Raw genomic sequence first — 72,089 nt, forward strand, 5'->3', positions numbered from 1 at the left:
GGGCAGAGGGAGGTAACCCTTTTCAAGTCCTGGCCTCCTCTCCACCTTCAGACCAAGTTTGAAGGACGAATCTTCAGTCCAGGAACAAGAAGACTTAAATGTATCAGTTATAGAAGCTGCTCCTTATTCCAGTTTATGTGAAACATTGACAAACACTAACAAGGACTTTAAAATTTATAAATTTATAATTTTTCTGATTACTTTTTTGACATAACGTTAATAGATTTGTTAGCCAAAGGTGTCTCTTTTGTGCCTTCAAGGAGAGCAGATGTAGCTTCTTCTATTATTGATTTAAAACTTTTTGTAAGGAAGATTAACTTACAGGTCTTAATGGGGAAATTTTTGGGGGAGAAAAAAGATTTTTTATTATCCAGCACTTACAATCCACCACTCCACCCTACACTGAACACATTTGAACAGATTTGTGAGTTAGACATCAGACATGCTCTCATGGACCGTCTACCGCCACGGTCCTCTATGTTCAACATCAGTAAAGCAGCGAAGTCCCTACTTGACATGCTAGCTGGGGCTTCGGTCAGGGTAATGCAACCTGACAAGGGTGGGGGTTTAGTGGTTATGGAGGAATCAGATTACAATAGAAGAATGGAGGATATCTTCTCTGCAGACTGTTACCTCGAGGTATCCTGGAATGAGCTTAATATAGGAAATTCCCGTGTAGTTTCTTATTTTAGTGATATGTTCCTGAATGGAACCATTGACATAGATTTATTTAACTTCATTTCTCTTCCTGTATTCAAGGTTCCAGTAATTTTCGGTACCCCTAAAATTCATAAAAATCTTTCAAATCCCCCCCATGCATCCACTAGTAAGTGCTAGGGGCAGTATTACATACACTGCTGCCAAAGTAGTTGATTCCATTTTAAAAAAAATATGTGGCTACTGAATCTCAAATCAGTAAATATTCTTGGTCTTTTCTAGCCAGGGTCAGTTCTACACCATTTTGTGAGGATAGTTATTTTTTAATTGTTGATGTAAAGGATTTATATACTTCCATCCCTCACTCGGTGGCCTTGGAATGGATCCCTTCCTTGATGTCCCTTAAACTAGCCCCTGCTACCGAGATCCAATTGGTGAGTGAATTGTTGGATATTATTCTATCCAACAATTACGTTTCTTTCAACAATAGATTCTATCTTTATCAAGTAGGAGTACCAATGGGTTCTCCTTGCAGGGCAAGTGTGGCCAGTATGGTAATGGCCTATTGGGAAAGGGAATTTGTTATGAACAACAGCTCAGTCATGGACTCTGTACTTATGTACACTCAGTTCCTTGATGATATTTTTATCATCACTAGAGGGGGAGAAAATGTTGTCAGATCCATGGTACAACTTTTCAACTCCTCCACTGAATTTCTACAATTTACCCATAGCACATCTAAGGACAGTATCACCTACTTGAATGTGGATCTAAGGAAGGATTTGACTTCTAGGAGCTACGTAGCCAAAATACATAGAAAAGACACCTTTTCTAATAGCTATGTTCATTTTGACAGTTCCCACCCATACAAACAAAAAAGGTCCATCCTCAAAGGCCAACCTGTACGGGCAGTACGGATGAAATCTAGAGACCCTGATTTTTTAGTGGAATGTAATTTCATGGTCGACCTCTTTATCAGCAGAGGATACCCACATGACTTAGTTTCAGACCTAGTGGAAGAGGTCCAATCTAAGAGATTCTCAGGTTTTTATGAACCTATCCTTAGTCAGGGGGGTGGAAATATGACAACACGATCAGAGAGTATAGAAAAGGCACCTTACTCATTCCAAAGTTTGATTATAACTTCTACTATGGATGCCAGAGCCATTTTTACAACAGTTATGAAGAACTGGCCCTTGATCCTGCAGGATGAGTCCACATGTAAGGTGTTCGTGGACCCCCCCCCCCGGGTAGTCTACAGGAGAGATTCGAATATCAAGGATATACTGGAAAGAAAACCCAAGATTCACAGTAACAGATCGGGCATGTACAAATGTTCTATGTGCCGATATTGTGGATACATAAAAACAGGGTCAAGGTTTTCAGTCAACAAGGTAGTCCTCCACTTGGCAGGCAAATTCAACTGTAACAGTACACAGGTAGTGTACTTAGCCCAGTGTGTCTGCTGTCCCACTTTCTATGTAGGCAAGAGAGACAGAAGATTACAAGATCGTATATATGAACACCTCTATGCCATTAGAAAAGGCAAAATGGAGAATGCTCTAGCCAAACATGTCATGGAAAACTTAGGCCACAGTTTCACATTTAATGTTATCGACCAGGTTAGTTCCAACCCAAGGGGAGGCCACACTCCCCTGTATTTAAAAAGTAGGGAACTGTGGTGGCAATTAAGGCTGGATGTAAGTCATGTGCCTGGCCTAAATGTTTCTTTGAACCTGGCTTGCTTACTGAAGTTAAAGAGGCTCAAGAGATGACCTGTAGCAAAATCATACCATATTGGAGGGGTTTCTACATGTCTTTCATATTTCCTTGTTACTAATAGTCACCCTTCAATATTTTTTTTCAAATTATGAACACCATTTGAGCCTTTACCTGGTTATGCCACCTGAGTTATTATATTTTTACTTTTATTTAGCAGCAGGATTCAAGTTTCCAATACATGGCTAACATAAAAGCCCAGATTACATGCTCAGGCGGGTTTACAGGACTTAGTAAGGGAATATACGGAAAATGGGGGGGAGGCAGTAGGTACTGGCTCCAAGTATTGTACAGTGTTGCCAGTTTGGTCCACTTCTTGCTGGACTATGTTCTTGTAGCAGACACTATTTAGTGTCATCTAGTTAGTCTGGCGACAGTGGAGAGGGTTCGGGGGCACTAGTTTCTCGGAAGCGGATTCTATAGAATGGAACAGAGTGGAGGTTGGCAGTGACCAACTACACCCCTGAGTTTGTTATTTATACTTACACTGGGGTAGTAGTATCAAGAAGAGTTACAATGCAATGTGCATTAGTTACATTGACAACTTGTTATTGCCACAGGATAGTAGTTTCAAGTTAGGATATGCATACGTCTGGCGAAACAGTAATAATAATATTTTTTATAGCTTATGGATACAGCTGTCTTACTTCAGATTTCCAAAGCAAAAGGCTTTTTTCCACCTTTTCTGGTGTGAGACTATCTGGCCCCGCGGGCCATTTTAACAACAGGCAGTGTGTTCTGTCTTTAAAATCTTAAAACATTCTTTTAGTTTCTAAGCCTGGCAGTGAGGGTTTATACAGCTGTTTGATTTCTTTGGTTTAATTTTTTTTTTAATATTCAATTTTTATGACTAAAATCAAAACCTTTCTTTATTTACATGTCCTAGATTTGTCAAGTGTGTATGTATACACTGTTTTATCTGAAAAACCTGCTTTGCATGTAATATGGTTTTATCATTTTGGTATTATATTATTATTACATGAGCATTTAGTTGTTCATTGTTCCCCTAGTGCTTTTTTAGTGCTGGGACTTTAACACAGATGAGGTTCAATCATGTGACTTTTTATTCTCAATTAGTGAACTGTTTAAATGTTCTCAATGAAGGTGAGGCACTGTTTGCTTGTTTCTTCTTTCTGAAGAAGTCGGACTGTTAGTCGACGAAAAGCGTATGGTTTTAACAGCCTAAAATAAATTTGTATTTTTTCATTCACATTGATTTGGACTTTATATTCTCAGTGGAATTGAGACTTGGACTTGGAAGTGTTCAGTGTGTCTATACATATACAAATGCCTTAGATATAGCAAACCTGCTGACTGACAGATTCAGTGAAATGTCACCCCTCTGTCCCCCCAACAGTAAATCAGTACCCCTTCCCCTTATATCTAAGGATCAGACCATCACTGCTCTCTCAAAGGCAAGATATACAGCCTCCATGGGACACAATAACATCCCAGCCTGCATCCTACATGAACTCAGGCATGAAATCTCAGCTCCATTAGACACCCTATTCTACCACAGTCTGAGCACTGGCTTCATCCCAGCTGCATGGAGGACAGCCACTGTCATCCCCCAACATAAAGGTGGAGCATCCACTGGCTCAGGCAATTATAGGCCCATCAGCCTAGCTACCCTGATCTGCAAGGCCATGGAATGCGTTATCATTGACCTTATAAATAAGGACATTGGCAACCTCTAAATGCTGTACCCTACACATTTTGGTTTTGTCAAAGGGAGTTCACAGCTGTTAAACATGGTTGACTTCATAAAAACAGTCACCAAAGCCATGGACAAGGGGAAGATGGTACACAGTGCCTAACTTGACCTAGCCAAAGCTTTTGACACTATTCCACACTGGCTCACTGATAGAACACAGTCAGTCAAAGTAGGAGAAGCCATCTCTAGTAGTAGACCCATAACAAGTGGTGTAACCCAAGGATCAGTCTTGGGGCCTCTACTGTTTGGCATATACTTGTCTGAGGTGCAAGCCACAACCAGTGGTTTTTGGCTAACCAAGTATGTAGATGACTGCAAGCTGGGTGCTGTCTTATATTCCCCTAGTGATGTGAACATCCTCCATTTGGGCCTTACCCAAAATCATGACTGGTACCAGAAGCATGGCCTCAAAATGAATGCCAAGAAATGCATCATTATCTCCTTTGGGGAAATTGCTATCCCCAATACATATGACATTAATAACAGCATTCTAAGCATGCAATCAGTTGTGAGGGACATGGGTACCCAGCTTGATAGCAACCTGATTTATTTACCACCACATTGCCTTTGTTTTACAGAAAGCTGCCTACATGGCCCAACTCATAAATCAGGGTATGTAATCCAGGAACAAGGAGGCCATAACATCCCTGTACTCCTCCCTTATCAGACCCATTATTGAGTACAATGCCCCCTTCGGCATGTACCTTGCCATGTACATGCAGCGAATGGAGAGACCACAGAGGTTCCTGACCAGGAATATCCAGGGTCTCAAACACTTATCCTATACAGATAGACTAAAAGCCCTGTGCCCTGTCCCTCTACTCAGTTTCATACAGATTTCTCAGAGGTAACCTGTGTCTGGCATACAAGACCATATCCGACTCAGCCTTGATGGAGTTGCTGCATATCCATAAGACAAACTAAACTCACGCAACCTGCATACAATTCCTTAACCTGGCCTGTGACGTGAATAGAACTTGTTTGTGATCTAGATTTGTGTTCCAAAGATGCTGCTGACTGTGGAATACAGTCCCTCTCCATGTCATGCAGAGTACCTATCTAGGCCTCTTTAAGAGGAACCTGGATGACTGGATGGGAAACCGAACAGACACCCCTGGGATCCCACCTGTGTCCCTGCTGGACAGGGGAAACAGGTGCTGACTTTGAAGGAACATGGGCATATAAGGGCCTCCAGACCAATAGCCTGGTATCATCCTATGAACCTTTGAACCTATTACCATAGATGTTTGATGTAATTATTTCAGACTGTCCTGCAATGTTGTCTGAAATTATTCCATGTGAGTCTGAACTCTGTAGTTACTGCATTGATTGAGTATTGTCTTGCTCCTTTGTTAGTTATAATTAAATATAGACAAACCTTGTAATTGTGCCTGGTCTGTATAGAACTAAGAAAGCTCTTAGAGTACTTGCATGTGTATTAGGTGACACTGTATAGCCCACTCCAATAGGCTCGGTCTTGATCTCACTTACCATTTGGCTAATAGGCACATCACACAGTAGGATTCATCACCCTTTGGTAAGGGCCTTACAGTAGCTAATAAAGAGCTGGATTGTGGCAGTTGGAACTACGTTTAAGTGTGGACAAAAGGGGCCATAGCTGGTAAACCTGTACCAGCCCTTTCCAGGAGTGTGTGTGTGTGTGTGTATGTGTGTGTGTGTGTGTGTGTGTGTGTGTGTGTGTGTGTGTGTGTGTGTGTGAGGGACTTATAAATCAAATCTCAAAGTGTGTGTGTCAGCTACTTGGCCAGGGACATAGAGCACAGGTTGGACAGAGAGGGTGATGGAGGTTTTTGCTTGGGTACTCTACTGAGATGTTAACCATATATCTTTGTCAGTGGGGATACATATTGTGTATCTGGACAGAGAGGGAGAAACCATCCCCAGACTGACTGCAATCTCTGTGTGCTCTAAAGGGTAATTGTACTTTATTGTGTATGTATTTGTCATCCTCCCATTGTGTACATCCCTCACTGGCGGTAGTAGGGAGGATTGAGGCTCCTTGATTACCCGGTCAGTACAAGGGTGTCACACTGATAGTATGTACTGGTGGATACAGCTGGCGTATCACATCATGTACCATCCTTGATCCCGTCTCTGTCTGCCAATGTCATACAGGATTATTTCACAGATTGTCCAGGTCTCCCTGACCATTCCTGACATATTCTGGCTAGGTCAGTGTGTACCCCACACCTGTATCTGAATGCCTGACACCTATGGCTTGCATACTTGGTGAGCCACTGCAGCAGGACAGCAGGTTATAGGTACTAGTACTGGGGGGATGCTGGTTCTGGCTCAGCAGCAATGTATACATACTGAGCATGCAACACAAGGGAATTGGTACAGTACCAGATATTCATGTACCATTACTGTGTCCCCAGGGGTCTGGCATGTCACAGACACATTCCAAAGTCTGTGGACAACCATCATGTATTGTCCACCTGGTGTATGGGAATACACATTTGTCTGACAGGGGGGTCTACATCTATTAGGCACATGTACCCATTTTGCAAACATTTGGGTACTGCAAATGTAAGACACCTATGAGGAGGTCACCCTACATCACATATGCACTGCTCTCTGTTATTGTGTGACCCAGATGTTCCTGGAATGTCCATATGCCCCTGTAGTAGCACTCACCTATTTGTCAGATGTAGGCTGGATGACATGTTACAGTAACATTGCTCATAGGGGACACCCAGCGATTGATGGCAGTGATGTCTGTAGACACATAACAACACAGGCTGTCACAGCAGTCAGGCCATCTCCGGTAGTCCTGGTACCATCTCAGGTTACTAGACTATGGGCCATGAACATACATATACCTAAGCCACATGTTAGCACATTTGTATGCAAGGAAGCAGCTGATGTCCCCATCCAACAGGGACACAGGTGGTATCCCAAGCATGTATGTGCTGTTAACCATCCAGTTGACCAGATTACACCTGCAAAGGTTTAGGTAGCTAGCCTGCCTGATGTGGACAGGGTGCCAATTCCACTGCAGGTTGCTTGTGTGCGACACACATGTGAGCTGTCCACAAGGCAGTCCAGGTCACTGAATGGGTTGAGTGTGTGTGTGTGTGTGTGTGTGTGTGTGTGTGTGTGTGTGTGTGTGTGTGTGTGTGTGTGTTACCACAGTGGAGCATGGCTTGCAGTTGTGTAGCAGTGAGTGTGTGTGTGTGTGTGTGTGTGTGTGTGTGTGTGTGTGTGTGTGTGTGTGTGTGTGTGTGTGTGTGTTACCACAGTGGAGCATGGCTTCCAGTTGTGCAGCAGTGGCAGCAATGTGGGGTCTGTGGTTGCCGTGCATGCCACAATGACATAACTCCTGTGGAGTATGTATGACACCAGGTAGAGGGTTGGCATTATTGCCTAATACCAAGACAGGCCATTCAGCATCTACATTGGAAGACATATTTATATTATTATTAATTTTATATTTTTATATTCTTCTTCTTCTTTCGGCTTTTCCCGGTTAGGGGTTGCCACAGCAGATCACCTGTCCGCTCATGATTGGCAGTGAAGTTTTACAGTGTCGAGTTGCCAGCCCGGCACACAACCTTCCACAGAAGGCACACACATGCATACACTCACACCTAAGGCCAATTTAGAGTGTCCAATCCACCTACTGCATGTCTTTGGGATGTGGGAGGAAACCGAAGCACCTGGAGGAAACCCACACGACCACAGGGAGGACATGCAGACTCCGCACAGAAGGCACCCCAGCTGAGGATCGAACCGGAGAACCTCTTGCTGTGAGGCGACAATGCTAATATTAATGCTACTTTTATTTACCAATGTAGTTACTGACATTTGGAAGGAACACGTGCCAGACATCAAGAAATATAAACCAGATGCATTTAATGTTCATCAAAAAGGACAAGTTTAAGCATAGCTGAGCAGTTTTGCACAGAGTGGCATGGTGCTCAGCAATGCTTAAATGAAATACAAGGTATATACAGCAGTCTAAAAGCAGATCTTCACTGGCTGAATGGTTAGGGCACTGGCACTTGTACATTAGTTGCAAAGGTCGAATCATGACCATTTAGCTTTTTACATGCTTGACCAGAAACCCATTTTCAGTGGAGACCCAAGTATAAAAGCCCCAGTTACACACAAGTGTCCAAAACTATTACAGTTACAGAAACAGATAACGTAGTTAAATGCATACGTTTAGGAGATATAATAAAATAGATGCACCTAAGGCCAGCAACAAAATAACCAAACCTGGCAAGTCTCAAACCCAGAGCCCTCTGCACCAATGTCAGAGCGTTGCACCAGTATGCCAAGTCACTGATGTGCATTTAGTATTTATTTTAAAATGTATCATCCAATGCAGTGATGTAACATTAGAGAACATGTATACCCCTGCCAAGTATCAAACCCAGGACCCTCTGCATCAACATCAGAGCAACACATCACTGGGTCAAATCATCTATGCGGCTTTGGTGTTCAGTTTTAAATTCTAATTTGCAGTACAATGATGTAGCATTAGGGGAACAACTACACCCCTACTAGGTATTAACTCCAGGACACTCTGAACCAGAGTCAGAGCAACACACCACTACAACTAAGCTGTAGGGAATTACCCCCATTCCTGTACATATATCATAAGTCACAGTGGTGTAACAATAGGGATAATATGCATCTCTGCCAGATATAGAAACTTGAAACATCTGAAGCAAAGTCCAGTGCAATACACCAGTAGGACATCACACCTCTGGGGAATTAGCGGTGTTTGAACCCAATTCCCAGTGACACAACTTCAACATATAATGGCATAAATAACAGCTTACTTAGGCCTGTGATGCAGACACAATCAAATAAATGCTGATGGATGTACTGGATGCCTACAATATCAGGTACACCTCACAACCACACAAACTGTTGCAGAATGTCCACAGGTGTGTCACCTACATATGGCATGGTTGTCTTCAAACCTATTCTGTGTGCTGAAGTACTGGCAGGTCATTGCAGATTGACCTTACAAACTTGTGACAGACAGGTCAGTGTCACATGTCATAGACATCCAAGTACATATGTCTATGCCAATCCTGTGTAGCACACAGTATGCATGCACATATATCTTCAAATAGACCGCCTATAATAATGATTTAGTAGCTCTGTTACATTCCTAGCATGTCTCACATCAGGATACCTACAGTCCAGGACCGTAGTCCAGTGTGTTGCACAACATTTACATGCTTGTCAATACAACATAGAAATAAATGAGGCCTGCAATGTCCAGCTGATAAGACAATCACTGCCACCCACAGGAGCACATCAAAGGCCATGAGGGTGGGATACATGTCACACATATGTGCATGTGTCCTAAATGTCCCCTAGCACTCACTAAATGGCACTAATACTTAGCATACGTACCAGAGGCTCATACCACACCTGGACTGTTATGGGTACACACACTCTGGCCATGCTGTGACACAAGAGCTGACACAGTCCCCTCACTGACATATAAAGCATGCAGTCCCCCAGTATCGTCACACTCCCCACTAGGAATGCTGGCCATAATCCAGCAGCTGTGGCCTGCTCTACATGCAGCAGTCTATTCAGCAAACAGCTACAGACCTAACATACCGCCCAAACACCTAGACCAGGGCATCTACAAAACAACCATATATAAAGTGTTGGTGAGGGAATTCTCAGGTGACAGGGACAAGTGTCACAGTCTCCACCTACAACATACACAGATGATACACCACCATCAACTGCAGCAGCATGCACATCCAGATAAAAAGGATGTATGACACACACATGTGCCTGTCAGCTCACTGACCTCAACACACATTGTTAAACAGTACACTGCTACTGTTTGAAGGTCTGTTAACAATGGGAACACATAGCGTGATGCACTGTGGAAATAACACATCGATCCATACACTGGACAGTATCTCTACATACCTTTATGATGCTGTAACTCCCACACCTCAATAATATCCTACTCACAGGCCAGGCAAAGAGGGGATGCCTACATGAAGCCCTTAATTATAGCACTATGTTGCCATGCCATTGGCTAATGATAACACAACCCAGCTGTTCAGGATGCTAGTAGCAAGTGGGAGTCCCTGATTACTGCACAGGCAATCACTTTTTCCTGAGAATTACCTACAAAAGGCAAGCAGCTGCCTATGATAAACAGCTCTGACACCTTCTTCTTGAAGCGAGGCTGCCATTTCCTAGAAAACCATCACTTGATTTCTTCCACAAAGGAGTACAGCAATATGCCAGGTATGTCACACAATTACACATGGAATTGAATGCAGATGGGGGATGCAGGCATGCGATATTGGAATCTCAAAAGTAGATTTCAGCAGCATTTAATGTAATGGCATGTTGCTGTTATTCTGCTGTCCAACACTTATGGCCATCACGTATGGCTCTGTCAGCATTGACATATGTCATACCTCTGGCCCCTGAGTAATCACAGCAATGGTCAGTTCACATATCGCTAATACTGGAATGTCTGTTGTACAATAGTGACAGTAAGTAGTGGCCGACACAACTGGCATATCACACCATGTACTGTCAGTGAGCCCCTCTCAGTGTCTGAATGTCATACAGGCTTAGTTCAAGGATTGTCTTGATGTCCATAAACATTCCTGATGTACTCTTCCTAGGTCCCTGTGTATTCCACAGCTGTATCTCATTGTCTGACACCTATGGCTAGCATACCTGATGAACTCCCTGCTGCAGTAAAACAGGTCATAGGCAGTAGTATTGGGGAGACACTGGCTCAGCCTCAGCAGCAGTGGGCACATAGGGGCAATACAATGTAAGGGAATGATTAAAGTGGCAGATATTAATGTACCATTGATATGTTCTGGGGGTGTGGCATGTCACACACACATTCCCCGAACAATGGGGGCAAAAAGCACATATTGTCCAACTGCTGCATAGAAATCCACATTTGTCTGGCAGGGGGTCTACATCTAAAAGGCACATGTACACATTCCACAGATATATGGCTACAGCATATGTCAGACACCTACCAAGAGGGCACCCCACATCAGATATGAAGTGCGCTATTTTATTGTGTAGCACAAATGTTGCTGGTATGTCCTTGTGCACTTGTAGTAGCACTCACCTATTTGTTGGAAGTAGTCTGGATGACATACTACTGTAATGTTGCCCAAAGGGGACACACAGCAGTTGATGGCAGTGATGGGTGTGGACACATACCAACACATTCTGTCACAGTACTAGGCCATAACTGTTATCCCTGGTACCATATGAGGTTATGTGGCATATGGGCCCTGAGCACCCATATACCTAGGCTGGCTTTTAGCCCATGTGCATGCATGCATGCCAGTACCTGCTACCCCAGTCCAACAGGGACACAGGTGCTATCCCAAGGGTGTATATGGAGTTAACTATCCATTGCTGCAAGTTCCGCCTGTAATAGGGTAAACAGCTAACCTGCCTGATATGGACAGGGTGACCATTCCAGAGCAGGGTGAGACATCCAAGCTGCCAAAAAGCACAGTTGCTGTCACACACCGGGTTGATGGGCGTGTGTGTGTGTGTGTGTGTGTGTGTGTGTGTGTGTGTGTGTGTGTGTGTGTGTGTGTGTGTTTGTGTGTGTGTATTAACACACTGGAGAATGAGTTGTACCTGTGCAGTATTCCCATCATTGAGGTTTCTGTGATTGCCTTGCATGCCACACACATGTGATATGATTGATGAACAGAGAATCATAGACAAAACAGGGCCCTAATGGGGTGAATACAGGGATATTTATAGCCCATATCCCCTGATGGCATGCCTATATGTATGTCTTGGGCCATGCAGCAGCATTACCTTACAACAGATGCAACCTTGTAGTGATAGGTCTTGGTGTCAAACAACTGTGTCCACAGATCCCCTCACTACCAATTGCATGCTTAGGATGTATTTAGTACTGTGATAATATGTGTGAACATCACTCTCCTCAAAGGGGTTGACAATGCATGTCGTGGTATGCGGCCTAAGTCCATGTGTCTGTTAACAGTTATGCATCTATGTGACACCCTCCTAGGCAGATGTCCGATGTCCACATCATTAAGGAATCTGGCGATGGCACACAGCATGCAGTCATCCACAGACATGGTTGGACATAGGGTAATGGGTGTTCCCTCCACCTTAGGGGTGTACATCACACATAACAGAGGGCAGTACACAGAACAAGAGGTTACTCCACTAGATATTGGTAAACCATTTGGGGAGGATTCTCATATGTGGCATGGGTGGGTCGTGTCTGTGCACCACTGTGATATCCCTGTAACATATGGTGTGATGTATACATGGAAGTGTTATATTGTTGGGGTCTTTTCAGGCTTGTTGGCTGTTGGTGAAGCATCCACCAAGAGGAGAAAACACTGAGAGAAGAAAGGAGCCACTTTTGAGACTTTAAGTATTTTTCCTCTGTTTATTTGCTAAGTTTTTCTGCATAGCCGCCTATTTTGAGCATTTTCTGGCTTGTTAAATTTGATTTCTGCATTAGTAACTGTATTTAGAGCACGACCTAGAGCTGTTTACTGAATTTCCTGTTTGCACTTATTTTTAAAATCGTTTTTTTCTCAAAACTTGCATTTTATCTGTCTTTGGCCTAGCACTCTTGTGTGGGGTCATTTACTGCACTGTTATAACTTGTTGATACTTGTTAACCTCTGCTATCTCTGAAAAAACAAAAAAAAAAAACAAAAAAAAATCTTGCTTTTTTCCCACTTTTCTGAGATTTAAAAAAGTTCAGTTACAGGCTTGCTGTTCTTGAACTGTTTGTAAGCTTCTGTGAGGCCATTTTTTGCTTGGGCTAAAGGAAAGTCTATCTGTTGATCAGTGGCAGTGAAAAACATTGAGCAGCCTGCCTGCCCCTATGGGAGTGGTTACTGACTTGAAACTGTAGTTTTATTGGCCATTCTGGGTCAATTCCAAAACTCCTTCATCTTCCTCTCTTAAAACCTGGTTGCCTCGTGGTTTTGGCATCTTTTCAGGCTTGTTGGCTGTTGGTGAAGCACCCACCAAGAGGAGAAAACGCTGAGAGAAGAAAGGAGCCACTTTTGAGACTTTAAGTATTTTTCCTCTGTTTATTTGCTAAGTTTTTCTGCATAGCCGCCTATTTTGAGCATTTTCTGGCTTGTTAAATTTGATTTCTGCATTAGTAACTGTATTTAGAGCACAACCTAGAGCTGTTTACTGAATTTCCTGTTTGCACTTATTTTTTAAAATCGTTTTTTTCTCAAAACTTGCATTTTATCTGTCTTTGGCCTAACACTCTAGTGTGGGGTCATTTACTGCATTGTTATAACTTGCTGATACTTGTTAACCTCTGCTATCTCTGAAAAAATTAAAAAACAAAAAAAAAATCTTGCTTTTTTCCCACTTTTCTGAGATTTAAAAAAGTTCAGTTACAGGCTTGCTGTTCTTGAACTGTTTGTAAGTTTCTGTGAGGCCATTTTTTGCTTGGGCTAAAGGAAAGTCTCTCTGTTGATCAGTGGCAGTGAAAAACATTGAGCAGCCTGCTTGCCCCTGTGGGAGTGGTTACTGACTTGAAACTGTAGTTTTATTAGCCATTTTGGGTCAATTCCAAAACTCCTTCATCTTCCTCTCTTAAAACCCTCTTTTGCGCGGTTTTACGCGTTTTTGAGCATAGCGCAACAACGGGCAGCGCCGCCTAATTGGGTTTAAACTATTCCTGGATCCACAAAGTCTGCACTTCACTTTTTCCCTTAGAACTGCTCTATCTCTCAATTTAAACACCATATTCTCATTCTAGGCCCTTCACTGGTCCAATTAAGTAATCCTACAAGTTAGCACTATTAAACCATAAGCACTACTTACTCTTATACTCTCTACGATTACCCTGTCCTCTATTGGGCCGTCTTAAATTCAGTTTCCCTATTACTCTAGCATGTCCAAAGGTCAGTCAATGGTTTCCTCTCCAGTCCAGCTGGTGAATCTGGGAATTTTGAGGCAATGTTACAACTGTCTCATGTACACGGACAACCCTCTCCTCCACCAAACAGGTTCAAATATATGTGAGAGATGCAACTATTTAGCCAAACTGGAGGCTGAGCTCTCTCATCTCAAAACTGGTGTAACCAGTCAGGAGGAGAAGGTAACCTCACACAACACAATTCCAGTATCACATAGTCCCACCACATCAGCGAACCAAACACATAAATACACAAAAACATACTCAGAGGCTCTAAATAAAAATCTACCTAAGCAACAGAGACCTCCAAAGTAGACATCCAAGCAAACGCTACCTCAAAACAAAACACACACAACACATAACCCACAAAGTCAGTGTGCCAAGCAGCCACAGCCCTTAAGGCTGAATAACACACCTGATACTCTTGTTATAGGTGACTCTATTGTCAGACACACTGACGTCCCACTCACCAGGCTGAATAAAGAAAAGGTCACAGTGAGCTGCCTGTCGGGCCCTAGGATCCACCACATAATGCAAGCACTCAGGTCACTCCAAAGCAAATACAAATATGACTCAGTCATTGCACATGCTGGTGTGAATGACCTGAGACGTACCTCCATGGACTACATGAAAAGAGACATAGAGGAGCTCTCTGATCATGTAGCCCAGGCTGGTATGACCCTGACCTTGAGCAGCATTTTACCCTCACCTAGAATGATGCCACAGTACAAAGACAAAATGATTGATTTTAACAATTGGCTAAAATGTTGGTGTCATTCAAAGGGGATCCAGTGTCTGTCAGCCTGGGATGACATGCTCGACAAGCCACGTTGCTTCGCTAGGGACGGCTTGCACCTGTCACCACTTGGCTTTCAGATATTGGCAAAGGCTCTTGCCACCCCCATAGTGCCTTTTTTAGGCAAGGCTCAAAAGATAAACCCACCCCCATAGACAGCACAAGGAACAAGAAACTAAGGGTAATGCTGCTAAACGCCAGAAGTCTTAACCTCAAGATGCATGCACTCGAAGCTCTCCTCAGTATGGAGAAAATCAATATCTGTGCAGTGACAGAAACCTGGTTCAAGGCTCCAGAGAGCACCCCAGCACTACTAGGCTATACCTCATATCATGCTTTTCGGCCCCAAAACCCGGACCAAACCACAAAAGGAGGGGGAGTTTCCATATTTATCAAGGATATCCACACCTCCAGGTTAGTGGCATTGCACGAAGTACCAGAGACCATCCATGTGCAACTAACAGTGGGCAAGACTGCTTTTCAGTTTATAGCATCCTACAGACCACCCTCTCAAAGTCAGGAATCCCATTTGGCTTTCCTGAAAACATTGGAGAACATGAAGATCTCTCCGAACACCATTATATTGGGTGACTTCAACTACCCAAACATTGACTGGAAGCACTACTCAAGCCCCAGCACCTTAGCCCAAAGATTCCTGGAAATTATAAACTCAAATGCTATGGAACAACCTGTCACCACTCCCACAAGAGGGGACAACATACTAGACCTGATCATTACAAATATGGGGACTTTATGCTCCACACCAGAAGTATATCCCTCATTGGTAAGATCAGACCATAAATTAATTTCACTGGATGTCCACATCCCGACCCCACCCCCAGCCCAGAAAACCACAGTGAAAAACTTCTCAAAGCGAACTTCTCACTTCTCAAAACCGAAGTGGAATCCTTCAAGGCCCCAGGGCCAGTGGAAACTACAGCCCAAACTGCAGAATCCAATATAAATGCATTCTACGGACATCTCCAGGAAAGCATGGATCATGCTATCCCAAACAAAACCAAGACCCAATCATCCAAAGGAAGGCCCCTGCCATAAATAAACTGTAAAACAGAAGGAGGAAGCTACTACATGATAGAGCAAAATCCCTAATAGGGAAGGCATCTCTGATCAGTACTAGCAAAAAATTACGATCCCTCATAAAATCCTCCAAGACCAGCTTCGAGAGAAAAATTGCACAGGACACCAAAGACAATCATAAAGCTTTTTTCAGTTATGTTAGAAACCTGGGATGCAACTCCCAGACTTGTTCTGAGTTGATTCTAAATGACAAAAAATACACTGAACCCACAGACATCGTCAATATCCTGGCAGACAGGTTCAGTGCAAACTCCCCCCCCCCAAAAGAGCAAATATCTATCCCGGCAGAGGGCTGCCTCCCAAACATCTCAGATGCTCAGGTGAAGGCTGCCCTCTCCAAAGCAAAAAACACTGCTTCCATGGGACCAGATGGTGTCCCAGGTTGCGTCCTACATGAACTACAAGAGGAACTAATCCCTCAAATAAAACAGCTATACAATCTCAGCCTCACTACAGGATATGTGCCCACAGAATGGCGTACAGCAACAGTGGTCCCACTCCACAAAGGTGGAGCATCTACGGACCCTGGAAACTATCGCCCCATAAACCTGACTAGCTTAGTCTGCAAGGCTATGGAGAGGATCATCATGGAGCTCATAAACAAAGACATTGGGGACCTACAGACACTAGATCCTACCCAGTTTGGCTTTGTCAAGGGCAGATCCTGCCTTTTGAACCTGGTTGACTTCTTTGAAACAGTCACCAAAGCCATAGATGAAGGGAAGGTAGTCCACACAGCCTATCTGGACCTTAAAAAGGCATTTGATACAATAACCCACTTGGGCATCATAGATAAGCTATCCAGCTTAAATATAAACCCCTATATCACAAGATGGGTCGCAAACTGGCTCAAAGACAGAACCCACAGAGTGAGAGTTGCTGGAGCCATGTCAGACTCAAAACCGGTCACAAGTGGCATCCCACAGGGTTCTGTCCTGGGACCACTCTTGTTCGGTATATACTTTTCCGAGGTACAGGCAAACGTGGGAGGACTATGGCTCACCAAGTTTGCAGACGACTGCAAACTGGGCGCCATAATCAACTCTCCAGCTGACACAAACATCCTTCAAAAAGGTCTCACAGAGACAGATAACTGGTGCCAGCGCCATGGTTTAAAGCTAAATGCCAAAAAATGTATAGTCATACCCTTTGGCAAAAACAATGTGCCCACAAATTACCACATAGGTGGAAACCCATTAAGTACAGAGAAAGTTATTAGGGACCTGGGGACCCAAGTTGATAGCAATCTCTCCTTTGAAAACCACATTGCCAAAGTGGTTAGAAAGACCTTCTACATAGCCCACCTCATCACGAAGGGTTTCACATCTAGATCAAGAGAGGTAATCGTGCCCCTTTATTCATCCCTCATCAGGCCCATCATAGAATACAATGCCCCTTTTGGGATGTACCTTACCCGACACCTGCAGCAATTAGAAAGACCCCAAAAGTATCTCACCAAGAGGATCAAGGGTCTCAAACAGATGCCATATACTGCTCGGTTAAAAAAACTCCAGCTCTACTCAGTTGCATACCGCCTACTTCGAGGCGATCTATGCCTGACATACAAAGCTATGTCAAATCCTAAATTAATGGACATGCTCCACCTCAGTAAATCTAAATCCCTTAGAGCCACATGCTCGAGGGACTTGAACCTCAGCACAGAAATAAATAGAACTTGCTGGAGGGACAGGTTCATAACCCAGAGGCTCCCTTCGCTCTGGAATAGAATTCCAGTTCATGTGAGGCAGAGCACCTCACTGAATCTCTTCAAAGAGAAAAATTCCTGTGCTATGCCAAAGTCCAGCCAAGCATAAAATAGCACAAACGAAATCCAAGCAAAGGCAACTGGACACTGCTGTGTATGTATATAAAATTTTTTAATAAAACTAAGAACATAAAACACACAAGGTTAGCGCTTTCGGGATTCACCCTTCATCAGACAAATGTAACAAGATAAACGACACTTTTAAAAAAGCAAGAACCAAGGACATTTAGTGAAAAGCCTGCCTTTTGGACAGGGTGGGCTTTACTGGTATTACATCATTTAATCCAGGTACTCTGTGTGCCATAAGCTCAATGATCCATCTGGATTCAGCTAACTCAGTTAACTGTTTTATATCCCCACCTCTATTGTTCAATTTGATGTTAACTAATGCCCTGAACTTAAAGCTATGTGTAGGGTAGTCCATATCATGTTTATATAAGGCATTGCTCAAATCACCATTTCTAATGCTGCTAAGATGTTGCAAGATCCTCACTTTAAACATGTTGTTAGTCTTGCCTACATAGAAACATGGGCATAGATTACATTCTGCCAAATATACTATGTCAGTGGTCCTACATGTTGCCCTCCCTTTTAGGTGAAATACTCTACCTGTCACTGGATGTTTAAACATAACCTCCTTGTTAATACTCCCACATGCCTTACATATCCCACATGGTACGCTGCCCACAGTTGTTTTTAATGACCTCTTGCTTATATTGGATCTTTTCCTTACATAACAGGTCCTTCAAATTCTTATTCCTCCTATACCTAAAGCTCGGGTTGTTGTCTATTATTCCCCTAAGACCAACATCACTGGTTAAAATGTTCCAATTATTCTGCACAATCCTACAAACATCACTGATGTTACTACCATATGTGAACATCAGTTTTAAACCTCCTTGTGTGGAGCCATTGTCAATCTGTACAGGGAATCTCTTCAAGAAGAATCTCGATAAGTGGATGGGGGATCGTAGGTTTGTCCCAGGGATTACTCCCGTGTCACTATTAGACAGAGGCACAGTAAACTAAACCTTAAAAAAGGGCACAGTATACTCAAATCAAGGGGTGGCATAAGCCATACAGAATCGGGCTAGGCTTATAATTGCCCCAGGGCAGATAGCCTAGTATGAACCTATGAACCTATAATGGGTAGGTGGGTTTTGCTGTCACAGGGTTTGTCCAGGTCAAGATAGGTGGTTTGTAGTGTTACCCCCCCATCCATGCATATGGTGACTGTGTCATACAGGTCAATCAAGTGTAACAGGCATCACCCCTTCCTGGATAATGCCTAACTGTCCATGATGGAAGGCATGCAGGTTGCCAATGTCATGGTTAATGTGTTCCAATATAAACTATGCCATGGCCTTGCAGAACAGCATAGTTAGGCTGCTTGGTGTATCATGTGACTGAGTGGTGTGCACCACACCATACTCTGTAGTGGTGACAGTACTCTTCCATCAAACATCTGGGACAATGGCAGTCGGCAGCCCTCCTTTAAATACAGTACCCTATGGTGTTGCAAGGTTATGGTATGGGCCATGTAGGATGCACCCTATGATGTGGTTGTATCCAATGGCAGGTGTATACCATGACATTCAGCCAACAGTGGTGAACCATTCCCCATATTTAGGAGACGAGTGAGTTTGCATCGACATCCTGATGTACTGATGGTGAAGAGAGGGGTGGCACCTACACCGACTGTGTCAGCCATCCAGTATGCCATACCAACAGCACTGTTATAGCTGGTGTCCATGACCACCACAAGTGAGCAGATGCAGGTGCACCCTGTGCTTTTGCAGAAATATGTGCAGTAGAGGAGAGGACTGCCTGTAGTGGATGTAGACAAAGTAAGCTCATTGCTTGTGGTAGAGGTGTGCAGGACTGATCCCATTCTCACATACACACTATGGAGACATTGCTCCAGAATGGGCAACTGCCCCTACCTTGTGTCAGACAGTGGTATGTCATCCCTGTTATGGACAGTATGTATTGCAGATGTCCACCAGACAAGGTGTACATATCCTAGCAGATGAAGGTGCATGCCTGTAGTATATAGTATACTACATGCATCTATAGAAATGTACATATAGTGCTTGTGCATATGTATGCCTATTGCTGCCTGTCTTTGATGAGGTGTTGGGGGCTATGTGGCTGTGTATACGCTTCTCCCAGGAGGATGTACTACATGTTGGAGGTGTATGTATGGCTGCCCGTAGCTAGGTGGGTATTATGGAAGATGGTGAGTGCAAACGTGACCACTTGATGTTAGTGCTGCCATAGATGATGACACTGTAGGTATGCTGCAGTGGTAACCTCTGCTGTTTATTGTCACCTGTACTACACCTTCAATTCATGTGGGGCTAGCCCCTGGCTGCACTGAGTTGTTTGTAATTTGACTTATGACATCTTTCTGGGCTGTTGTGTGCTATCATGGGTATGCCTTACGATGCATATTACAGTAATTGAAGTGACCCAGGTTTAGGATACAGGCACAACTCCTAAGACAGTTGATGATGTCCATATAGGCAGAATGGGATTAGTGGTCACATGTGGTGGCCAGCAGCTAGCTGTCATCTGCATATGTGTGTGTGCTGTCAGTGGTGAACTACACAAGCAGTGTCCCCAATGCATCTTACTGGCTGTACAGCATGGAGATGTTTATGTGTCTCATATTTACTGAAACACCAAGTGCTATGCCATTACAGTCTTCCCCTTTATGTTCCGAATATATGCTAGGATGCATGACCAGGTAAGGCTGGGGTGTTCTCTGCAGCTGTGAATGATGGCGTGTGTGTGACTGCATAGATGCCTGCAGTTTGCAGGGTTAAGAATGCTTGCAATGATGTCTGAGTCATATATACACCTCTACTGTTTAGCAGCATGGCCTTCAATGTGTGCCACACTGACAGTTGTATGTTTGTATTGATTACCTCAGCAGAATTACTAATGGGATCACTATAGGACTGCTGACAACCAGTGCCAGACCCATGAAGACCTGTGAAGACAGATGGAGACCATCACTTTCAGAGTATTGAGGTCTGTTTAGCATATCATCCCACAATCACAGGCACTGGTACACCAGGAATATCACACAATAAAAGCGGCACATGTTAAGGCCAACTATTTCATGATTGCATTGTGCCCTCTGTCTGGGTGACAGTAGAATGCTGTTTAAGGCTAGGGAAATACCTGCCTGGGACACATAATAAGTGTGCTCACTCCTGTCTCACTGCATATAGTCCAGGACTGTACATATCATGCCAGGAACACCTACAGGAACTGTAACAGACTCATGACACTACCTGTTGTTGAGAGACAGCAGTGCATATGTAATATGATGGAGTGTGTCGCCTGCATCAACCTTGATGCATGTGAGGATGGTTTGCATACTGTGTTTGACATGAATGGGATGTGCTTTCTTGAAAAAGGGCAGCCTGTGGTAGACAAATATGTTTCTTCAGCAGATAATTTTGTTGTCTCATATGTGGTTCTGGTCTGTTGTGGTGGTAATACTTACAGAGTTATGCTCACATATATGGGGCAGATGTTGAAGGGCTGAGCACAATTAACATCTAGGCATGCCACAACCCTCCTGTGGTAAACATGCCAGATACAGAGTGGGGCAGTACTGAATCTGGTATGTCTACATGCAACAGGTGTTGAAGGCCATGGACAACATTTCTGGGTGTTAACCTTTCCACGTGCTGCTATCTGCATAGGTACATTCCAGAATGGCCATGTCCATGACATATGGTATGATGGTACTGTTGTCTGCATTTAGCGTGAGTCCAGGATGTTGGCACCATTCTATACCCACTGTATGACTCCATAGCAGTGTCTTAAAGGCAGTTTGTGTGTCTATGACAGAAAGCACACTACATACAGTGGACATAGCATTGGGCAGTACCTACATATGTGAATGGTGGCAGTTAGCATTTATGCCTACATATGTGTGGGTCACTGGGTGCAGCAGATAATCACAGGACCTCCACAGGTCTACATATTGCACACACATATGCAACACAGATTGGGTTCACCATCTTATCAAATGTGGACTGTGTTACGTCTTGAAGTACCATGACAGTCGCCAGGACATACTATACCCATGGGAAGTTCAACTGGCAGGGCTTCACTGGGTTTGCTAATATGACAACAAGGTGGAGTCACATTACCTTTCCTTATGCTATTTGTCATAACATTCAGGTTCTTCTGATGTGAAATAACTGCTTTATGCAACTAGTAGACAATGTTAAGGGTATGTTTGTTGTCCCACACTCTGGGGACCTCTGTATTGCTTGAATCATTGTCACAGGTAACACCTGGCCAAACATGGACTGCAACCTGCAGGATGGGACACACGGTGGCTATACCTCTCTCCTCTACATAAGTTTGCAAATATCCTGATGTTTGCCACATATGTTTCTTCCAATCCCCATAACATTGTGGTTTTGTGGCACATATGTGCCCAAACATGACAGACTAATTAAAGAATGATGATGTATATTGTCAGGTCAGAACACAAAACCTTCAGGGGATGCATGCGAATGCTCAACCTGCTATGCTGTCTACTTTTTATGTGTGTCACAAAAATATGTTAAGATTGAGCCTAATATATGGCCTTTGTCCAACTCTTCTGTATGACTTCATCCAGGTTTCCTTCTATGATGGTTCGAGAGGTATGCTTGTGGCCCTAACACTGCCACACCACTGCAAGGGGATATACATACATACACACACACCAACCATGTACTACCATTGTTGGGAGCACAACCTCTACCTGGCTAGTTTTACCTATGTTGTTGCTATATACATGACACAAGAACCACACAGCCTATATAGTCTAAGTGTGTCTGCCACTGCTATTCAGGTAGTTGACATATGCAAGTGGTGTAAGGATTGCCACTGGGGGTTTGACATGCCCTAATAATATTATAACCATCTCACCCCCACACACACAATGTTGCATGTGGACATGCATTGAAACACACATGCACACAGAGTAGGCACTTCTGTATTTAGAAGACCTACCTATCTAGTTACCTACACTACATATCGGCATAGGTATTGCATGCACAACAGTGGTATTGATTTATAAATTGTGCAACTTTGCTTCTAAGGTGGATGACATCTGTAGACCCTGAATAGGTTGCCAGTGGGAGAGCTAACAGGGTGGTACAGGCACACTAAATGGTATAACCATTACACATACACACACATACACACATGCACACACACACACACACACACACACACACACACACACACACCCACACGCACACACGCACACACACACACACACACACACACACACACACACACGACAGCCACACTACTACAGGGGATATGCATGCACAAACACATACACTCACACAGTTGGCAGTATTCAGATTATAATCCCTACCTATCTAGTTGTCTGTGTTATAATGCTACATACCTATTGCATGTGCCATGGTGATTACCTTCTGGAGACATACCTCACAACATTATACACAAATTAATCTGGACAAAGCCTTCATTAATTGTTTGATACACTCATAAAATATAGGGACACTTTTCACATATTTCTCTTACATACCTAGACAACTGATAGAGCAATAGGGTTCACATCAGCATGATCTTTCAGTAGGGTATGGCATATGAAACGCATATGTCTTTCAATATTTCTTACATCAACCCTCAATTATTTTACAATGATTTGGCAGAAAACCCCCTTTATATGAGATATGGACCACTTATATATGTGGAAAATATCTGGCTAATCTGCAATAAATTGTACATTGGAGTGGTATGACCTACAGAGTTTAAAACAGTGCATTTAAGGTGGATGACATCAACAGGTCCTGTGATGTAATGCTATGGAGAGGGGGTCAGAAGGTCTCAAAACAGTATAACCAACCTCTACATGGATTATGCATCACTCAGTCACATGCATTTATACTGTATATATATATATATATATATATATATATATATATATATATATATATATATATATATATATATATGTTGTTGTTGGTCTTTCGGCTATTCCCAGTTAGGGGTCTCCACAGCAAAACTCCAGTCCGCTAATGATTGGCAGTAGATTTTCACACACACTGAGGTGCCAGCTCGACGTTAATCCTTCAACAAAGACACGTCCATTTATGCATGTGTTTCGAACGCCCAACCAACTGTGGGAAGGACATGCAGACTCCACACAGAAGGCACTCCCCGCACTCCAGCCAAGAATCAAATGAGAAAACCTCTTGCTGTGAGGCAACAACGCTACCACTGCACCACCGTGGATGTTGTACATATATATATATATATATATATATATATATATATATATACAGTATTACATTTGCCAGTATTGGGATTCAAACCCCTAGCTATCTAGCTGCATGTACTAAAGTGTTGCATATGTATTGCAAGTGCCATGGAGATTAGATGGCTGAAGGGTGTCCAAAGGTGTTTCTAAGGTAAATGACATCAGCAACCCTTGTAAAGTAGGGCAATGGGAGGGAGTTACTGGGTGGAACAGATCTCTAAATGGTATAACCTACAAACACACAGACACCGACACACACAGCTGATTGTACCAAGATTAGAACCCCTATCTATCTAGTCGTATGTACTAAAGTGCTATGTACTTATTGCATGTGCCACAAAGGTTAGATGGCTGAAGAGCGTCCAAAGGTGCTTCTAAGGTGAATCACATCAATAGACTTTGTAAAGTGGTGCAATGGGGTTTTACTGGGTTGAAGATGCCTCAAAATGGTATAACCTACAAACAAGCAGTCACAGACTTAAACACGCACAGTTTGAAGTACCAAGATTAAAATGCCTACCTATCTAGTTGTATGTACTATTGTCCTACATACCTATCACATGTGCCATGAGCCTTAGGAATTTGAAGAGTGTCTGCCACTGCTGTTGGGGTGGATGACATCAGTAGCTGTTGACAGATAGGCCACTATTGTGGAGGACACTGGTATCAGGGCCATTAAATGGGTGACTGTTACACAGACATAGGCCTGTTTGGTGTGTGTATACAGATGTAAGTGTAAATGACACAGAAACACACACAAGGAGGGTGATGTAAGATTACTACCCATACATCACTACTCTTATACAATGGAGCTCACCAAAGTACTTGTACATGCCACTGCTTACAATTTGTGTGCAAATGTCTCCACCAGTACATCACTATGGCTTTCAGGGTGCCTGTCTCTCTATCTCAATCTGTCTCTTTCTTTCTCTATGTCTGTGTCTATCACTCTCCCTATCTCTGCCTGTCTATATTTTATATATATATGTATATGTTACCTATATATATATATATATATATATATATATATATATATATATATATATATAAAAAACACTCCACAGATGCAGATATATTTTATATGTGCCACATACAGCTAGCTCAGTGATATAGTGGCTGAGGGATCTCCTGGCTGTGTGCTATCCTTATTAAGTGAGTCATATCCTGGGGTGGGTACAGAGTACATTGGACTGAGCAAAGGTTTCCATAATATGTGCGGTGTATTCTACATAGCACTGTGATTTCCTGGTATGGCAGTGGAAGATTGGTCTAGATTAATGTAAGGAACTGCTGGCAGACATTTGTTTAGTAACTCCATGCACCACAGGGAACCTAAGGTACTGCACAAATTGTTCTAGTTTGCACAATCTACGTTTGTGTGGCCATTGCTTTCCCTCCCCCTTATATGTGTCTCTTGGTCCTTGTGTACTGTACATAGAGGCTTTGTCCACACTTGCAGCTGTTATGAATTTTAGTTATGGTGTGACTGGGGTAGAAGTCATAACATCATACACAGGGTTATGGTCTTTACACCTCTGATTGTATGTGTGCCCCATACATCTGCTGTGGTCCTCAGAAGGTTTGTGTTGCACTGCTACTATATGGCAACATGTTTACCAAAGCTGTCAAACTCTTACAGACACACATCTGGACAGGCATACAGATGACAATTGTACACAAGCCCAGACATGGGGACAAGGGTCTTAATATTTCTGATCCAAAGGTAGACAGCTGGTAGAAAGTTTTTTATTATCTTTCCTTTTCTTATGAGTATGAGGTCTGCATCTCAACTGTCTGTCATTGATGTTTTCACATTAACCAATTTTGTTTACAGATAGTTTGCCAAAGTTATGACAAGCAGAAAAGACATAGGAGGCATAGGTGTGGGCATTTAGCTAGTAGTATTAAACACTTTTCCCATTTCTCAAAGCATGTGCTACGTTGCTTTAACTGTTGTTTTTTTTACAGTACACTTTTCAGCTGTTTATTTAGCATTTAAACTTGGGCTTGCGACTGTTAGATGCTATTAGGGCAGCTGTATGTGCGGTACTGTATTCTTATGTAGATGTAACCTCTGTTGTGTTTGTAGTCTTTTTTGACCTCGGAGGATTCTAATGTGTTTTCACTGACTGTCGCTGATGGATACATTTTTGAGATAGGGATTGTATTTAGGTTTTAAGCTGCCTATCTGTTGACTCTTAAAGAGTGAGTCTGATATTTGTAATCTAGCTGCCTAATCGTTTGTATATTCACTGTGTGTGCCAATATGTTTTGTAAAGCAATGTAAGTCTTATGTATAGATGTTCTGATTTGTCCTAACCTCAATTATTAACAGTCTGCTTATTTTTCTTTTTATTTTTATCATTTTGCTAGCTGGTATAACGTACTTTTTCCACTCTCAACCCCTGGAAGTGCTCAGTTTGGACTCCTAAGACTGCAATTTTCCACCCTCCAAAGCTGCCTGGGTTTTCGCCCCTGGGTTAACTAAACACCCTGGATAGAACCACTCTAACTTAATACTGTATGTCTCTGTGATATTACTTTTTTAAGAGTGTCATTTTAGTAATATTTGTTTTTCCTCTCTTGTATATGTACTAGAACTCTGCCTGTGTCTGCCAGCAGCCAACCCCCCCCCCCGCTGCCACCCGCCTGCCTGCCTGGCTACCTTAACTGTATTACCCCTTAATTTGTCTCCTCGGTTCTGTAGATAACTACCTATATAGTATTACCCCTTAGACTACTCGTGATTCCTGTACTTCCATTCCTCTTTTCCCACCTACAGTGCTCTCTCCCTTGAAACTACTCTAACATCTCTTCCCACCTATAGTGCTCTCTCTCTCCCTTGAAATTACTTTAGTTTCTCTTCCTTTGCTAAATGTGTTATGCGTTTTTCTTGACTATCTCCTTTTCCTTGTAGTCCTTCCTTTTTGAGTTCTGCATATATCTACCTCTTACTGCTATATCACTCCATCCTTGAGTCTACCCATACCATTTCTACTACTTCTAAGCCTCCCTTGTACCTACACCCAAACTGTTTCTCCTTATCTTCACATCATCGCTTGTTTCCAGCCTACTTACCTTGGCTAATTACTTCCTGATTGTTTTCTCTTCCACTGCTCTCGCCCTTTTGTGTCTGCTCCGCTCCGCTCCCCTCCCTACCCCCATATCCCACCCACCCCCAGGGGTCCTTAACTTATACCTCACTAGACATTCCCCCCTACTCCTCCTAACCTATAACCAGCCATCTTACTAAACCCCTCCCCTTAATTTGTATCCCTCTTTCTTCCCTCCCCTCCATCTTAACCACCCACCTATAACTTCCAACTCTAGAACTAACTGACTCATATCTACTTTCAAATTCAATTTAACGTTGTCTCTTGCATTCTCATCTTCTATTATTTTAATACCTTGCCCTACTTTAAACTTCACTTACTACCTATCTAACATTTACATCGTATTGGACTCAATCTAACTATCTCCTATAGTAATTTACGATTATTAATCTTCTTTATTCCCTACTTCACACATCAATACTGATCTACTTGTTCTTAATCTGAACATCCTTTATAACTTTTACTACCCTTTCAGATATTCACTACCATGGCACCATCACTTAAAACAGTTTGCTTACATATCCTTCTCTTTACTATTACTACAGCCTCTCTTTCTTTATCCTACTACGCCACCTCTTTTGAAATATACACTTTATTTGAACAAAACACTCATCTGCAACAAACTCTACCTTCCTCTTTTTACAGTACCCTTAATCATAGCAACATTACCTGTTCTTCCAAATATTTACTACCAAAATACCATAGAATATCTCACATGACCTTCTGCTTTAATAAAAAGATTCTTAATATCTCACAAAAAATTCTAAAAATACTATCTTTCTCCCATCACCACCTCCTCCTACATGGTGATGTTCATCCAAATCCTGGTCCCTCTATCATGAATGAATATGATTCAAATATTAATCTGTCACCTCTTCATTCTTCATGTACGAAAGCAACCAACTCCCTTCTAATAGCTTACCTGAATATTAGAAGCGTAAACAACAAAATTCACCACCTCCATGCACTCCTTCACCTGCACACATTTGATATATTATGTATCACAGAGACTTGGTTAAAACCCTCTACCCAAGACCAGGAAATTACCCCTCCTGGCTATAACATACTTAGATATGATCGCATGAAGAAAAAGGTGGCGGTATAGCCATAATCTATAAATCTAATCTACAAGTTACCCGTTTTAATGAGCTTCCATTAACAGGCAACAAAGCAGAAATTTTATCGACCAAACTTCAGATCAACAACAATAAAGCTATCTATATAATGTGCATGTACCTTCCCCCTGGTAATAACATTCAAATATTAGAAGACTTACTTAGTTCACTTTCAATCCACCTACCCCAAGAAACCGTAATACTTGGTGATTTCAACATTGACTGGAAAACCTGCTCATCCCAGCAGCCTACCAACCATATTAATCTTTATGGTTTCTCGCAATTAATAACAACTCCAACTAGAATCCATAAACCAAATAATAAAGAGACAATTTTGGGCTGGATCCTTACTAATCACCCCCCCAATAGCTATACTCCTGGAACCCTCCCAGATAGCATTAGCGATCATGTACTTACATATGTCTTCAGACAAAAATTAAATAATCCTAATACCCAGAACCTAAGAATATGCCGTTAAAAAAGATTTTTCAACCCTGATAACTTCCTTGCTGAATTGCAAGCATGTGACTGGTCACCTTTGACACACCTTGAACTTAATGAAGCAGTGGCCTATTTTAACAAAACCTTTATACAAATTCTTGATCAGCACGCTCCATTACGCTCTACTAGGTTAAGAGCCAAGACTGCCCCATGGCTAACAAAACAAACTAAAGAAAAAATGATCCTTAGAAACAAAATCTGGGCTAAATGGAGAGCTACCAAATGTCCATCTGATCATCTCCTATTCAAACAATTAAGAAATGCCACCAAGAAAGATACTCTTAGAGACAAAAAAGAATTTTATCTTCACCTACAAAAAGCCAATCTAAATACCCCTCAAAAATTCTGGTCAGGTGTTAATAAACTTCTTAAACCAGGATATTCGCCTACTCCCATCCCTTCTGGCTTTAACCACAACAATGCTTCTCAGATCCCAGATGCCTTTAATAAGTACTTTACAGAAGCTATACTAACCCTAGCTAATTCATTACCCACTCCTACTGTATCCCCACAACATACCTTTCCAGTCTCATCTAAAGCCTTTCAAATTCAACCTGTCTCTTCATCCATTATTTATAAGCTTCTCAGTAAACTCAAACCTTGTACCCCATCTGCTGACCAACTCCCATCTGAATACTTACAAATAGCTGCAAAAGCTATTTATCTCCCTGTATCTATTTTGATTAATAGGACTATCTCGGAAAGAAACATCCCCACCATTTGGAAAATATCTCATATAATTCCTCTACATAAAGGGGGCTCTTCTACTGAGCTCTCCAACTTTCGCCCCATTGCCTTACTGTCCCCATTAGCTAAGATAATGGAAAGATGCATACACAAACAATTTCTTAACTACCTTCTTCAAAACAAACTTCTAGCTGACTGTCAACATGGTTTTAGACCTTTCCACAGCACTACCACTGCTCTACTTTCCTTCTCTGACTCCATAAATAATAATCGCAATAATAATTGCTTTTCCTCAGCACTATTCAGAGATCTATCAAAAGCTTTTGATATGGTTAACCATAATATTCTTCTTGAAAAACTCAACCTTTTCTCTCTCAGCTCACATTCTTTACAATGGTTTAGAAGTTATCTAGTAAACAGGCAACAATCAGTGCTTTGGGGGAACAATCTATCATGCTTACTTCCAGTAAATATTGGTGTTCCTCAAGGATCAATCCTAGGACCCCTTCTTTTCTCATTATTTATCAATGACCTTTATTTGAATGTGACACAAGCTACCTGCATCCAATATGCAGATGACTCGACTTTGATCTGCACTGCCAAAGATGTTTCCTCCCTCCAGTCTATCACCCAAATAACTTTCCAAAACGTTGAAAAATGGTTTATGCAACACTGCCTCCTCCTTAACCCCAAAAAAACTAAGCTTCTTCTCTTTACTCCTACTAATAAATCTCCTATACCTTTCTTCACTATCTCCTCAAATAATGCTACAGCTATTAACCCTGATAAAACCACACGACTATTAGGCGTAACCATTGACAACCATCTCAACTTTGATGACCATATTAACACTACTATTAAAGCTGTTAATAAAAAAATTGGGACACTTTACAGAATTAAACCCTTCCTTACCCCAGCAGCCAGAAAAAACATTGCACAGACCCACCTGATTTCCACCCTTTTCTATGCCTCAGCTATATATACTTCCTTATCTAAAAATAACATTAGCAAACTCTCTACCTGTTATAATAGTATAGCCAGATTCATTACTGCTACTCCTCAGAACTCACCACTGTCACAACCTCAAACAACTAAACTGGCTAGAGCTTAACAACCACCTACTCTACCAACAATTACTTGTCATTCACAAGACCCTTCACTTCCCAGACAATACTCCTAGCCTGGCAAGACTGATTTCTCCTTATAAAAATCTAGCCACACTTCGCTCTGCTAATAAACTCCTAGTATCCTCAACTAAATCTTACAATAAAGCTGGAGATGCGTTAATTTCAAATTCCATAGGTAAACATTGGAATCAACTCCCTCAAGATATGACTAATCAAGACTCTACCTCACTGTTCAAAAAACATATCAAGGAACATCTTAAAACTCTATGGCTATGTCCTTGTACTAATCCCGACTGAAAGTATGTCTCCCCACATTAATTTTTGCTACCCTTCCCGCTTACTGAGCTCCAAACTTACACTTTCTATTGTTGAGAGTTACTTCTTAAAAGCTTGCCTATTTTTCAAATTGTTGAACTTATCTTATATGTTTTTAGATTTGACTTTGTAATTTCTCTTTTTTTTAAACTTTTAAACTTTTATATTGTTTTAAAATAACTTTTTGTGATATACCAGTGTTATTTTTTTTTGCATGTACTGGAGCTTTTCTCCCCGGGCCTCTACTGTAAACGGATATATATCCAGTTGGACTAGCCCGGTCAACAAATGTAAAATAAAATAAAATAAATTCTGTGAATCCCTGTAATTCCATGGCTATGAATGGTGCCCACTGACTTGCTGTCAGTGTGAAGGCTGCCAGCCTATCTGGATAGAATTTTGTAAATAATTCTGTCATTGTAAATATTAATATGATCCACAGGCTTGTTTTTACAAATGTAAGAAAACTAAATGTAACAAAAACTGTGTTATATGCTGAGCTTCAAAAATGTAACCACAGTGCACCCTGCTGGAAGGAAACCAATGAGCAAAGAATTTTATAACTGTGTTTGATCTCAAGCTTGGAGACAGGATGTCTGGGCTAAGTGTTTCTATTGTTTTAAAACAAAGAAAATTACAAGGTTTCACTTGTAAAGTGTATTTTATTGCTGTGACTTCCTAGCAGCTGTAGAATTGTTACATTTTAAGTTCTATGAGCCTGGGAAACCTCAGTAGGGGTGACACGAATTATGTAATGTAAAATGTCTCACCAGTACTGTGTATTATAAATTTAAGACTTTCTCAGAGAGAACGATTGAGCATTTTGTACCTTGTCTTGGCTCTAGTAAGAACATCCACTCACCAGCACTCACTTGCTCTGTCTGTAAGTAAAATTATTTAAAACTTAGCATTTCTCTTAATGATAGATATAATATAGCCAGATTAGTCTAGCTGTTTTCTATATTTATGTCAGACTATCCTACAGTATTGTTTTAAATCATGTCTGATCTTATACATCCATATTGCACAACACTGAAGTAGGTAAAGAACACATCCTCTGCCATGCTGAATAAGACGATAGTAAAATATTTGCACATGGATAACTGTCAAAAGCTTCAAATGCAAATTTGTGTTCATTAATATATAATAGATTCATGAAAAAAATCTTATATAGACCAAGAAACCTTGGGCCATATGGAAAAAGAAGTGACTGAGGAAGTGTGAAAATATAAAGAACAAAATATGGAGATTTTTGAAAAGTCTATAAAAGAAAAGAAAAGAAAGAGAGATCTGATATGGTACATTATTTATGTAAAGGAGAAAGTCAAATTAATTAAAACAAAAAGCAGCTGCAAAGGTATTTGAAGATAAATACAGGTGAAGGCACCCAGGTATGGATAATTTTACAATACAAAAAGACAGGATCACAAAGGGGGAATGTAGAACAGAAGATTAGTAAAGTAGAAGTTAAAAAAATAGAAGCTGAAGTTATGGAATTCCTGTGAAGTGAATGACTTAGTGACTTAGTGTAGAAAGTCTAATACAGGTTAATCAACTTCTGCTCATGATATATGCGGTTTTTCACAGCCTGATGGAACAATGAGTCCCCCAAGTAAGGAGAATCATGAGAAGTGGGAGATATCTGAATAAAAAATATGGATATGGGGAAGAAACTACTACACAAGTTACTTCACAGGATCCAATGCGATGAGGTTAATTTCAGATGAAAGCGCTTAACCTCATCGCATTGGATCCTGTGAAGTAACTTGTGTAGTAACTTGTGTTATCGAAATAAAGAGTGTTTTGGAAAATCAACAATTGCTTCTCCTTCTCGGGTCAAGGGGGATCGTTCCAGCTGTATGAGAATATTTGGTTGTTCATCCTTCATATTTGTTTTATTTAATAGATTAGGTCATGGTTACAATCTGAATCCCAGAAAACAACAAAGTGTAAAGACGTCTCATCTCATCTTCACTCCAGCCTAGCCTTATCACTCTCCTGTCTCCTTCAATTCTTCCCCTTTACTTCCACTTTTTATAGATAATCCAGCATATGCAATTACATATGTGTATGTATATTAGCTACTTCAATGTATATTGTAAACTGCAATTTTTGTTCTAGCTCACTGCTAATATACCCTGTAAATAAAGTGTGTTTGGCTAAACTGTAAAAAATGAGTGCTGGTTGATGTATATCTGGAGCTTTTCTCCCCAGGCCTCCAATGAAAATGGACTATATATCCAGTCAGATCCTCCCGGTAAACAAATGTCACATAAAATAAATAAAATAAATAATTCTCTTTGTGGATAATTTAAAACTGTATAGTTCATCAGATGAAGAACTGAACATACAACTGCAAGTAGTCAAGACTTTCTCCAATGATATAATAATATCATTTGATCTTGATAAATGTGTAAAAGCAACTTTTAAAGCAGGAAAGCTGCAGCACCAAGAAAATATCCGTCTTGAACGGGAATGTGATATAAAAGAACTTGTACAAGAGAGACTGTATAAATATTTGGGAACTGATGAAGAATCAACAACAGCTGTGACATCTAGCAACAAAGTCCAAGCTATAAAGTTTAAACGATTTTCAACCGGTGCACCGCGAGAAATTGACAGGTGTGCTGCATGATTTTTTTAAAACAAATGAATTAAAAACTTCCTTAATCTTTAAAGAAGTGCTTAATTTGTTTTAAAAATCACTTGCCTGTTCTGTGAAAGTAAGCCAAAAACTATCAACCTCTGTTGGGGAGGTGGTTCATCTACTGCTCTTATTGTTGAATCTGAATGTCAGTACTGCTGTTGGGTGTGCACGCTGATCTCCCTCACACAGGTAGAGAAGGGAGGTTATAAAGAGCCCTAAGGTGAGCGCGACAATACTGTGAAAGTTATTTAGTAGTTTTATTGTATTTTAAACACACAATCTGTTTTGCAATCTTGATTAATAGAAAAGAATGTTATTTGAATGACTACAAGAAATGATGCTTTGTTTTACGTGCATAAGAGCTTTTTTTTCTTCTCTATGTATGTATGTTTTTATCTATTTGCTTTCAGTTTGATAGCTTCCTGATCAGCAACAAATTTTAAATTTTACTGCCCACTTCAATTGTAGGCAAAATAAAGGAAATGAAGTAGCCCACATTTTAAGTAAAATAATAGTAATAATTGCAGTGATTGCTATTGCTCATTCACTGAAATCCACAAGTTTTTCTTTTCTTCTCAAGAAGAAGAGTCAAGTGATTTTTTTTTTAAGGAACTGGAACAACATTTTGAGGCAAAAGTAAAGGTTTTCCTTGAAAGTCAAGGGCAGTTGGGAGGTAGTCTCCATGGACCTCATTTTCATTGTGGTTTAAATGAAGTGTCATTATGACTTTTTCCAGAGTTTTCATTGTGTATTTGAGTAAAATTGTAAGATTATTTTAATGTTTTGTATGCTTCCAAACAAATCTGACTGTATTATTTTGGACCTGTCTGCGTCACTTGTATGGCACATTTGAATTAAATTTAAATAGCAACTGGAGGGAGCTATCCACTTGACATTAGAGCTGGAACAGAGTTGCTGCTAGCAAGTATTGCTTTGTCTTGTTGCCACTGAAATGTTACTGATTATGACCGGGGAGCTGTGAGTGACTACCATCACAGGTCTGTCTTTACTTCAGTTGGGATCCTATTGGAACAACTTCTTTGTTGCGCTGTCATACCCAAGGTTCAGTTGTCATCTCTTTTGATTTTTTTTTTTTAATAGTCCTTTATTTGAAATTTGGCATTTCCAGTGCGTGGGTAAACTGTACTTTCATTGAGGCTCAGAAAGCTGTTTGGCTTGCATTACAAAAACAACATATGCTACATTTGTCATCTAGCTAGAATGCAAATGTTGTATTTGTGGATGAACGTTTTGAAGCTGCCAACAGTCTTAATTTTGGGCAGATTATTTAAAATGAGCAAATAAATGAGTGTATTCACAGACTGAAATAAAGACATAGTACTAATGGGTTTAATTATGTTTTACACACACTGTTGTTGGTTGACATTTCTGCTCACTAGTTGTCTTGTCTGTATGGCTGTCATTAATCTTAAGATCACAGGCGCTTACAAAGCAGAGGTTTAGGCGACCACAACTAGCTTATGTGTGCCCTGAGATGAAAAAGGTTGAAAATCACTGCTATAAACCAATTTGCTCTTCCTATTCTAACTTACAAATCTGTGGTGATTGACTGGCTTCAAAAGGTACTGGATCAGCTGAACAGGAAAACAAGAAAAATGCTTCATGCTTATCAAATAATGGGCCTCTTCGAAACTGATTACATGTTATAGTTCTGCAGTTGTAGGACTGCATACATATTTGCTGACCTCACAACACCAAAACATAGAGAAAGTTTTAAAACATGAGAAGAATAAGTGTAAGATGGCTTTTCTGCTTAGTTTAGCAGAAGCCTATCAATGTCAAGTGGGAATGGAAATCAAACCAGAAGTAGATAAAAATCGGGCAGCAACCAAATGTGCCAAAAAAAAAAAATATATATATATATATATATATATATATATATATTTATATATGGGATCCGTACAGATCCCCTAAGATAAAATCACCAAAACTAATTTCGGTTTGGCATACTTGCACGAAAGTGCTTTTCACCGAAGAAGCACTTTCGCATAAGTATGCCTGTTTGCGAGACAGCACTATGGTGTGGATAAGGGAAAATTCCCTTTTCACTGTAGTGCGGTCTCGGAGTGAGAATATTAAAGTATGGGTTTGTGGGGGGTACAGGGAGGCAAAGCCCCCCCCTGCATAAAAGTAGATTTCTTTCTTTTTTTTTAACATATATTAACAAAAGTGCTTTTTCGGTGAAAGCGCTTTCATTAATATATGTTCAGTGATTATGAATTCGGAACTTTGCACATTCATGCATAAGTCCTATATATATATATATATATATATATATATATATATATATATATATATATATGGGTCTACTTTAAAAGACCGAACTGTCGATTCCCTGACACGTGGAAAACGAAGACCAAACGACCGACAGGTAAGTTTACCGACAGGGTGATTTGCCGACAGCGGAAAGACCGACAAGGGTAATGTGCGATCGTGACTCGGTAAGTGTGCGACAGTGACGGCGTTAGGAGCGGTGAGGTAAGTGTGCGATATTGTGGGATTTCAGGTTAGGCTGTGGGAAAGGTGAGTGTGTGTTAGTGTCGGAGTTAGGGTTCATGTAAGGTAAGTGTGTGATAGTGAGGGACTGTAGTTTAGGGACGGGTTAAGTGAGTTAGGTTTAGGGTGCAGGTAGGTGAAGTGTGCAATAGTGTCGGACCTTGGGCTAGGGGTGGGTTAAGTGAGTTAGGGTTAGGGTGCAGGTAGGTGAAGTGTGCGATAGTGTCAGACCTTGAGGTTAAGGGTGGGTTAAGTGAGTTAGGGTTAGGGTGCAGGTAGGGTGAGTGTGCGATAGTGTTGGACCTTAGGGTTAGGGTTTGGGTTAGGGCTAGTGGGTATGTTATGTAGTGTGATGTGTTGTTTATGTTCGGTGTGTCGGTGTTATGGTGTTCGGTGTTTTGCGTTGTCGGTTTTGTGTGTTGGCGGTTATCTGGCGTCGGTAATTTTTGTGTCGGCGAAGTAGCATTTCGGTCTTTCAAAGTAGACCCATATATATATATATATATATATATACACACACACACACACACACACACACACACACACACTGAAGGATCAAATGAGAAGGCAAGAAATGTGGAAAATGCATAAATATAGTTGCAAGTACAGAAAACTCCTGGGAAAACCTCATGATGATCAGGATTTAATGCAGGAATCGTTAAGGAGAGGTGAGTTTAAACCAAAAGATGAAAGGTTAATATTGACAGCTCAAGACAGTGGACTACATACACATTGGTTTACAAAATCCATTGAACATGTCAGAGAAACAGACAAATTCAGGTTTTGTAAAACAGAATTGGAAACAGTCATGCATCTTGTTGCTGGGTGTGATTTGCTAATGGCAGAAGACCTGTATACTGAAAGACATAATAATGTGGCAAGATTGTTGCATTGGGGATTGTGCAAACATAACATTGAAGTAGCTGAGAAGTACTGGAAACATGAGCCTCAAAGCATTATAGAAAATAATGAAGCTTATCTCACATTGGATCACCCATTGCCAACAGATATAGTAGTCCATGAAAGGAAGACAAAAGTAGCATTGATCACTGAAATTGTTACACCTAGTGATTACAGTGTCTTACATACAGAGAGAGACACAAAGTCATAAAATACCAGGATTTGCAGAGAGAAACAAGGGCAATGTGAAAGAATGATACCCGAACAGTTTCAATAGTAGTAGGAGCAATGGATCTCATAAAAAAGAATTTACAGTCATATCTAGACATGTTACCGATACATGTAATTCCGTATGAACTGCAGAAGGAGTCACTTCTGGGGACATTTCTGCTGCTGCGAAAAGCATTTTAATCATACTTTGACTTAGGAATGGGGTCCATTCCTGTCACAATATTAGAAACGCAAAAGTCTTGGAGAAATTAAAAAGGGGTAAACAAAATAAAATAAAACTATTGTGTCCAGTGTGTATTACATGGTACAAGTGGTTGTTTTTGGCAGGTATAATTAGATTGATATAAAAAACAACTGTACTATTTCATTCTTGCTTTGCAGCCTGCAAGTACATTTTCAATCGCTGTTAATTTTCTTACTTGAAAATATAGGGGGGGGGGTCTTTGTGTGAAGGAACTGACACCTTTTATTCAATCCAAGAGGAGACATTTATGGAGGCCTGTTTTAAATTCTGCAGTTTTAATACATTATTTACTTTGCCAAAAAGTGATGGCTTGGTAAGTTTGGATATGCATCATTATAGTATCAGCAGTGGAATTTTTTTCCAAATAAAAATAACAAAAATGCCAACTCAGACCAAAAAATAGTGCCAAAGAGTCATGTTAGTGCTACTGATCTCAGAGTAAGATGTTTTACTGAAAATATTCATTTTACCTCATAAATTAATAACTTAATGATTATTAAGCTTTTAGCCCTAAATTACCATTTTTCCATCAAAAAATGGCCAGGTTTATCCTACCAGAACCATTTAAATTTGTGAAACCATTTAAGTAGCAATCACAGAAGTAGAGGCTTGCACATGTTCAAATTGTGGCCAAACTGAATTAAAAAAGTGAACAAATCTATATACTTTACTGGAATGTTATGGGCAAGGAGGTTAAATCAATACATACTTCATTTTTAAAGGCCTATGTTTTGTATAAGTAAAGCTATAAATAAAAACTGAATAAAAAGAAAGAAAAAACACACCAAGTCCAAAAATAAGGTTAGCACTTTCGTTTACTGATTAAGCAAACTTCTTCAGACAACTGACAATACAAAAATTCACAACTTAAATAAATTATCATATCATGACATCACTATACAATTCAGTAAGTCAAGCCTCCATTTAAAGAACCCACATACCCAACATACTTTCACATTTATCAAAATAGAATAATAAGCCATAAAAATACATATATATTGTATAAGTAGATCTTAATAACAACAAATAATAATAAATTTTACGAGCATATTTATGCAACTGGGAAATTGAATCTGAATAATGCCCTGGCTAGACACATTAAGTATTACCCCTCACATGAATTTAGATTTTTGGTTTTGGAAAAAGTTTTGGACAATGAAAGGGGAGGCCCAATGGATTTGAAATTAGATGAGAAAGAATTGATTTGGCAAGTGAAATTGAATGCAGTCACGCCCCCAGGTATAAATGCTGCTGTTTCTTTTAAAAGTATTTTGAAATTGAGGGCTTTGACAAGATAATATAATGTTTTAACACAAATGTACGCTTATTCAGGGATTTATTGGAAGCATACATTTATTTACTTACTTATTATCATTAATAATGAACAGATTAGAGATAGAAGAATCTTACAGTTGGCACAGAGAGTTAAGGCTATGAGCTGTAGTTGTTGTAATATAGGCTTTGATTCCCCTCATCTCTCATTTATTTACTTTGCATTTGTTAACCAGGAAAGTCCAATTGGATACAGTTCCTTTTTCAATGGAGGCCTGGGAAGAAAAGCTCCACATTTACAATGGAACGATTGTACTAAATTCCAAAACATTACAACAGAGAAGTAAGGCATAGATATAGTGAAGTACATTCAGAGCACTCAGTACATCAATTTTACATATCTAGATTAAGGTTTATGCGCATGTCTAATAATAAAGGATAGTGGTATGTCTATCTAAGAAAAAAATTATGTTTGTGCATAACTATGGAGGAATAACACATGTAAATAATACTATATTATGAGGCAGAGATATAAGTAAAGATAAAATAGACCAGTTGCTATATGAGAAAAGTTGATGGAAGTTTTGAGGCAGAGATTGAGTCAGACTAATTATTGTGAAGGAAAGTATGGTGTGGAGAAGATAAGAAAAATAAGGAAGAGAGGATAGAGGAGCTAGATAGTGGGGAGGGGGGGGTTGCAAGAAGGAACTCATAAGTTATCCAGGGTTGGTGCATAAATGGGAATTGAGCCATGTTTTAAACTGCAGAGTGCTTTTAAATGTCTGTATATTTGTTGGCAAGGTTGCCTGCTTTTGCCTACTTTGTGACCTTGAGCAAGTCACATACCTAGACAGTGCTTAGTGGCTACTGGAAATATGGGCTAGGCTCTTCAGTGGTTCCCTGGACTGTAAGCCTAGTAACTATCTATGAACTGTGATAGGTATGGCCAGTAGTGTAGCTAGTAGAGGTAAGAGGGACAACTGTCCCAGGCACAAAATGTTGGAGGGATGCAATCAGCCATTCTGGATCTCTCTTTTATGCAGTACCAGTGTTTAAAAGCTGGTATTGCATTTGCAGTGAAGCCTGAGCTCTGTAGTGTGTCCTAAGCTGTAGCAGCTGCTTGATACATTGTAGCAAGTGGTTTGCTGCTGTTTAATAGTAAAAAAAAAACCTCTCCCCTTTTTTTAACTAAAAACCTGAATGCTGTAGCTCTCTGTATAGGCAGGGTATAAATTACAGCAAGCAGTTTGCTACATTTTAAAAGAAGTATTTTTTTTTTCAGTAAAATATACAAAAGGAGGGTCATGAGCAAGGCATTCTTCACTTGAAGAGTTGAGGGGGAAGACACTGGCTCATGGAACTGACACAGGATGCTGATCGAGCCAGCTACACTTCCGGGTCTAGCTAATAGATCTTGAAATGTCTCAACTGTTATAAACTGAAGTAAACTGGTTTAGAAAAAGCAATACAGATTGCTAGAGAGACAGAGTAACAGAATGCTAATAATAAAGCTGCAAATGATGTGGATGTGGCTAAACACCAAGAAAACAACAAACTTGCTAAAAAGCATGGCACTGGCCAATGTAAACGTACATCTGAAGCAGAGTGGATTCAAGCATGGCAAATTCATGAAGTGTAACTGTTTACATTCTTAGCAGTATGCATCACCGCAGAAGGTGTAAAAACTGTAACAAGGTGGGACATTTGTTGTAGATGGAAAAATTAATCTAGTAAAATACGTAGCTAATGAAAATAAGATTGAGAAAAGTGGGTAAAAACATTTTCCTAGGTTTCATGACTGTTATTCCAATCACTGAATCAGAATGGCAACTTAAAATCCTGATTCATGGAACCCCAGTTACACAGGAGCTGATGACACCTTGATATCACATGCTACATAAAGAAACATCTCAAAGCGACATTTTTTTTGTAGCATGAAGTAGAATGAAAATACATACCTGCTGCCAACCTCAAGTGCATTTTAGATTTCTAGTGCTGCCTTTGCAGAACAGGCACAAACATGAGTTCTGGGTTTATTTACTGAAATATCTGTGGCATTTGATTTGGGGATTATTTTTCAGGAGAAAAATATATGGATGTAGTTAGTGAAGCTGGTCTGCTGAACTGTGTACCACTAAAGTTAAAGTAAAAACTAAATGCCACATATGCCTAGTCCACATCCAGAATAGTACAATTTCCTGAACAGTCCAAAGCAGAGTGTGAACTGAATTGCATGCAAGAACTTTGTGTGGTTGAAAGGTTAACTGACTGACTGAATGGTGTGCTTTCAAATTGCCACTCAGTGTCAGTCAGTAAAAGGAATGGTAATGTAAGGTTTTGTGATGACTTGAAAGGAAAAAAAAAACAGGCTGTCTGATACCAAAATGTTTTCCACCACAGATTCTTTTGCCTGTTTTGGCAGATCTCTCTAGAGAAGAATAGGTACCATGATGTGTGCATGTTAAGGTAACCTTTTTGTATTCAAGGACAGCTCTATCACGGTGATCCAGCATGGAGATTGGCTGCATCACATCAGGTTGTCTCCAAGGCTGTGCTACTTGCAACTGAGGCAGTTTGGGAGAGAGGCGTATGCTAATTATTCACATGCTCATTCCCCTCGAACTGCATCCAGGAAGGCATCTATGCATTCAGTGATTCGTGCAATCACTTGAATATGCAGATTAGCATGGCCACCTCTTCCGCATCGGGGGTGTGAACACAGCCAAAAGGCCATGTTCAGCCATCAAGAAGAGTTATGTACTGGAATGTTATTAGCAAGATAAGGTTAGAAGGTTTGTTTCAATGCACTTATGTGAGGACTACGTGTGTGTGTGTGTGTGTGTGTGTGTGTGTGTGTGTGTGTGTGTGTGTGTGTGTGTGTGTGTGTGTGTGTGTGTGTGTTGAGGGGGGCAGTGACTGAGTGAGGAGGGATGCCTAGGACTACAAAATGTGGTAGCAGCAGTTAATTACTGCAAGACTCAGATCGGCACTGATCTGCACTTTATGATAATTAACTATGATTCAGAATGCAAATTGGCTAATAATAAAGACTTTCCTCATCAAAGCTAACGTCTGTGAATTGTAAAATGCCACATCACGAGAAGAGAGGCTTTATAGTGTGAGACATTTGGCTTGCGCTAGACACTTTCTTGAATCCCCAGTTATGTTTACAAGATACTGAACACCCATTAAACTGGTTACAGATACTGTTATATTGTTTGTATTAACTAAATTCTAGCAATCTGCTGATGATTATAGATTCATACACTATCTACAGTTCAATGGAGTGCTGAGAGAATAATTCAAACTACTAAAAAAGATTTTGAGACAACCAGATCTTTACAGCGTTGACATGTCTTACTAAGCTACTCAGAGACTGATCATAGTCAAATGGGGCCCCTAGGCAGGGTAATAGACTGCAGCTATACCAGTTCCCCATTACTTGGCTAACTCTCCTCAGTTATGCTAAAATATTGTTTAAACAAGGCAGTATGCATATTGCTTTCTTTCTTTTTTTTCCTTTTACAATAATGACAGTGATGTGGATTTAATTTAAATGGTTATTTCAAATTTTGCACAAAAACACTGAAAGCCAGGTGTTAAACAAAACTCGCACTAAAAACAGACAACATGAGCAAAACTAAACTTGTCTTCCATTGGAACTCACATTTACTGAAATTGCATCTGGCAGCCCATTAAACTGCAAGCCGTGCTGGGACTCATAGCTAAACAGCATATAGTGAAGCCCTAAATAGCATTAATGTGAAGAGTGTAGAAATTCAAAAGACAACTGTGCAATTGATTCACTAACAGCTTGGGACAGTCCAGTAAATGCAAATGCCACTTTTCAGGGGTAGTAGAAGAGCACTGTCTGGTAAAGTGACTTGGTCAGAGTCACACGGTAGACAAATGAGGTTTGGTAACAAACTAATTTGTCCATGGACATTTTCAGGTGGGGGTTAGGTAGAAATAGTAATGGAAATTAAGAGGGTAGGGGAAGGATGTTAGCTTGGGGGGGGGGGGATGAAAGGGTTAAATGGTAAAGTATAAGGACTGGGAGGAAATGAGGTAAGTGTAAGAAGGGGCTTAATGGGTTTTTATGTGAGTGTAACTGGGTAAGGAATCACATTTTGGCATGAACTTGCTACTGCAAGCTTATGTCTGTGGCGACCAGTAGTATTGTGATGGACAGGTAGGCTGCGGTTAATGTTAGTATATGTGGAGAAGGTGATGCTAGGTCATTGTTTTTTTTTTTCTTTACATCTTTCATTTTTCTTTTTTTTTAGAAGGCAAGTAGAAGTTGTGTTTATCTATTTATTTATTTTTTTGTGTGGTAGAGTAGAGATGCAGTGGCAATGTAGTTGTGGTTCGTTAAGGGCTGTTTGGTTGTGAGGTCATTACATTTGCATTTGGCCAGTAGTACTGTTGTTTTTTTCATGGTCCATGGTCAGCTGGTCAGCTAGTCAGCTGTCATTTAAAGGATGTTGTGATTTTCTACAATGCTGGTGGTATTAGTGGTTTTGTGCTGTCATGGCTTTGTGCAGCTAGATTCTGCTCACAGGAGCGATTGGTGGTGATTGCATGGTTTTGCAGGTTTTCATCTGGGGAGTGCTTGCCACGCAAGGTTTGACCGTGATGTTGCCCAGTGTTCACTTGGATTTTTGTTGTGTATGGTTTAAGAGATAAACAGCAGAGAGGTAAGAGTGAAAGGGAAGGTCTACAAGAGGGTAGTGAGACCAGATATGTTATATGAGTTGGAGACAGTGGCACTGGCCAAAAGACAGGAGTCAGAGCTTGACGTGGCAGAGTTGAAGATGTTAAGATTTGCACTGGGTGTGATGAGGATGGATAGAATTAGGAATAAGTATATTAGAGGGTCAGCCCAGGTTGGAAGGTTTGGAGACAAAGCCAGAGAGGCAAGATTATGTTGGTTTGGACATGTGCTGAGGAGGGATGCAGAGTATATTGGGAAAAAAGATGCTAAGGATGAAGCTGCCAGGTAACAGGAAAAGAGGAAGGCCTAAGATAAGGTTAATGGATGTGGTGAGAGAGGACATGAAGGTGGTTGGTGTGACAGGGCAAGATGCAGAGGACAGGAAGAAATGGAAACAGTTGATCTGCTGTGGCGACCCCTAACAGGAGCAGCTGAAAGAAGAAGAAGATGGTTTAAGAGATACTACAAATAAACAGAGCACATGTCCTAGTTGCTCAAGGTTTTACGTCTGTGTGCATGAGTGTGATGGTGTGCCATTGTAGGAGTGAATGCTAGAAGCTGTGTTCAGTTAGCGGGATTTACTGGCTACATGTGATAACATGTGATAGGACATGAGAGAGGTGCAGCATAGAAGGTAGACATCACACTTTTCAACTGTACAGATTTTGCAGAATGTCCAGATTTTTGCCTCATATTTTTAGTCCGATTTTCATACAGCTGTGATTTCTGGCAAATTTATGGTAAATCATTAAAAACTGAAGTTAGGAAACAGTGACAGGCATTTTGAATTTCAGTCATCATACCCTGCAGGAAAGTGATGCTAGTGCAAAAACCTGTTGTTCTATCAATTTTCTAAGTTTGTAAGAACAAAATTTGGGAACTGTCTCTATTTTTTGGGCCTTTGTCCCATTTTGTGTATGGTTTTGCCCAGTCTGCTTGTTCTAAGCAGTTGATAGGTATGGCAGACATTAAAACTTGAGTATGGGTGGGGAGCTAAGGCAGCAGCATACCACTCAACAGTTTAGATGTTTGTGGAATCTCTAGCTTTTGCCTCATGTTTGGTCTGTTTTGCAAACTGTGGCTTTCGAGCAAGTTAGTGGCAAATTGTTAATGGCTGAACTGACAGAGGAATGATAATCATTTGGATTTCGGACTTCATACCCATCACAGAAATCATGCTAGGTAACCTGTTAGTTGGTCAGCTGGCTAGGTTGTAGAAGCAATATATGTCCCCATTTTTTAGGGCCATTGTTCACATTCTTGTCTAAAGACATTGATGGATACAAGCTGCAGGTTAGTTTGCATTAATTTTTGTCTGCTGGCAGGTGGGCATCATCTTTCATCTGAATGGAAGCATGGTTGCAAAGGGGGGAGGGACTCATGACTAACGATCGTTGAAAGCATGTCTGCTTTTGTGGAGGATTTTTGTGGTGGTATGGGTGTTCTTAGTGGTTTGGTATTTGGTGCAGTTGTCCGAGCTGTCACCTTGGTTTAGAATATTTTCCTGGGCTGCAAGATACCCATGAGTAAAGATTGCTTCTGCACATGTGTGTGCCACAATGGGCATACCTCTCAGTTGTTCAGATTTTTGTTGAGCATCCAGATTTTTGACTCAGATTTTGGTTTCTTATTAAAACAGAAAAAAACAAAATAAAACAAACAAAAAAAAATCATTGTGGTTTTCTGTACAATCACTGGTAAATCTTTGGAAACGGAAGTCCAAAAGAATGGCAGTCAGTTAAGTTTCAGATGATATATCCTTAATAAAATGCATGTTAATGCAAAACCTGTTATTCTATTAACTTTCTAAGCTTGTAAGAGCAATATTTAAAAAATGCCCTTATTTTGGGTCTTCTTTTTTTTTTTCTTTTCCCTCACTATTTGTGGCTTTGGCCAGATGTCTTGCCTTAAGAGGTTTTAGAGGTATGATGGGGGAGGGGGGTTGGAAGCATATCTTGCAACTGTCCAGATTACTCAGAATGTCGAGATTTGCCTCATATTTTGATCATTACATAAAGTGGGTTTCTCATAAAATTTGTGATTTTCTGAATGTTTGAAGTTAGTTCATGTCCTTCAGACTGCATGGTAATGCAAGGCCTTTTATTCTAGCAGCTTATTATGTGGTTATTGGATCCATTTGGTGTGGTGTTTGTGATGGCTCTTGGTTTACTTTTGTTACATTCATTTGAGTTGGGGGTTTTGTTGTCTTTTGCTGGTCAGATTGGCCTTGTGTCCTTACTGCTGGGGCATTTTGCTGAGGGGAATCTGGTTTGGAGGTTTCAATCACAGGCGGAATCATACCTTTAAATAACAGTCAGTCACTGCGCATGCACAGTTGAGCTAGATATTGTTGGGGGAGCAGCTTGTGACAGTCGAATAGATGCAAATGCTACTTTTCGGTAGTAGAGAAGCAATGTCTGGTAAATGACTTGGTCAAAGTCATACTGTAAACAACTGAAGTTTGAAAGAATCAAACATTGTACTACAGAAGTAGCTCACAGCCATACTCATCATATGCATTAAGTACTAGACAGACATACTGTCATAGCCACTGCAGTTAAATTCTCACCCATGTGCCTACATCAAATAAGGTTAATTAAAATTTATTCACATCTAAAATATTAGCACTATACTTGCAGACTTTATTTTGTCCAGGTTATTCGAAGTCCAATAATACTCAGTCAACACTCAACAAAACAAAGAAATCAAGGATTTTACACAAAGAACATGACATACAAGATGATGATGTTCCTGTTTACGACAATCAGTTCCTTCCTGTACACCATAATTACTGTGGATTGCAGAAACTAAATATTTGCACACACACACACACACACACACACACACACACACACACACACACACACGCACACACACACACACAAGCATGACTAAGCATTCATGATATCTACATTCATAAATAATGGGTCAGAAATATATCTCAATTTGTTGCTATCAAAGCCATAGACTAGAACCCACTGCAAACCCCTTCTGTCATCTCAAATTCTTAACTTAAGAATAAAAGACATAAAAGTCAAGAGCAGATTTTTAAATGTTTCTCTTATATTCTTAGAATGTTTCTAGAATAAGAAACTTTGCATTAGCAGGAATTATCTGAAGGATACAATGTCTGAAGCTCACATGCTTGTCATTATTTAATGACTATGATCAATGACAATTTGTCAGGAAGCCACAAATTTTACAGGAAATGGACAAAACACTTTTCAATGGCTTAGCTCAAGAAATGTGAACAAAGATAAAAATATGAAGGGGACAAAAGCCCAGATTTTATTCTCCCTTATTTATTTGTTAACCAGGTTAAGTCTGTGCAAAGTGTTTCATTTCAGGAGTGACCCAGGAACATTGTCTCAGTGACTTGCTAAAAGACACACAGTAGGCAACTGGAGATGGAAAATAATCAAGCCTTGTATATTTGGATAGAGGTAAGACTTTGTTAACAGCACAGAGGCTTAAGTGTCAGGTGACTCTATCTTAAAATGCATTTTCTGAACAACAGTAACTACAAAAATCTGATGGCTAACATTATTGATTAACTGTTTTCGTCAGTGGTTTATCAGAAAATTAACATGTTAATCAACACCTGGCAGTTAATGCAGCGGATTGAACTGAACAGAAGTAACACAATGTAAGCTGCCATAGTATTACATTAAATGCAATACGCCTCCCAAGTACTGTTTTGTGCTCACAGGTAAGATGTGCCTTGGATGTGTGCATGCTATTAGTAGTATAATTAGGACTGTAGTGCCACAAATATGTTTTTCTGCTGGCTTTATTCAAATCAAATGTTGACACAGCATTTAATACTTAAGTACTATAGTGCCCATTTTCCACCAACCAAAACATGCCATACCATTGGCGTTTAAAAATCATAGCAAAGGCTTAAAAGATCTTTGCATGCTAGACCATATATAGTTAATGTTGGTGAACTCTTATATAGGCTTAGTTACTGTATTTGATAAAATATGCACCAAATACAAGTCTGACTTTATGAGGAATTTTGTAAAACTTGGAGATGCAGGGATAAGACGGCCAAATTTATAGCACTATGCCTAAACATACATACACACCCAGATCCCCCCCACATGCATGCGCGCGCACACATACACACACACACACACACACACACACACACACACACACACACACACACACACACATACACAAGCACACACAATCCCTGTTCTCCTCAAAGATATTGAGTTCTTGTTAAAGATTATCAAAAGAGGTGAAATCATGTCAAATAAACCTTATTTGCAATCTCCTCAAATATATCACTTCTCTGCTCCAGGAAGTTCTCCTCAAACACATTGCTGAAATATATCATGTACTTCCCACTTTTCACTGGCCCAATGCAAGATCTCCTAAAATATCCTGTTTGAGTGCGCCAGGAAGTCAAGTACAGCAAACAGGAAGTTAAGTGCTTAAAAATGAAACTTGGCTTGAATAGATAACTGGAATTTAAACAGGAAGTCAAATGCTGAAAAGAAAAGAACTGACTGGAACGAATAAGAAATCAGGGTTTAAGCATGAGGTTAAGTCCAAAAAAAAAAAACAGATTGGAAATTTTCTTGTCCTGATGCTACTCTACACAGTGCCACAGGAGTAAACACTTCAAAGTTAATGTTTAAAAGACAAATAAAGGTTAACTTATTTATGATGCAATCCATAGCTGAACCAAATATAAATTTATTTTATTTACTTTTTTATTTAACATTTGCTTATTGGGAAAGTCTGACTTGGAACAAAGCCAATTTTCAGCTGAGACCCGTGGAGAAATACTCCAGAAACATGCTTGTGTGTGTGTGTGTGTGTGTGTGTGTGTGTGTGTCGATATATATATATATATATATATATATATATATATATATATATATATATATATATAGGGGAACACTTTATAATCCCGAAATTCTGAAATACCGAATTTCAGAATCCTGAGATTATAAAGCTGAAAGCTCAAAACTTTGAAACCCCAGAAGTGCGAATTTCAAAATCCCAAAGTACAGAGATTTTGAAGTAGTGCTTCTGGTGTTGCGCTGTGTGAATGGATAGCTGGAAGTTCAGGTAAGTATTTATGTTTAAGGGTTTTGTTTAGTGGCTTTAACGTGTGTCAGTGTGTTTGGTTACTGTGATATGTGCGTGCAAGGGGAATGTAGCTTGTATGGTGGTGTTTCCATGTGTTTGTCTGTGTAGTGCGACCTTGGAGTTAGTATATTTAATTAGGGGTGGTGTGGGGGTGCAGCTGCCCCACATGGGGGGGTGCAGGTGGGCTTGCCCCCCTGCTTGTATGTAGTGTAGGTTTGTGTGTTTGTGTGTGTAGGGAAGGTGTGTGTATGTGTGTGGTGTATGATTAGTGTAGGTGTCGCAATTTTGAAATTCGCACTTCTAGGTTTTCGGGATTTTAAGGTTTCGGCTTTATGATCTCAAGATTCTGAAATTCAATATTTCAGGATTTTGGGATTATAAAGTTAACCCATGTGTATGTGTGTGTGTGTGGGTGTGTGTGTGTGTGTGTATGTGTGTGTGTGTATATATATATATATATATATATATATATATATATATATGTATGTATATATATATATATATATATATATATATATATATATATATATATATACATACACATTTTTTTCCTGTAGGAGTCTGTCATAAAGAGTGACCAAAAATAAAAAAAACAAATGCTGAACAGTTTTTTTTACAGCAGACTACCACCTCCCAACCTTTACCAGTCCTTCAACCAGGACAGTCCACGTGCTTTAACCTGAAGGAGGATGCATAGTGAGAGACACCAGGTAATGAGATACAAAAGAAGATCAACCAAGGTCCTACACAGTGCAAAGTGAAGATGGTTCCATCATAAGATTTAACTGGAGATATATACAAGCTGTTCCTGAAGAACATCAAAGTGAAAGTCAAGTATCTGAGAGTCATAACTAGGTGTTCAGCCCAACAATGATGAGGTCCTTAGTCAGGGTGTTCTCTTTCTTCAAACCTCTATTGCAAGTCTACTTCATGACTAAGATGTATATCTAAAATCCAAAATGTGTTCTGGCAGTGTGAGTGATACTGATCCAAATTGGACTGTAATTGATTCTCTCTACACTGTTCCAATAAGAGATACTGGAAAAAAATTAACCGACTTTAATTATTTATCTAATACTTTTTCCTCTACAGGTCCCAGCCCTATGCAATCTATCCAAAGTGATCATGAAATTCATGTTTTATGAAGATATGATTGTAATTGAATTAAGCTGGAAGATAATTAAATTACTTTTTTTCCTCATGTATAAAAGTGATTGTATTCTTGTTGGCCATTCATATCTCTGTCACATGTTGCTTTTTGATTACAAATTGCCTGTTCAAAATGTGTAAAAAATAAGGCATCTTTACCATACAATAACATGCAAGAATAATAATTTGGGTATCAAGCATAATTTAGCTCTATTCTATAGCTGAGACAGTTTTTTCTCTCCTGCAGTAGGAAGATGTGATGATAAAAAAGTATGTAGTGCTTTTTCTATATATACAGTTTAGATATGTACTGTAGTGCTGTATCTTGTAGTAGCCATACGTTTCCAAACTCTTAGAGTTTGATGTGCCAGTTTATCCAGAGATTGTAATGAGAGATGTAGCTTTTAACATTGATTCTCCTGTGGTGCCATTTTGTGCACCATTAAAGTTTCCATTTTACTTCAGATGCTGGTGTTACCTGACATTGCAAATATTGCATTGCCAAATGTGATGACTGTGTAATCTAGGGCATGATCAGTGGCACAACATCAGTGTATCACATTCAAACTGATGGCTTAGTAAAGCACTTTAATAAAACACTGAAGTCTATCCTAAAGGAGGCCAGGTAAAAACTTAAATCATTTGCTTCTGTGCCTTGATTTTATTGTAATAGACGTACTGCTAGCATTGTCAGGATTTGCTTCATATGCATAATTACAAGGGAGGCACTTCTAAACCTTAATCAACATAGCAGAGATGAAGGAAATATTTTAAAAACATCTCATTTAAATGTGTAGTAGCATACTTCACAAACATGTAAGCTAAATTAAATATGATTATGCCAATAGTTAATTAACAGATCAGTTTTGTGTCTCTGCTCGACAGTGGCACAGGAAAATAACTTTCTTGGGTGGCGTAAGCCAGGGAACCGTGTTGGCTAGGTGTACGTAGGCCCTTGGGCTGATAGCCTAGTACCTGCCTATGAACACATGCAAGGGGCAGAAGAGATGCAATGGTTGGTGTAGAACAACAATGTCAAACTCATTAAGGTTAAAACAGAGTTCAAAGGGTTGATGTTAGTCCCCTCTGCTATGAATAAATTCCTAGTGAGATGGCAGGGACACACAAAGATAGATGAGAAAATGAATGAACAAAATGCACAACAAACTAAGATAAGATAGTTTGAAATTTATTTTACATTTATTTACTGGGAAAGTCCGACTGGATACACGTCCTTTTTCAGCAGAGGCCTGGGGAGAAAAGCTCCAGTTACAATAAACCACGAAATCGAAAAGGATGGTTGGCACACAAAAAAAACAAGAAACGAAGTAGAGTACCAAACTGCCAGAGCCATGGATGTCGAAACAATATTTTATTATTAAAATCCACAAGTAAACATAGAAATCAATCCCAAACACATTAACGCTTGATTACAAAAATTGCATTTTCGTCTTATGCAAACTGACTTCTTCAGATTACTTATGGATTTTAATAATAAAATATTGTTTTGACATCCGTGGCTCTGGCAGTTTGGTACTCTACTTTGTTTCCAGTTACAATAAAAATACAAAAATACAAAATAAGGAACACAAATGTATACAAGTATGACACAATAACAAAATTTAAAATACAAGTCAAGAAATGTTAGGTGGTAGTATTCTATGCTATTACATAGATGTACCCTGTACTAATCATAAAGGCTAAGCACTAATAATGTATATGATAATATCAATCTAATGTTATAATAACAGTAAGCCTTTAGTAGAAATGTATAAATGCTTAGAATAAGACTCATAGAAGGAGGTTCTATATCATAGTATTAACAGATATCACCTAGTTTCTTCTGTGCTACATGGAGGCATTAAAGCAAGTTACCTATTTACAAATATGTTAAAGAAGGAATTGTTGAGATGCTTGTGGTGATAGAATAGTTAGTTATCAGCTGGGGTAGTGTAAGGGCAGATCCATTTGCTAAGGAGATAGCTTTTAAGGCTGGTTTAAATATTGTTAGGGATGTTAGGGACGTAAGATTGGTTGGTAAGACATTCCAGAGTTAACTATGTAGTTTGAAAAGAGGGCATCTCCTGCCTGATTTTTGGATATATGAGTTTTTTATGTGGTTTCTGTTGGTGGATCAGAAAGGTCTAGCAGTAGCATAGGTGTTCAGAAGAGTTTGTAGGGCGGGTATTTTTTCAGGCTCTAAGAGGATTTTGTGGGCCATTGAGAGTTGCATATAGTGTAGGGTTGAGAGGGTGACCTAATGGTTAAGGTGTGTGCCTTGCAAGAACAAGGTGCAGGGTTTGAGTCTCACAAGGGATAACTGGCTAGGCTTAAAATGGCTCGTAAGGGCAGTTAGCTTAGTACTAACATATGAACCTATAAAGCGTAGGAGTTGGGGAAGTTCTAACCAGTCAAGCTGCTAGAGTGCTAGGCAATGATGTGTTCCAGCTGGTGAATTTGTGGCAAATCTTGCTATTTTATTGTAGCATGTTTTAAGTTTTTGTAATTCAGATTTCTTCAGGTAACTGAGAATGGGGGCTACATATAGTAAGGTGGAGAGTAGGTGGGCTTGGTCAATGGCTATTTTGGTATTTGTTGTGAAGTAGTGTTTGCCTCTATGTAGGGTACCAAGTTTTTTTACTTTTTTTACTGTCTGAGAAATATGAATATCAAATTTAAGTTTATGATCAATTTCTATTCCAAGTAGTTTAGTGTGCTGTGAGAGAGTTATACAGGTATTGTTATGGGAGGTAATGTAGAAAGTGTCAAGGGTGGGAGTAATTTTGTTAGGAGAGAATATTATCAGTTTGTTTATTTTAGGGTTTAGGATTAAATTAGCATTCGTTAGCCAGGACTCAACTTCTCGAAAGGCTTTCTGAGTTAGTGTTTGAAGATCTAGTTGGGAGGGTGCAGAACAAATCACAGTTGAGTCGTCTGCATATTGGATGAGTGATGCATCAGTGGTTGCAATATGAAGGTTATTAGTAAATATAGAGAATAGGAGTTGGCCTAATATAGAGCCCTGGGGCACGTCAAATTCAACTGGCAATAGGGGTGATAGGGTCTGTTGCCATGAGGCTGCTTGTTGACATTCTGTGAGGTAATCTTTGAACCAAGAAAGGGTGGAATTACAGAAGTTTAAATCTGAGAGTGTATTAAGAAGGTGAGTATGGGAGACCATATCAAATGCTTTTGACAGGTCCAAGAAGATAGACGAGAAATAGTGATTGTTGCTTCTGTGAAGATTGATGAGGTTAGTAAATGGCAATAGTGTGGTTGTTGTACTATGGAATGACCTAAAACCGTGTTTGGTATTGGTTAGAAGTTTGTTACTAAGTAAGTAGTCTGTGACCTGCTTATGAATTACCCTTTCCAGGACTTTAGAGAGTGGAGATAATTTTGCAATTGGTCTATAGTTGTTCAGTTCAGTTGTTGGGCCTCCTTTATGTAGGGGAATAATGTATGCTGTTTTCCAGATATAAGGGACCTGGTGTTCAGCTATTGATCTATTGTTTAGTATTGATATAGGGTAAGCAATGCCATCTGCTGTAAGCTTTAAGTATTCTGCGGGTAGACTGTCGGCAGCTAGTGTAGTTGGCTTTAGTTTTTGCAGTAGTTTTTTGATGGTATCGGTTGCTACTGGTTGCAGTGAGAAAGTGGATGTGATGTTGGGTATTGGGAAGGAGGGTTTGCTTGTCACTGTGGTTTGATTTTTAGCTAGTCCTAGGATGGTTTCTGTAAAATGTTTGTTAAATTGAGTGTTTATGTTGTCTTTGGGATTGGTGTGGTGGGGGAGGGTCTATATTAGATTCTCGAAAGCCGACAATGTCGAATCTGACATTGTTGATACGAGAATAGTGAAACTGCCGAACTTCAAACAAGTAAACGGAAATCTCTGTAAGGGGAGATTTCCATTTACTTCAATGTAGTGTGGTCTCAGAGTTGGTATATTTAAGTAGCTTGGGGTGTGGGGGCTGCAGGGGGGCTTGCCCCCTGCCTACAGCATTTAGTTTTTTTTTTTGTTTTTAGTTTTTTTGCTGAACATTCAATGTTTTAACAGTTCGATCACTAAAGGTCGACCTTTAGTGATTCAAACTGTTAAATATTCAATGTTCTAATATAGACCCAGTGGGGGAGGGGGGTTCCTTTTTTACCTGGGTGAAGGATATTATTTATTGTGGTCCAGAATTTTTGTGGGTGTTTGTGGTGTTTGGTTTGTATTTCAGTGTAGTAGTTAACTTTATCTCTTTTAATTTATTTCTTTGCTTTATTCCTAAGTTCTTGATAGGTTTGAAATGTGAGTTGGGAACTATTTGTTTTCCAGGAAGACCAAACCTTATCTCTAAGCCTGAGGAGATTTAATGTTTCTTTCTTTAACCATGGGGCATAGTTAGACTTAACACGTATATGTCTACTTGGTACCTGTGCATCTAGAATGGAAAGAAAAGTAGTGTTAAAGTATTTTACTGCTTCTTGTAGGGGTAGGAGCTTTAAAGGTGTCCAGTTATAATGTTTAAGTATCTCTATAGGATTGCAGGTGTTCAGTTGCTTTTTATTTCTTATTTGTAGTAAAATAGGTTGTTTAGATTGTATCGTTTTCTTTCTGACCAAATAAGTGGGAAAAAATCACTAAGGCTGTCTGGTAGACAACCTGATAGGTGGTATAAGGCTGGCCTGTTAGTTAACATCCAGTCTAGAGTGCAATGTCTGTCTGAACTTTTATTAATCCTAGTGGGTCCCTGGATGAGTTGAGAGAAGCCATGTAGGTTAATATGGTTTTTCGGGTGTGGGCAATTGCAATCTTACCAGTCTATATTAAGATCACCCATTATAAGTGTTTCCTGAGGTAGGTTAAAGCAACACTGGTGTAGTAAGTTTTCTAGCATTGGAATATTATCTCCTGGTGGCATGTAAGGGCCTATTATGTATATATTTTTATTGAGGTTGATTTTTAGTTTGGCGTACAATATTTCTGCATTTTTAAGTTCTAACTTTATTTTTGGATAATGTTTCTATGGAGAGGTGGTTCTTGTAGAGTAGAGCTATACCACTGCCTCTTTTATTTATCCTGTCAATGTGTATTATGTTATAGCCTGTGGGTAGTATCTCATTACTAATGGTGTTGGGATTTAACCAGGTCTCTGTAAGTAAAGCAATGTCTGATGAGTACAGAGCTAAGTTAGCATGGAGCTCCTGTATTTTGTTGTTTATACTTCTGATATTCATATTCAATATTACAATTGCTGCTTTGTCTGTACTGGGAATAACTGATGTCAGATCAGTGTTTATTTGCAGGCTAGGGTGAGGTGTAGAGACTGGGTGATTGTTGGTTGGGCCAGGGTTTGGATGTATGTCTCCACACAGGATTAGTTTAGATACAGTTTGGATAATGTGTTTCAGGTACTTGATAAAGCTTTTGTCATATTTTGAGGAGATAGTGGGTAAGTTTGAGTAGTGAGGTAGAGGCAATTTAGCTTGGGTAAAGGTTTTATCACTAAAAATGGAGCTACTAATATAGATGTTAACTGGTTTGAAGGTGCTAAAATGGATATTAGAGGTGGAATGGAATGGAGGGGTTTTGGGAAGGGTTGAGTGATAGGAGGTGATGATAGTTGTAATTATTAGTGGGCTTAGTGAGGCCAGAAGAAAGAGCATTTGATATATTGATTTATTTTGTAGCTGGTAGGGCATGAGTCTGATTGACTTAGACTGCTGTTTAGCAGTGTCCATTTAAGGTATGAGGTGAGACTTATTATTTACAGTAAAAGCAGTGGTATAAAAATTGTACAGAGAGCAGGGAAAGTTTTAGGGGTGTAGGAATTATGTTACTAATTATGGGAGGATATGTGTTGTTTTTGAGGTGGAGGTATGGGTGGAGTTATAAGGAGGTATGAGAGGAGTTGTAAGAGGAGGTAGATGTGATTAGAGGAGACTTTGGACCTATAGGTATAAGCCTAGGGTTAGCAGGGGTGGGTGAGAAAAGGGTTAGGGTACGGGAGCGGAGTGGAGCCTTAGCGAAGCGAGGGCGGAACAGAGCGGGTTGGAACCCGGTCCTCAAGATCTTGTTCTCAGGTAAGGAAAATAAGGTACAAGTGCAAAGTATAGTGACTGTTTTAGAAATAAGCAAAGGGAATTTGTAGAAGTAGCTAGGAGAGAGGGAAAAATACAGGTAGCTTAGGGTAATACTACTGGTGTTATTAGAGCAAATAGGGAGAGCCTAATAGATCGATAGAAAGAGATAGAGCTATAAGAAGCTGAAGCTGCTGTAGTAGGTATCAACAACCTAAGCTATGGCTGTATTGTCTAGTGCCCAATGCCATTCCCGTTTCTGACATCCCTTAAATCCAAAAGTTGAGGAATAGAACAAAATACGTATGTTCCAAGATCTAACAAGTACTCCTCTCCTCACCTTAAGTTCAGCAAGCCAGGTCCCTTTTTTCAAATTAGACTGAAGTGGAAAAAAAGTATGTTCCTCAATATGGGTAGTGCTCCTCACCTCAGAAGAAAGCATGCTGGGTCCCTTTCTACATTCTTCAAGTGCTCGAGGGTCAAGAAAGAAAATTCTTACTTTAAACTGCAGCAAGTTTCTTGCTACAAAGGTAACAAGTGCCTTGCTATGGTTTAAATACTACACTCAGAGTACTTTATCCCTGAACATTAATGCATGAACAACACTCATTTCTGAATGACGATAGCGCACTATCTCTAGATCAACCATCTCCCGATCGCACCCCCTAACATTGTACGCACAGTGTGTCTACCCCCATTTGCCCAACCCTAGTTACACGTCTGCTAACAGTATGGCATGAAAGAATTCTACTCCTGCTTTTCATGTAGGTAGAACTTTATCTAAGGCCCAGAATCTGGAAGGGAAAAATTATTTTTAGAAATAAAAAGTTTTTTTTTTCTTACCTGCCTGGTGGAATATGTTTAATCCAGCCTCATATTTTAACTAACCCCATGGAAAAGGTAAATTTAAAACTGTACTTGTACCAGAGTTCCAAAGGAAAATGAGAGCTACTGAATAATCTTTAACGAGCTAATTTTTTTTTAATGCCTGATGTCTCTGCAAGATTTTGTAAGTATTTCCAGACACTGAATGAGATATCCACATTTGACACTTATGCAATGTCCAGTGTAGATGATGGGATGTCAAAGCAAGTTTGTTTCATAGGTTCATAGGTTCATATGTCAGTACTAGTCTATCGGCCCTAGGGCCTATACAAGCCTAGCCATAACAATTCCTTGGCTATTTCTTGCCACAGTATTTACTTCCCTGGACCCCTGTCTAGCCTGTCGCCCTGACTGATGTGATCCCCGGGGTGAATTTCCTTTCTCCCGTCCAATCATCAAGGTTCCTTTTGAAGAGGGCCAAAGAGGCACTCTGCTTGACATGCATGGGCAGTCTATTCCAGAGTCTAGGGAGTCTCTGGGTCAGGAACCTATCCCTTCAGCATGTTTTGTTCATTGTGATGACAAGGTTTAGATCCCTGGAGTGCATGTCTCTGAGGGATTGGGATTTCTTTAAGTGTAGCATGTCCAACAGCTCTGGGTTTGACATGGCCTTGTATGTTAAGCAGAGATCGCCTCTGAGTACACGATATGCAACAGAGTATAGGTGGAGTTTTTTTTAGATGGTCAGCATAGGGCATCTGCTTTAGGCCTGTGATTCTTTTAGTGAGGTATTTCTGCTGCCTTTCCAGTTGTTGCAGATGTCTTGAGAGGTACATACCAAACAGGGTATTGTATTCTATAATGGGTCTAATGAGGGATGAGTGCAGTGGGACAATGACCTCCTTTTTTTCTGGATGAAAATTCCTTAGTGATGAGGTGAGCCACATAGAAGGATTTCCTGACTGTTGTGGCAATGTGGTTATCGAAGGTGAGACTACTGTCCACCTGTGTCCCTAAGTCTCTTATCACACTTTCAGTGTTTAGTGTACTGCCACCTATGTGGTAATTCATGGGTACATGTTTTTTTCCAAAGGGGATAACTATACATTTCGTGGCATTGAGATTGAGCCCATGACTCTGGCATCAAGCACCTGTTTCTGTAAAGCCCTTTTGTAGAATATCCACATTATTTGGGGATTCAATAATGGCTCCCAGTTTTCAGTCATCTGCAAACTTTATTAGCCAGAGTCCCTTAGTGTTGGCTTGTACTTCAGAAAATTAGATGCCAAGCAAGAGTGGTCCCAGGACTGAACCCTGAAGTACTCCACTTGTCACTTGTCTGGAGCTGGATTTGGAGTTGGCTATTTTACAGTGTGGGTTCTGTCAGTAAGCCAGTTGGCAACCCATCAAGTGATGTACAGATTAATGCCCAGCTTAGTAAGTTTATCTATGATTCCAGAGTGGGTGATGATGTCAAAGGCCTTGGCGAGGTCCAGATAGGCTGTGTAGGCCACCTTACCCTTGTCCACAGCTCTGGAGACTGATTCGAAGAAGTTGATCAGGTTCAGGAGACAAGATTGACCCTTCACAGATCCAAACTTCATGGGGTCCAGTGTTTGAAGGTTGCCAGTATCTTTGTTTATAAGTTTCATAATAATACGTTCCATGGCCTTGCAGATCAGGCTCGTCAGACTGATGGGGAGGTAGTTCCTGGGATCCAAGGTGGATCCCCCCTTGTGGAGTGGGATACCTGTAGCTATGCGCCACTCAGTGGGCATGAGGCCTGAGGTGAGGCTATGAATAAACATGACACTTAGGTGAGGTGCCAGTTCATTTTGTAGTTCGTGTAGTACACAGCCCAGGACATCGTCTGGTCTCATGGATGCTGTATTCTTAGCTTTGGAAAGTGCGTTTTTTACCTGTGTGGCCATTATTACCAGAATTTGGCAATCTTTTGGTATTGAGATGGGCCCTTTAGGGGGTTAGAGGGGGGTGAAGTTTGCACTGAATCAATCTGCCAGGATATTGGCAATATCCTTGTGATCAGTATATTTAATGCCATTCTGTTGTAGCAAAGAGCAGATATGAGCGTTGCCATTTAGATTCTTGACATAGCTATAGAATGCCTTGTGGCTGTCTTTGGAATCTTTGGCAATTTCATTTTCATAACTAGCTTTGGAGGATTTTATGAGGGATCTCAGCTTCTTACTGAGGCTGGTAAGGGAGTTTTTTGCATCCTGGGATTTTTCTCTTTTCTGCAACAGTTTCTTCCTTTTGTTGTAAAGTTTGTTTATGGCAAGGGAGCATCAGATTGTCTTCCTTTTTTTTGGAAGAGAGGGTCTTGGTTCTATTGGGGATGGCACGATTCATACACAAGTGGATGTGCTCATACAGTGCCTTAGTGTAGGATTCAGCAGTTGAACTTTCACTTCTGACTTGAGTAGCATGAAGTTGGCTTTGGAGAAGTTTTTTTATGGAGGTTTCCTTACTGGGGGGGGGGGGGGGAGTGTGGATGTCAAGAGTGATTAGCTTATGGTCAGACCTAACCATCGAGGGGGTGACCATAGGTGTGAAGATGGATTAAGGATTAGTTGATCCAGGGAATTGGAATTTATGAATTCCAAGAACCGTTGGGCAAAGACGCTGGTACAGGAGTAGTTTTCCCAGTTAACGGCAGGGTAGTTAAAATAAAAAAAAGGTAATTTCCTAACCCCACTGTAGTGCGACCTTGGAGTTGGTATATTTAATTACAGGGGGTGTGGGGGGCGGTGCCCCCTACATGGGTGGTGCCGGGGGGCTTGCCCCCCCTGCATAAACGTAGTAAACAGTGTCTGGGATGTTATTTGTAGTTGCTTTATAGTTTTCATTGATTTGAGATTCGATGATATGAGTTTTCGATGAAATGAGTTTTCGACGATTGGGTCTCGATGATTTGAAATTCGATGATATGAAGTGGAACCATATTATCACTTTAAACACATCAGTATAGCAAATTCTGTTGTACTTAAATCCTCATGTAAATCACGAGAATAGGGGACAACTTCCACTAATGGTTTTACAAAGTGTGATTCAGCAAATAAAACTGAAGTATACCATAATTTGCAGTTATGTATTAAAGTGGAATTTCTGTCATGACCCATTTAGCTGGTCATATAACTTGGCACTGTACGACTATCATAATTCCACTGCATTTTGACCACTGGTTATATGTAATTTGCAGTAATAAATCTTTGTTATTCAAAAAAGTATAAAAACAAATTATTATTAGTACATAAAAAATAACAAAGTGGAAGACATAGTAAAATGGATTCCCACATGTAGCAATAATTAAGACAAGACCATGACTGCTAACAGTTAATTAGCTTCATTCTGTAGTTCTTAGCTAGTTTCCTTCAAATTCCATTTGCAGAACCATTTGACTCTGATCAAGTCACTTGACCAGATAGTGCTTCAGTGTTGCCCCCAGAAAGTGACACTAGTGTCTAGTTAGTTTACCCAGATAAATGCAAAAGAAACTCCAATCTGTTGCTTTTGCAAACTTAACTTTAACATTGTGCTCTAATAACGTCATTTAGTTCATTTTAACTTATATCACCCAACATGAATGCGTATGAATCTGGCGTAGTTCACTGTAATGGAATTCATTTTGATATTTTAATACAAACCTTATGAATAGGCTACATATAGTTCCTCTTTTATAATTCTCATATTATGATGAATTGGGATGAAACAGTGCATACCATGAATGTTGCTGCTTCCTAGAGTTCGGCTTTCCAGTAAAGTTCTCAGATTGAGTATCTTCTATATGGATCCCACATGTTATGCATCTGTCCTTATGGATATTTTTTTGTGTCTTGAGTTTTTTTTCTCAGAAGATGTAGACATATTCTAGGTGAAATGGCAATGTTTTAAATTGCCAAATGATGTGTGAGTGTGTGTGGGGGTGTTTTGTGATACTGAATTTGTGGGAGAATCCTACAATTAGCTGTTACCCTCATTCAGTGTTAGTTCCTCTGCCTATCAACTAAGAATGTGATCTGGTTCCTCAGCAACCCTATACTTGACTAAATAGATAATCATAAAAATGTATGAATGAACTTAAAGTCTTACATTAATTTAAGTCTGCATCATTTAGTAATTGTTCTTTATTAATTTTTCATTTTAAATGATCGTGCATTTTTATGCAGTAACAATGAGATTTCATTTTAAATATTTATTTATTAATTTATTTTTACATTTGTTAAATGGGTTAGTCCAACTGGGCCCAGAGAGCCTTTTCAGCAGAAAAGCTCCAGGAAAGTAATTAAAAAAATAAGAAAAAACATTTCATTAGGTTATTTCCAGGCAAGTACAGATCCTTGCATGTTGGAAATGAATTTTTAGTTGGTTTTTGAATTTGCCACTTTTGGTAGTAGAGCGAAGGGACAATGGAAGTTTGTTCCATGAGGATGCGGCTGAATGACTGTAAAGTATTTTTCTAAAATATTTGTTTGGATTGGCCACCTGAAGTAGGTTTTATTGTCTGCTTCTGAGGTCATGATTGGGTGTGCAGGGTGGAAGTATGGATGTAAGGGCAGGGAAGGAGTTGGGGCTATTTATAATGCAATGTGCAATTTGTAGTTGTGATAACTGAAGCATGTGGGGGAGCTCAAGCCATCTTAAGCTTTTCAGGGGTATCCAGTGATAGTATTTGTAGCTATTACTGGCTGTGAATCTGGCTATCTTGTTGTAGATGGTTTCTAGCTTGGTTAAGAGATTATTTTGGAGATTAGCAAGTATGGGAGCAGCATACAGCATGGATGGTAGAATAAATGTTTGCGCCAGTATCAGTCTAGATTTGTTAGGTATATATTTGTTGTTGTGGCACAGAAGACCTATTTTTTGATTAGACTTTTTGGTACAGGTTTAAGATATGTAAGTCGAATTTTAATTGGTCGTCTATAGTAATGCCAAGCAATTTGGTGTTTGAGTCGGCGATGATAATTGTATTATCTAAGGATGAGATGGTGAAGTTTTCTTTAGCTGGACAGGTTTTTTGGAATTAAAAACGGAAGCTTGGTCTTTTTGGGTGAAGAAGCAGGTTGTTTTCAGTTAGCCATTGTTCTACTAGGTGCAGAGAGTGACAGTGTGGAGATTTTGTATATAGTTGGAGGTGTTAATAATTGTGGAATCATCTGCATACTGTATTAAGGTATACTGGGGGCAGGAGATGTAAAGGTTATTTGTAAATGTTTTAAAAGGTAGTGGGCCCAGGATAGAGCCTTGGGGAACCCTAGTCTTAACAAAATGGAAAGGGGAGAAGGATATTTGCCATCTGACAAATAGTAGTCCTAACTTTCAGCTCCACCTTCCCTAGCATCTTAGACTCACTTGCTCCCCCTTGCAAAGTCCGAATTAAGTCCACCATATCTTCATGGCTTTCAAAAGCCACTTGTACCCTTATAACTAGAGACAAATTATGGAAAAAATGGTCACAAACTAAGCTCTCTGCAGACTTAAAAAAATATAAAGAATTCAGAAATCTGACAAAAAGACACATAAACAAAGATAAAAAGGACTTCTATAACAAACCTTCCACAGCCCTAAAATCTAATCCTAAAAAAATTCTGGAACTCTATTAACCAAATATTACATCCCAGTAATCTTAACTCCCCCAATCCATGCCCAGACAAGACATCTGAAGAAACTGCCACTATTTTCAATACCTATTTTATCGATTCAGTATCTAAGCTACTGAACCCTAACCCAAACTCCTCTACTACTAACATCTAATACTATCTCCAAAAATACCTTCTCCCTCAAATCTGTACCTACTAGCTACATCAAAACTCTACTCTCTATATTAAAACCATGCTCAGCATCAGCTGACAATATTCTTTACACATTTCTTCTACTAGCAGCTGACTCTCTTGCTCTCCCTGTATCTATCCTAATAAATCGCTCTATCTCTAAATCTAAAGCCCCTTCCATCTGGAAACAATGCTACACTCTACCTATACACAAAGGAGGTAACTCCTCTGATATCTCCAACTTTAGACATATTGCTATCCTCTTCCCTCTTTCAAAAGTACTAGAAAAATGTATTCATAAACAAGTTATGCAGTATCTAATACAGGAAAATCTGCTTACACCCACTCAACATGGCTTCAGACCCAAACATAGCACCACTACAGCTCTATTATCCTTCCTCAACACTGTCTCTATAGCCATGGACGACCATAAACTTATTTCTTGCCTATTCTTGGACCTCTCAAAAGCTTTCAACACTATCTCACACTCTCTTCTGCTGCACAAACAGCATAACCTCAACTTCTCTAATGCTGTTGCATGGTTCTCCAGCTACCTCACTGACAGATCTCAGAGATGGCACTCTGTACTCTCCTCCTCCTCTCCCTGTAAAAATGTGTGTACATCAAGGGTCTATCCTAGGTCCTTTACTTTTTAATATCTTTACTAATCAGCTCTATACCTCCTGTCCTCAGTCAGCTTTAGTGCAATATGCAGATGGCTCTACAGTCATCACCACAGCCAGCTCTCCCTCTAAGCTCTTCTCAGCTACTCAGGCATCTTTTAACTTGGTTGAAACATGGCTCTCCAACAACTAGCTCATCCTTAACCCTAAAAAAACAAAGCTGTAACTCTTCCTACCTAAAACGTTCAACAATATTAAACCCTCCTTCTCCATACAGTCCCTTAATAACACACCCATTCAGGTAGAATCCAGTGCTAAGCTCTTAGGCGTATCCAGCGACGATCAACTTAAATTTGACTCGCATATTAATAACTGTATCAAAAAGACTCATTCAAAACTAGGGCTCCTTTACCGTAACAAGAAATTCCTTACCTCTGAAGCCAAGATTACTCTCTCTCTCTTACCTACCTTCTACCCAGTTTAATGTACAATTCTCAAATTCTCACAAATCTTAACTTAGCACTCTTGACCAAACTCAAATCTATCTACAACAAGGTAGCTGGATTTGCTGTGCAGCAAATCTACAAATCCCATCACTGTCTCTCTCTAAAACACCTAAACTGGCTTGAATTATCCCACCAGCTTCTTCTCTGTCACTTCCAGATCATCCATTCTATCCTATACCAGCCTTCCTACTGCCCAGCACCATCCCCTCTCATCTCCCATTATTCTCCCTCCAGACCTCTCCGAAGCCCTAATCAAGACCTACTACAAATCTACTAACCCAAGTCTAAATTTGGATGCAACATGTACAGCTATCACCCCACTATTGCCTGGAACAGGCTCCCACTAGAACTCAGGACCCTTACACATCCTAAACAATTTAAGACAGCCACCAAAGAGCACTTTAAAATTCACTGGTTCTGCTCTTGAACTCTCTCTCCTTAAACATCCCCTACTTCTCATACATTAATCTACTTTCTGCCCTTAACTCTCTCCTCTCACTAGCTATCTCTAATCTTCCTTGACTACTCTTTCCACTGTCTTCTAAAATCTATTAAGCAAATTGCCTCAGAGAAACATTCTATTGTAATTGTCTTGCCTTCATGCAAGTACATTATGATAAAACTGAGTTTTTGTAACCACTTACCCCAAAAATTATACTCATCATAATGACATATTTCTTTTTATACATCTTGAACTAGTTATGCTATACTCCTGATTATTGATACTGTATAACATTGTATTGCTGCTTAATGCCTTGTAATAATCCTGTAGCATTGCTGTTTAATGCTAATTTATAATGAAAATTGTGCAATATGTTGGAGCTTTTCTCCCCGGGCCTCCGCTGAAAAAGGGCTCTTCAGCTCAGTCAGACTATTATGGTCAACAAATGTAAAATAAAATAACTAAATAAAAATATCTGTTTGAGAGGTAACTGTTAAACCAGGAGTTAGTAGAAGTAGAGAGTTGTAGGTTGGAAAGTTTGTTTAGGAGGATGGGATGGGAAACAGTATCAACTGATTTGGATAGGTTGAAGAATAAAGCTGATACAAGTTTATTATTATTTCTGGCTTGGGCAATGTTGTGTGTGAAAGACAAGAGGGCAGAGGTAGTAGTGTGTGAAGGTCAGAAACTGTGCTGTGTGGGTGTAATTAGGTTTGCCTGTAAGAGGTGGTTTAGTATTTGCCCATGTATACATTTTTCCTGTATTTTGGAAAAGGGGAATCATATGGCATTAGGCCTGTAATTTGAGGGTTCTGTATAATTTCCTCCCTTGTGGAGGGATATTATGAGGATTTTTTTCCAGATATATGATACTGTATTTTCTTGGATGGATCTGTTCATAGGTTTGTAGGTGTGTACTAGGCTAATGGTACTGTGGCCTTTACAAGTCTAGTCCATAGGATTACCCTAGCATCGTGCCACCTGACCTTACTTCCCAGTGCCTCTGTTGAGTAGAGTCACTGGAGTGATCCCTGGGGTGAATTTTCTATTTCCCATCCACTCATCAAGATTTCTCTTGAAGAGGGCCAGTGAGGCACTCTGCTTGACATATATGGGAAGTCTATTCCATAGCATGGGCAGTCTCTGGGTTATGAACCTGTCCCTCCAGCTTGTTTTGTTGATTGTGGTAATGAGGTTGAGATCTTTGGAGTGTGTAGTGCAGAGGGATTGGAATTTCTTTAGATGTAGCATTTCTGAGAGAGCTGGGTCAGACATGACTTTGTAAGTCAAGCAGAGATCGCCTATAAGTAGGAGATATGAGACAGAGAATAGTTGGAGTTTTTTCAGTCTGTCTTTATAGGACAAGTATTTAAGGCCTAAGATCTCTTTGTTAGGTACTTTTGTGGCCTCTCCAGTTGTTGTAGGTGTCTAGTGAGGTACATGTCAAATGAGGCACTGTACTTGATGATTGGCCTAATGAGGGAAGAGTAGAAGGAGACAATGACCTCATTCTTCCTGGATGCAAAACCCTTAGTAATGAGATGTGCCACATAGAAGGACTTTGTGGCAATGTGGTGGTCAAAAGAGAGGTTGCTGTCAACCTGTGTTCTTAGATCTCTTATGATGCCTTCTGTGATCAGTGGACTACCATCAATGTGGTAATTCATGGGAACCGGGTTTTTTTCCAAAGGGGATGACAACATATTTTTTGGTATTGAGCTTAAGGCCATGGCTCTGACACCAGTCATTCATCTCAGTGGGTCCTCTCTGTAGGATGTCAACATCACTTGGGGAGTTACTTATGGCTGAAACAAATAAATCCATGTCAACGAAACCAGAGTTAATTATGGCTCCCAACTTGCAATCGTCTGCAAACTTTGTCAGCTAGAGTCCCTTTGTGTTGGTCTGGACTTCAGAGAAGTAAATACCAAACAGGAGAGGACTCAGGACCAAATCCTGTGGGACTCCACTCGTGATTGGTCGGCAGTCTGACTTGGAGTCATCTACTTTCACACTGTGGGTTCTATCTGTGAGCCAGTTTACAACCCACCTAGTGATATAGGGGTTGATGCCTAGCTTAGTGAGTTTTTCTATGATTCCTGAGTGTGGAATGGTATCGCAGGCATTGGCCAGATCGAGGTAGGCTGTATGAACCACCTTGCCTTCATCCACAACTCTGGTGACTGCCTCAAAGATTTCGACCAGGTTGAACAGGCATGATCTACCCTTCACAAAACCAAACTGTGTGGGATCCAGAGTTTGGAGATTCGCTATATCTTTGTTTATTAGGTCGATGATGATGCATTCCACAGCTTTGCATATCAGACTGGTCAGGCTAATGGGGCAATAGTTCCCAGGGTCTGTAGTCGCTCCTCCTTTGTGGAGAGGGATGACTGTAGCAGTGTGCCATTCGGTAAGAACAAGCCTGAGGTGAGGCTGTGATTGAACAGGACACACAATTGAGGTACCAGTTCACTCTGTAGCTCATGTAAAACACAGCCAGGGATATTGTCAGGTCCCATAGAAGCTGTATTCATGGCCTTGGACATTGCTATTTTAACCTGTGTCGCAGTAATACTGGGTGCCTGGCAATCTACTGGTATTGTGATTGTTCCTGTGGTGGGGGAGAGAGGGGAAAAGTTGGCACTGAATCTGTTGGCCAGTATATTGGCAATATCTGTTGGCTCGGTATAGGAGGTGCCATTGTGCAACAGCTTCAAGCAAATCTGGGTATTGTTGTGGAAATTCTTTACATAACTATAGAAAGCCTTGTGGATGTCTTTACAATCTGTTGCAATTCTGTTTTCATAGCTTGCTTTAGATGATTTGATAAGGGATCTCAACTTTTTGTTGAGGCTGATCAGGGAGTTTTTCCAGTCTTGGGACTTCACCTTATTTCGCATCCATTTCCTCCTTCTGTTGTAGAGTTTGTTTATGGCAGGGGACCACCAGATTGGCTTCCTTTTTTTGGAGGACAGTGTCTTGGTTCTGTTGGGTATGGCAAGATCCATGCATATGTGTACGTGCTCGTACAGGGCATTAGTGTATGACTTGGCAGTCATGCAGCTGTTCTCCAATTACATGGGCGCTGTGATGTTATCCACCTCTGTTTTTAAGAGTCCAAAATTAGCTTTGGAGAAGATTTTCTGTTAATAAGTATAAATACAGGCTATACTATGGATCTGGCTGCATGTTTGAGAAATAATGGAGGGAGTTTTTCAGCTGATGGGAAACAGGGTTTGAGTTTGTTATGAAGTGATCTTATGAAGGAAGTTGCTATGGGTGCAAGGGAGGATGAGGGAAGAAATGAGGTGGTAGGTGGAGTCTTAATATCAAGAGTTTCTGGTTTGGTAAGCTTTTCTATTGTTTTAATGAAAAAGTTGTTAAGTAGAGTTGCAGTTTCACTAGAAGATTTGTTAGGGAAGGGGTTTGGTGAAGAAGGGTTCCCTGGAGATAATAATTTGTTTATTGAGTGCCAGAATTTCTTAGGGTTGGAGTGTGGGTTGCTCAGAAATTTTTGATAGAATTTCTTTTTGCCCAGTAGGACCTGCTTATTTGTTCGGTTGCAAAGCTATTTATATAAGTTCAGGTGGAAAGTTGAGTTGTTGTTTTTTTTCTATGCTCTCCAGGCACCGTCTCTATTGTTCATAAGTGATCAAGTTGCCTGGTTTAGGCATGGTGAATAATTACATTTTAGCCTAATTTTTCTACTAGGAGCCAGGGTTTCTAGGAATATATTGTTGGAGCTTTGGTAGGAATGACCAGTTTACAGTGGACAGTAATTCATTTAGGGTGAGAGGGTTGTAGTTTTTAAGGTTAAGTGACTCTTTGTCTTGGTGACTCTTGTTAAGAGTACGAGAGTGTCTTATTACTGAGGTAGGGAGGTCACTTAGGGAGTTAGGTAGGGTGGACGGGTTATGATAGCACTTGGGGTTGGATACTAATATCCAGTCAATGACCGAGCCATTCTAGGAATTTTTTTACTGGTGCGTGGGCGAGGTGATCAGCTGGGTAAAGCCATAAAGGGGTATAGAGTAGCTAGGTGTGGCAGTTTTAACCAGGTTCCAGTCAATATCCATATCCCCAAAGATGATGGTTTCATAAGGAATGGGTATAAAAATCCAAGAAAGAAACTGCTCAAGTATGGGAATGCTTTTACCTGGGGGTATATATACTCTCATATATATACTCTTTGCTTAAAAAAGAAATATGTCATGCAACTTAGACTTAAACACAAAGGCACAAGTACAGGACCAAAAAATTATTAATAACTAATACTGTACTGTGCTCTGTCCAGCCTGGAAGTGATGTTCAAAAATCATACATTCAATGTAAAATCCACAAGTGATCAACACACAAAAAAACATGCAAAGAACATTCTAAAAGTTAACTTCCTTCATTTAAATAGCTTAATGGACTTCCTCGGAACTATTTTAAAAGTCTACCAAAACTAAATTTATATTAATTACCTAGGTCTTTTTTAAAGAAACAGATACCTAAAATATATGTTAAATACAAAAAAGCCTATCTTGAGTTTACAATATCATAAATCAATTAAAAATCAATTGAAAAACATTCCTGCATCATAATTCTAATTTTCATGCTATGTTACAATTAAGTAATGTTAAATATTAAAGTATTCTTAAAATTTGAATTTCATGTAGCATGTTAAGTAAACCAGCACACATCAAACAAATATAAGTTCATAAACTTAAAAAATATAATATGTAAAAAATGTGGACTTAGATAATTTGTTTTAAAAAAGAACGCCTGTAGAAATGTAATACTATAATTTTACTAAAGAATACATTACTGTAAGTACAGAATCCCACACTGTGTATATTAGCTGGGCTTTTGCCATATGTACCTACTTCATGGGTGTGAAACATGGATTGATCATATTATGGATCCTGAACTTAGTATGTAAAGCTGATTATAACTGAATTTATACCACAATGAAACTTAGTTTAATATTTTGTTTTACATATTAATTTATGGCATGCATCACTGCTTACATAACATGATCTGAACCACATTCTTCTTTATTTGTTTTATTTACTTAGGAGAACAGTGGTCAAAAATGTTGAACATATTGGCTAATCTTGCTGATAAAGAAAAAGAGTGCATGGACCTTAAATCTACAAATGAAAATCTCAGAAAACAACTGGCATATGATGAACAACTGATTTACAATTTGAAATATAATTCGCCAGGTAATGTTTTTGTGTGCTCCAAAAAAGCCTGATAATTGTATTCTGTTATTTAGAAAATGCATCCGTACTCACTTCCTCCACTATCTCCTCACTAACAATCTAGTATCCAAAACTCAACATGGATTCCGCCCACAACATAGTACAAACACTGCCATTCTAAGCTTCACTAACTCTGTCAACCTTCTCAGAAATAAAGGTAACCTGATCTCATCTATCTTTCTGGACCTCTCAAAAGCATTTGACAAGGTCTCACACTACAGACTCTTAAACACACTATAAGAATTTAAAACCAGCCACTTCACACTCACCTGGTTCCAGAGCTATCTCACTGGGAGGCAACAAGCAGTCAAATGGGGTAACTCCCTCTTCCCACTGCTGTCAATATCCTTAGGGATCCCACAAGGATCCATTCTTGGCCTTCTTCTCTTCACATTATTTACTAATATCCTACATGCTAGCACTAATGAAGCCATGTTAATACAATACGCCAACAACTCTACCTAAATTTGTGCAGCGCCAGCATTCCAACATCTTCAGGACATAATGCAACAAACCTTTTTTAAAATAAGAAAGCTGGCTGTCCAATGCCCAGTTAATACTCAATCCCAACAAAGCAAAACACATCCTGTTTCACCATACGAGATCCCCAGACCCATCTTCGCTATTCAAAATCACCTCAGCAAACAATACCATTATTACCCCAGTTGCCCACACCAAACTCCTGAGAGTAGTAATAGACCAAAACATGAACTTTGATCTCCACATAAATCAAAGAATCAAAAAAGTCCACAAAAAAATAGGTAGCCTGTACAGGAACAAACTTTTCCTCATAGACAAATTCAAACTCTTCATTGCCAGAACTCACCTTCTCTCCACACTCCTATATGTGTCTCCCATTCTTACTAACCTCAAGAAAACTTACATAAACAAACTAGATAGCTGCTATAATAAAATAGCAAAGTTCGCTACAGATGCCAGCTACAGATGCCATCACTGTCACTCTCTCAAAGAACTCTCATGGCTATAATTCCCCAACCTACTAATATTTAACCAGCTCTCCATGGAACACTAAATATTCAACCAGCCTGAAAAAAACACCCGCTCTCAAAAACCTACTTACTCACTCTTCCAATAACCAGACCCTGTGTTCCAGTAACAAAAACCTAGTAAACATCACTAAAAGTAGCAATAATGTTGGTGACTTGCTATACTCAAACAGTATCGCCAATATCTGAAACCCATCGATATTATATCCACCTCCAGCACTACCAGGTTTAAGAAACTACTAAAAGATTACCTAACATCTACCTGGCTCTGCTCCTGTACTAACCCTAGACAACTTTCCGTCACTCAGATATAACTTCTAACTGTACTTCTGTCCACTCTGTAACTCCTGTAACCTCCTTCTCCATTACCTGTATCCCCTTGTCTTCCTTGCAGTTGTAAACTGTATTCTGCCAGATGACATATTAAATTTACTGTAGAGGCTTAAGAAAATCTAAAACATGCTGTACTGTATTTGTACTTTATTTATGTTTTAATCTCAACTCGCATGTATATATTTTTGTTGAACAATCTCCTATGTATATAAATTGCTTTACTGATCTCTGCTAGACTATGAGTAGATATATATAAGCTGTATAGTAAACTTTTTCTTTGTTGTGCTAAGCATGCATTAGTAAAGATATACTTTGCTGGAGCTTTTCTCCTTGGGCCTCCACTAAAAATGGATACTGTTGTCCAGTCAGACCATCCCAGTAAATAAATGTTAAATAAATAAAAATAAATAATTTATAGTAATCAATTCTGGCATACTGGTTTATGGACAGCAGTGAGTAAGGATACATTTCTTAAGATACAACAAAAATATTTTTGTATTTATTCAGTCATTATGCCACTTATTTATGTATTTATTTATTTATTTAAAATAAGCTGTAGAAGAGTAAACACACACAGAAACATGACTGAATAAAACAACCTCCACATAAAAATGAACGTATTTAGTAGTAAAACTGGAAATAATGAGAAAACTTCTCTGTGTGGAGGATTTAAGATTCCCTAGAGTTCCTTAGAGTTCAGTCACTTAATAAAAACCATACTGTGAATATCCCACCTAGTAACAGGTGGTAGAAATACTTTAAAAACTTTCGAGAGTATAAATCCACTAATGAAAGTAGGGAAGCATAAGCTAGTTCAAGCCAAATCTTTATTTAGAAACACACAAACAAGCAATCCGAATAGTATTTGAAAAAACAGAATAAAGTGTAGAAATTTACCTTTCCATTTATATCCCTGTTTAAAACCTATTTAAAGGAAAACACCTTAGAACAAAAAAATCTGTTTTTTCACTCTGTCTTTGTTTCCTGGCCTATTTTAACACCTCAAAATCACTCTAAGTGCTTTATTTTGAATTTTAACCTATTTTTCACAACATAACTACTGATGGGACTTGATATATCAATGTAATCTTGCTCTTCCTCAACCCTATCTCTTTCCCATAATGCATTTGAAGTATGATTTATATGACTCATGCCAGACATAAGGCATTAACTGTGGATTCCCATGCCATTGGCATATAATGGGATTTGTGTGAGTCACTGTCAACTTATACACCTTCTGTAAAAGGACTGCTTCTTTTCGCTCTCTCTAATCACCATCATTTATGTGCGGCTCAGAACTTGTTTTACACAGAAGTTATAGAGTTACAGTCAAAAAAGTAGCTAAATTGCAGGCCTTTCTTCAAAGTTTTCTTTTGTAGTCCAAGAAGAATTGACAGTCCACTCACTTTGCACTACTGCAGAGGTGTTGAAATGGTCACCGCACTGAGAGACGCTTGCAGAATTAAATGCGATTGACAACTCATAATGGAAAGGAAGGGACTTTCAATATAAAGCTCTTCCCCTCTGCCTGCAGTAGGAAGAT

This window comes from Protopterus annectens, chromosome 8.part0 (assembly GCF_019279795.1).
Source record: "Protopterus annectens isolate FY-2018-M chromosome 8.part0, PAN1.0, whole genome shotgun sequence".
NCBI lineage: Eukaryota > Metazoa > Chordata > Ceratodontiformes > Protopteridae > Protopterus > Protopterus annectens.